At 31.0% G+C, this 64,311-nt stretch overlaps 2 protein-coding genes across 2 annotated transcripts; one reads left to right on the top strand and one right to left on the bottom strand.

Moving 5' to 3' along the window:
• The first annotated feature begins 26,244 nt into the window (after positions 1-26,244).
• Positions 26,245-41,368, top strand: LOC123302361 (battenin). The gene is made up of 8 exons (XM_044885266.1): positions 26,245-26,441; positions 34,105-34,238; positions 34,554-34,712; positions 35,524-35,667; positions 36,532-36,757; positions 38,347-38,496; positions 39,463-39,603; positions 40,970-41,368. Exons 1-8 carry the CDS (start codon positions 26,280-26,282, stop codon positions 41,117-41,119), a joined length of 1,266 nt encoding a protein of 421 aa, XP_044741201.1. The 5' UTR covers positions 26,245-26,279; the 3' UTR covers positions 41,120-41,368.
• A 5,016-nt stretch (positions 41,369-46,384) lies between these two features.
• Positions 46,385-53,078, bottom strand: LOC123302885. Its single transcript, XM_044885978.1, has 3 exons — positions 49,674-53,078; positions 47,997-49,574; positions 46,385-46,459 (listed from the first exon to the last, which is right to left on the bottom strand). Exons 1-3 carry the CDS (start codon positions 53,076-53,078, stop codon positions 46,385-46,387), a joined length of 5,058 nt encoding a protein of 1,685 aa, XP_044741913.1.
• Positions 53,079-64,311: the final 11,233 nt, after the last annotated feature.

A 64,311-nucleotide genomic window follows, 5' to 3' on the forward strand; every position in this document is an offset into this window, starting at 1 on the left:
AAATTGACAAATGTCTTGTCTAGCAATCTTAATTAAAGAGAATTGAAAAAAATACACTCGAACCAGGACTCGAACCCGGACTTCTTGGATTCATGTCAAGCGCCCTACCAATTAGGCTATTCGAGTTCTAGACACGAATGCAATTTTTTCAACTCAATGAATTTTTTACTTTGTTTATCCACCTTATTTATTATTATTACTTATTATTGTTGTTCACATTTAATTATGCACTTTTTTTTTTTTTTTTTTTTTTTTTTTTCAATTCTCTTTAATTAAGATTGCTAGACGAGACATTTGTCAATTTAGTTTACGATTGAATGTAACATATTATACATCAAAACTAGTCGAAAGACCATGATGTAAATATTGTGTGCATAATTAAATGTGAACAACAATAATAAGTAATAATAATAAATAAGGTGGATAAACAAAGTAAAAAATTCATTGAGTTGAAAAAATTGCATTCGTGTCTAGAACTCGAATAGCCTAATTGGTAGGGAGCTTGACATGAATCCAAGAAGTCCGGGTTCGAGTCCTGGTTCGAGTGTATTTTTTTCAATTCTCTTTAATTAAGATATAATGGTATTTGACTATTTTTGGAAATCACAATTATTTATAAAAACAATCACATTGAGGCTGATACTCGAATTTTTTGTCACGCTGCTTATAATATTCAGTTCAATTCTGAAATAATAATTCACAGTGTAGACACTGATGTTTTTGTACTATGTATTTATTATTGGTCCCGGTTGAAAAAAAGTGGTTGTTCCGGATTATGGATGGAAATTAATAATAAATGCTTTACACGCATGTACGGGTTGTGATACGACTAGTAAAATTGGCACCAAAAAAAAAGCTTTAGAAATAATAAAAATTAAAGAAAATCGTGATGCTTTAGTCCCTCTTGGCAATGGCTTAGAATTAAGTAGTAAGGAGTTAAAAGGTTTAGAAACCTTGTATTTAAATATTTTGGGTAAAAAAGGTAGCACTGCGGATGAAGCTAGACAAATAATTTTTTCTCGTTGCTTTGGCACTAATATTAATTTATCTAAAATTCCGTGCACATCAGATGCCTTGCAATTGCATGCACTTAGAGCTTCTGCCCAGACATACATTTGGAAAAATGCTTTGAATCCCCAATATGAAATATTAGATTTTACGAATTTCGGTTATAAATTAGAGAATGGTACTTTGTTACCTTCATTTATGAACAACAGCCCATTCCCAACTAATCTTAAAAAACCGTGTAATTGTAAGAAAGCCTGTAAAACCAAAGCTTGTTATTGTAAAAAAAAATAATATTAGTTGCATACTTCTCTGTGGTTGTGATTCAGAAGACTGTAAGAATATAATATATAAAAATGATGTTGATAATGAATAAATACTTATTTTTAAATCTTGTTTTATTATTTCATACTTTTCTATCTATAACTTTCGTTTGAAGAAGTTATTCAATGTAATTAAGGTAAAAGACCCAGTTATTGACACTTACAATTTTATTTTAGTTAAAAAAAAAAAAAAAAAAAATCAATTCTAATAAATTAATAGATATAATTTTTGAATTATAAATTTTAAGATAATCGGTTTTTTGAGAAAATTGCATTAAATTAGAATAAAATTGCAAGTGTCAAACAACTAAGCCAGTGTCAATAACTGGGTCTTTTACTTTACTTTCCGTTTTAATAACAAAAAAGTAATATAAACTGATGAAAAAGTAATTTTAATTACATGTTTCGATTTATGCTTAAATAACTTTTGAAAAATTGATTTCAGAAAAAAATTTATTTAAAACAAATTGTAGACAATTTAATTATTAATAACATTGCTCTCTAACAATCTTGATAAAGTTGATAGTTTTTAAGATAATTGATAAATAATGATTCAAGACACATAGAGGCCGACGCAACGCATACCTGTGAGCGCGCGGAATTAACAATTAAAAAAAAGATATAAACAATGAAATTTTTTTAAATCTCTTTTAACAATATTATTAACAATTGTATAAAGAATTAAAAAAAAATATTACTTAGACATTATGTTTTTTTTTTTTAATATATTTTTCATGGGTCGAAAGTACCCAAATTTGAGATTTTTCGAAACTTTAAAAATTCATATCTTTAAAAATATTAACTTTATCGTGAAAAGTCATAGGACCTTTTTTATTGGTATTTCAATAAAGAATATAAAAAAAATTTGTCCGGTTGAAAAATAACAATTCCTTGCAATTGTTTAAACAATTTCGGTTTAAATAATATGGCACCGGGTTGCGCCCTGGCAACATGCATTTATATCATAAGGAGGGCAATTTGAAGAGGATCGCATAAAAAAATTGAGGTGGAATAGTATTCGGTACTCATGCGCCGATTCCTCCTACACTATATGTCAGTTGCGATAATAATTGTTATGCACATTAGTAGATGCTGCTGAAATACATATAATACTTACAAGTCTAATGACTCTTTTGGATTTCTTTTGGACACAAATCGAAATAAGACTTTTTAATCGTGTTTGACATTTAATCGATAAAAACCATTTGAATTTGTATCTATGTTACCGATTTATCATGTATTTCATTGATTTGTTACACTGAAAAAAATGTATTAATACCAACCGATATGAGGTATGGATAACTAGCGACATATGGATTACTATTGACTTTAGTGTCCCAAATCTACAGCTTAACTAACTGCGCTATCGATGCTTGTTGCATATATAACAAAAAAAAAAAATTAAATATTATAAAAATGATAAATAAGTTTATTTCAAACTTTATGTGAATTTGTAACGACAATCTAATCCGAATCATAACCGAATCCTCTATTTCAAGCTAAAGCAAAGAAATGTTCTTTTCATTCATCGATTTGCTTTTTCTACACGATATATTCCAACTAAGTACAATTTTATATTCCCTCAATAAAATGCATGACTTTTCACTAAAATCAATCTCTTTCAAAGAAGTAGTGGTTTTTTTGTTTAACTTCAGTGATTTTGTATCAATTAATTCATATTTTAAATTTAATCCCGTTCTTTTGTAAATACAAATATTTAGCTACTTGTTCCAATCGTTAGGCAATTGTTTTAAAGTATTTTTATTTTATTTCAATATGAAACGGCCAACTTCAGGATGACGTTGTCATTATTTTAATTTTTTTTCAGGGTAGATTTTATTAAAACTTTACGTAAGCTTAGATTTTATTAACTCAAATTAATGAAAAAATCAGTTGGTGAGATTTGAGAAATCGGTACGTATTAAAAAACTATTCAATATCGGCTAAATCCTTAATTCACGCAATCATAAAGTGAGCTGCATTTTTATGTTTTCGTTTTCGAATAAAATATAAAAATGCAAATTTTAATGACGTTGGGTTTAAATAACAAATTTCTGAGATATCGACTGAACAAATATTTTGGGATATTACCCCACTTATAAGATTTTAGTCGATATCTCAAAAATTACTCGCCCGTTCGTAATTCTGGGCGATAGTTAATCGAATCTGACAAAGACCATTGCAATACTTTCATCTTATGCTAGAAATAGCAGCCTCGTAATCAATGCTTAAGAAAAAATAATGAAATTTAGAAACGGTGGCAAAAGTCTAAAAAGTGAAGTGCTCAAATTTGAAAAACTCTCCTTCGAAGTTGTTAACACGTTTCTCTTTCTTAGCTAAAAAAATGCACATGGACGACGAGCGATTTCCAAAGTTATGCTACAAACGGATTCTAAACTTGATCAACACATCCGAAACTGTCCCGATTAAGCTAAATTAGGTCTCCAAATTAAAAAACCTACTCGATTTGGAGATTCTTACGACATCCTTAATAACGATTTTATATTGCAAGCAAAAATAAAACTCTCAAAAATTTTAAACATACATGGAACAAGACCTCGACAGGGTGGCCCTGTTAACACATAACCCGTTATTTAAATATCTTATAACCACAGATGTGTTTCAGAACTATTTCTGTGTACTTTCAACTGACCTCAATCTTTCATTCGAGTATTTGTACAACTCCGTTTCTCGAATAAACAAATTTTGCGTGTTATTTTCAGAAAAACTAGTTATGTCATTGATTTGGATGCCACATGCACCCTTTGCAATTTAAATGTTCCAGAAACATTACATCATCTGTTGTTTGTTTGTCCCGTTTACAAATTTCCGATTGATAATTTTTTCATGAAACTCAATTCTATGACTTGGGGCTTACAAAGCTTGTTATACCTACGGTGAAAATATTTCACATATAAAAAAGTTATTAAATTTGCAAACAATTCTCATGATAAGGTCTTTTGTTTTGAATAAATGAATAAATTTCTGATTCTAGTTTTAGAATTTATTTTTATTTTTCCATTATAAATAAGTATGTTTGTTAATTTGCACTTCTATTTTTGTTTAGGAATTTCTCTATTTTGTTTAATGTCTAGGAATTTTTTAAATTGTAAAAGATTGTGAATATTAAAACAAATAAAATTATTATTATTGTTATTACTCATGCAATCGTCAATTTATCGATTAAGTGCTGAGGTTGGCAACACGACTGATTCAAAATATATAATGCAATTTTTAAGCGTCAAGGAACGTGTTATCGTCCTCTTGGCGAGTTCCGTTGTTCTTGATTGAGACACGTTTATTTCAAACTTTTTAACAGTTTAATTTCATATTTTACTTGAAAGAGTTTATTTTCAAAATGTTCATTTCATAATTTCTTTTTTCCGTTCTGAGTGGGAACTTAACTTTCAAATAAGAATTCCAGTTTATAGTACAATAAATAAGCCGGAAAATGTGGAAAAGTGGTGGAACAGCTCCGATTTCAAACATTTTTTGTGTACGTGTTCCTTAGACCTTTAGGAACATTAAGCCGCACTAATCTTGGCATAACAGAAAAAACTGAGGAAATTAGGGTAGTTTTTTCACCCCCAGAGCACTCCAAATAGTAACAGAGAAAACAAATCAATATTTAAACTCGAAAATCGTCTCTCGAATGTTTTTGAGGTCGCTGATCATGAATTCAAGGTTAAAAATCAACTGAATACGGTTGCAATCCCATTAAAACTATCCTTGAAGTGACAGAGACAAAAAATTTATTTAATTCAAAATTTTGTCTCATAAATTGTCTATCTGCGGTTTTTGAATAGCCTCCCCTAAAAGTAACAGAGAAAATATTTAAAATTTTGTCTCGAATATTGCCTTTTGAGGGGTTTTGGGGTCGCTGATCACGAATCCAAGGTAAAAAAAGTAGCTTGGATGGTTGGATTCCCATAAAAACTCCCCTAGAAGTGTCAATAAAAAAAATTTTGAATTTCACCTCAGAAGTTGTCTCTGCGGTTTTCGGAGTCGATGATGATGAATTTAAAATTAAAAAGCAACTGAATATCACACCATCCTCCTTGAAACCACCCCTAGAAGTGACACAATTAGATATTAAATTAAATTAAATTTAAAATTTCTCTTCGAATATTGTCTTTCGGAGAATATCGTATTTGGGAGCGCTGATTACGAATCCAAGGTCAAAAAGTAGCTGAAGATTGCAACAAAAAAAACTACCCCTAGAAGTGACAATGATAAATATTTAAAAAAATTTAATTTTTTGTCACTTCAAGGGGTGGCTTTTAAGGGTGGCTGGGAGCTACATTCAGTTGCTTTTTGTCCTCATATTGATGATTAACGACTTCGAAAACCGCAGGGAAACAATTTCTGAGGTGAAATTCAGAATTTTCAATGTTTTTTATCATTCTAGGGGTAGTTTTAATGAGGTTGCAACCATCCAATTTACTTTTTTACCTTGGATTCGTGATCGGCGACCCCAAAATCCCCAGAAAGACTTCGAGGAAAAATTTTTAATTTTTTCTCTGTTACTTCTAAGGGTGGATTTAAGGCGTGGCTTGGAACTATATTCATTTGCTTTTTGCCCTCAAATTCATTATCAACGACTTCAAAACCGCAGAGAGACAATTTCTGAGGTGAAATTCAGAATTTTCAATTGTTTTTATCATTGACACTTCTAGGGGTAGTTTAAATGGGGTTGAAACCATCCTCAATTGCTTTTTGACCTTAAATTAATGAACAGCGAACCTTAGCTAGAAGCTTTATCAGCCACGAGGTTTGAAATCCTAGGAACATTTTCCCCTCTCTCTTTCTTTGTTTATCCTTCAAACCCGTTAGCAAATTAGAAATTCAAAGTGAGTAAAAGGAATTAATTAAATCGTCGTTTAAAAACATCTTGTTCAAAATTATTAATTGATAATATTAGAGCCCATAACAGAAAAAGGCACCCATCTATCACCTCAAAATTATAAAGCGAAAATGACTGAAAAACATGTAAAAAACATTGCGCTCGCCTGATTATAAAAATTTGTTAATTGTTTTATTTTTTAAATTTTTTAGTTATTTTTCATCATTTTTTATCTAAAAAATGTTGAAATTTTCATAATTTGTGGTCAATAATGAACCCTTTTTGAAAAAATTTGTCTGGTTTACAATTCTTGTTAATTAACTTCTGACATACCTTTTGTTATAAATTTTTTCTTTTTACGAAAATGCACTTCATAGCACCTCCTTGGATTTTTAACAAAAGATAAAGATATCTGCTATCTGTTGCAACTTGTCTGTCTGGCAATTTTCTTAATAAGTTTGTCGGACTTATTTTGAGACAAATGAAGTCATAGTTTGAAGTTTTTTTAAGTTCAAAGAAATGTAATAAATTGCATTTTCGTAAAAAAAAAAAAGGTTTGTCAAAAGTTAATTAACATAAATTGTATGCCACACAATTTTTTTCAAAAACGGATTATTATTTACTTCAAATTGTGTAAATTTCAAGCAGGAGCTTAGAAAAAAAATCATTTTTTTAGCTTAAGTCAAAAATTAAAACTTTATAATTTTGAGGTGTTAGATGGGTGTTTTTTTCTGTTATGGGCTCTTATACCATGGGGATACTAACAAACACCGATGTTTTTCAAGGGTATACGAATACTCCTTTGAAAAAATTGTGAATATCTCAAAATAATTTTGGATATTTTTGGCTGCCCCTTCCCGAATCGACGCTTGCTTTTATATTGCTTTTATATTCTATATAACAAGTTGTACAAATAACCTGTCTAAGAAACCATATAATTTTTTTAAAATTATATTTTATTAGTTTACCATATCAGTTTATTATTTATTATTACAATTGTTAAGCATAGAAATGACCTTCATTTTTTTAAAAACATGACAGATAACTGAAATCAAAAATTTATTATAAACTGTGTTGGACAGCTCATTAAATAAGTAAGGCCCGCCTCAAAAAATTTTCCATTAATTAATACACATTTTTTTGTACTATATCTCTAAAAATATACATTTGATTCATTATGTTTGGTGTTCCGTAACTAAATAGATAAACACAAAATATTTACATAATAGTAGCCCAACCTTCGAAAAATTTTAACAGTACGACGGATTTGAATGCGATTTTCTGCATTCGATTTGTTAGAGGGTCAGGAAATTTTGTGACCTAAATTGATTTATAAGTAATTAAAAATATGCAATTTGCATAATTAATCTGCATTTTATAATTTCCTTTTAAATAAACCGTAAATATATTAAATTCACAATTCGGTTAATAGTGATGAAAATGATTCCAAACTTGTTATGCGGAGTTTTTTGGGTTCGTTGAACACAATTATCGTGCCAGAATTGGTCTCCGAGCTACTTGGTGCCTGAGAAACTTCATCCTCGTCGTATCCTGGAGTTTTTGGGATGTTCATTATATAATCGGTCCAAACTAGTTACTCGGGGGTTTTTGGAGTCGCTGAACACGAATATCGCGACAGAATCGGACAAAAGGTAATGCATCTCACTTTTCGAAGTTTCGAACTTTAGTCCTTCGTATCTGCGACAATATAAATAGATTATTTAACCTGGCACTTATGAAAAGAATTAATAGACGAACAAGAGCAAAACAGCCAATCTAACTGAAGAAAATTATTTTGTGTGATTAATACTTTATTCTGTTTTCTTTTTGTATTTTTTTCATATAATTTTCTCATCCCCATTTTGAAGTTTGCGGGATCATATATACCTTTTACCATTATTGGTATCCAGGCATTGTCAAAATAACGTGGACATCAGGATAGAATCAATCAAGAGTCAAGTTGGTGCGCACGTACCCACTCAACGACATAACTGCAAAAAATCTAAAAATAGTTATTTTTCACAAATTTCCGCCTGCTAGAATTACCTAAGTTTTGCTAGAATTACCTAAGCCTGCTAGAATTACCATTAGATTATAGCTTAGTATTTTTGTAAACTATATAAAAAAAATTTTATAACTTCCAGATTGTATCAAAAATAGTGCAGTTGCCTCACAATTAGTTTTTTGGTGCAATAATAAGCACATTTTAGTTTTCAACATTAAAATCGTTTTTATTGTTAAAAAAAAAAGAAGTTTATAACATATCTAGGGAGCAAAAGTAGAGAATGTCTTAGATCTGATGTTTGCCGAGGCTAAGTCGGGGGTTACAAACATGAAATCTGAAAAATTATTTACTGGGCAATAAGCAATTTATGAAAAATATGCTCCAACAGGATAGATTAGCTAATCTACTTTCATAATACAGTCAAACCTGGTTAAGACAGAGTTGAAGGGAACGTTAACTTTTTTTCGATTTTAGAGATTTCTCACTAATACGTTTCTAGCTCATAGAGGGTACAGGAGAGACCTGTCTCACTTCGAGAGGCCTGTAAATAATATTAATGACACTGTATGTTTTGGAAGATTTAGAAGATATTTGTCGCAGTTCTTTACGGTCAATGCATAAGGTTAGGCGGATGCATTCAAGATATTTGTAGTGACTTTACAAATTACTTTTTAAATAAAAGCTTAATTTAGATGAAAAAAATAAATTATTTCTCCGGAATTCTTTATATAATGAAATTATTCAATATAGTAGGATAACATAACTTATAACAAATCAAAGAAAAATCTTGCAAAAGCTGGAATTAGTATAAGATTTTTGTTTACATGAGGATCTTAAAATCTGAAGATTATAAACTTTTAATTAATTAGAAAGCTATTTAAAAGTGATAGATAATAAGTTCAAAGTTTTATAGTTCTTTATCGTTTGTGCTATTTGATATACTAATAATGTGGAAATTATATGTTTCAGTTTTTTACTTAATTAATTATCAAATAAAGCGAATTTAATAATGCTTGATAAAATCAAGAGGTACTTTATATAATTGTATGTCAAATATTTTGTTGAAATGTGATATAAATTGTACATGTGAAATTTGCGTGGAATTTATGTTTCAAAATAAATTATAAGATTGTAATTAAAAATTTTATAAAAACATCATAAAAATTATCACCGAAATTGTAATAACTCAAATTAGAAAAGTAATATCTTCTAAAATTTCCACACAACAATTCGGTATGATTCGTCAGTATCCCTTGTATCCCTTTATTTTCGATTTATCATATAGTGCATGTATTGATCGTTAGAGATATTGACTTTTTTTGATATTTCTCCAAAAGAGCCATGTATTTTATATCGATTTTCAATGACATTTTTCAGTTTTTGATAATTTTCACTTGGAACGAATGAAAACAAATTAAAAAAAAAACTTTTAAATAGAAAGTAAACAGTAATGACATAGAAATGAATGTGTCTCCATCCATATAAGGGATGTTCAAGCAAGGTAGATTAAGGGTTGAAATTATTTTTATCATATTTTCAACTTTGATGATCAATTTGAGTATATCTTTATGAATGCCTTGGTTTATCAAATAGCGAAAGCTGAATACTTAAACAAAATTTTCAATTTCGATATGTTAAAAAATCCGCCAGATATCGAAAAATTGTTTTCTTACTTTCTAATATAATTCATAATTGAAAATATCAATTTTTTAAATTTATGCCTACACTACCGTGCACATACATCCTTAAAATATTTATCTACGGAGTGGCTTAAAAATTACGTCTACATATATGAAATTTCAGAAAAATATCAAGTCCATATTATCGAGTTTTTCGATTCCTTTCAGAGGTAAAAGAGTACATCAGTTGTCTCTGGTACTGAACCCAGAATATCAAATTATACAGGTTGTAGCATCAAAACTTAGACTTATAATAATTTAAACTATTTTTCAAAACAAATTATTAATTATTATTCGTAAACTTCTCGTTGTTTTTATTTTCCATTTGCAGAGGTAAAATGAATGCAAACACTGAACGAAACAGGCGTGCATCGAAAACTAAATTTTGAAGTTCTGGATTTTATCCATAACCTTCTTCCATCTCAGTTATTAAGAAATTCGCGCTTTTTAGTTTTCATTATATAATTCACTATATTTCTCACTTTCCCCTCTACTTATTTTAATTTTTTTGTTTTTGTTGTTGTTAATTTTTTGGTTATATGAATTATATAAATCTCAAAATTTTTGCTAACCACAAACTGATCCATTTGTGATAAAAACACTATTCTTGTTTTATTTCGTCTACTGTGACTTAATAATCAGCAGACTTGTCGACCTTGGAATTTTTGAAATCTACAGTCTTTTGTTTTTATGGATTCTCGTATTACTTTAAACGTATCTATCTTATGTTTCACGTCTTCTAACATACAATGAAATTAATTACAATGTTAATTTTATTCTTCTCTTCTTGCGCAACACAAAATGATTATTTTATCAGTGGCGAATTTAAGTTGAAAACTTAAGTTTTTCGTCGTACTTCCCTAGGTTAGGTAAGGTTATATTGGTTGTCCACGAAGGACATACTTAGGCTATAGATCCTATTGTGATACCATTTATGTGTTTTACCACCCTTTCCGCTGATAATTTCATTTATCAGCTCCTCATTTTTTTTCAGGGGTCGAGTTCACCTCCTTCATAAAATACACCAGCCCGTCACAGTTATTAATTAAATTAATTTTTGTTGTGATGGCGGGAATCGAACCCGCTACAATAGGCATACAGCGAATGGAATTGGTTACGCCTTGACCAACTGAGCTACTAGGGCTGCATCGTACTTCCCTAGCAGACAGATCTTTTAAGTACGCTCTTTTACTTTACAAATAGTTCAGATACGGAATCATGGGAAACTTTGAACATAAATTACCTCAAATCACCATTAATTGTAGCTGACAGATTGTTAATATTCAATTTTTAATAACAGATTAAAATTAATTAATTATTAATTTTAAAAATAGTTACTATGGTTTAATAATAATGAATTATTCTAATGAAGTATTATTTTATTTTCCCAATTGAAGCAATTAATAAATGAAATGTCCTGTGGCTCAGTTGGTTCGATATCGAAGTGCCACAGCGATTTTACTTTTTTCTTAATTTAAAAAATAATTAGTATGGTTACCAAAAGAACGGTACAGAATCAGTCAGTCAGTTAATCTCATTGATTCAAATGAGTCGGGAATTTGCTTATATTTACCATTATATCTACCAGTAAAAATAATAGATATCGTTATTTAACTCGTATAAATTGTTTAATTGTACTACAAAACTGAAGTATAACTAGAACCTTTTTTCTTAGCAGGTTGTTGCAGATATAGTCCGGTTAACAAGTTCAAATTGGTGAAATATAGAAACATTGGTCTTAAAAATACGTGCGACTGCTTGTTGGATGCGGAATGATGTCTAGAAAAAAGTGCCAGAAGTATTTTTCAGTACCTTAAAATTGCTGAAGTTACAAACAAGATTAAACAAAAAGGTATTTCGTTTTTCGCCAATATTTCATAAAATATTAACTTTTAAGAAATTTTAAAAAACGATTCTTAAAGAAAACGAAATTTCCAGTAAAAACTCCCACTTCCGGATGTGTATCTCCATTATTTATAACATTTCAATTTATGAAATATTGTCTAAAAACGAAATATGTTTTTCATCTTATTTATAACTTAAGCAATTTTTATGTACTGAAAAGTGCTTCCGGCACATTTTTCTAGACATCATTCTGAATCCAACTATCGCACGTATTTTTAAGACCACTATTTCTATATTTCATCAATTTGAACTTGTTAACCTAATAGTTTTCAATTAGAATATATTTTACAACTTTTAAAACAGATAAAATAAAAGAAAGGTTTAAACATCAACATTTTAACTCAGACTTGTTACTACACGTTATATAGAAGCTCGTTACTCTTGTCCATAATGCACTAAATTACAGGAATAATTTTTTATTTAAATAGATTCAGTATCGCGTACTGAATGTAATTGCACCAAAATTTTACAAAAATAGACGGGGGAAGTGCCTTTATTTTAAGGAAAACGGTTTTGGGCTATGTCTCCATAACCCTGTACTTTAGACCAAAAATGGTCATAGTCTTTATAGTGGATAATTAAATTTTCTATTTTTTTGTGCTATTTTTTTTGTATCACTAACCCTCTTATAACTTATACAACTATCACGATTTATTTATTGATTATTTGGCTAATTGAAAGAAGAGAAAACGTTGGAAAAGATGAGCGATGAATACTACATAGAAGTGCGCAAGCCAAGGTTCGCGTCATAACAGACTGAACGCTTGAATATACAGACTAATTCGGTTGGAGATTATAGATAAAACTTCGAATCATCGCAATATTTTATTTTTAGCTTGCCTTTTTCTCAATAAAATGAAAACTTTGACTCGACTTTTTGAACTAGAATATTCAATTTTCACGATGAGTCACATGACATCTGGGTCGACGAAGTGACAACAGCGACGTATGAACAATCGTTTTCAATCTTGCGTCGTCTCAAAACATACCTCAGATCGACATTGTCTGAAAATCGGCTAAACACTAAGCCGTTTATCACAACGCAATAACATTTTTCACAACGCAACCCCCCGGAAAGTTGGAAAAACCGGTTTTTGAATTTTCTGGGTGGTTTCGTTGTCAATAATCTAATTTTTCTAACTTTTCTATTAAGTTGACTTTATTTCAAGTCGATTGGTGAAATTTCCATCTTTCTTTGTAGAAAAATTTGTTTAAAAAAATTAGTTTAAACAATATTCTACCGGGTTCCCATCGACAACCTACACTTTTACATTTACTAGCATTTTTTAAACGGGACAATTTTCCATGCGAAAATTATTAATGTTCAATGACGTTTTTTATCAGGTCTATATGGATATTAATTAAGTCAAACTTCTGGTTTTTTTTAGTTAACAGCTTTTTGCGAGTGGCATGTTATATTTTTCAATCGCTCAAACAAATAAACTAATTTATATATTAAGGATATGCTTTTCATGAAAGTCTTTGCATTCTTACCACCTTAAAATGGATAAATACTGTTTAAAGCTACTATTTGTACATGACCTTGCAACAATTTTTTTTTGTAATGTTTTTTCAAAATAATTAATTTTTAAGTGGTCCATCAGTATTTATCGATTCAAAAACATAGAATTCAAAAACTTTAATCGAAAATTGTAAATACTTAATTAGCTTTATTAAGAGTCTCGTAAGACTGAGAATATGGTCTTGTTGTTGTTTTTTTGGTCAATAGTAGACAAGACCAAGATCACCCGTAATTTGAATTTTACTACTGATGAAAGAAAGACTTTGCTATTAGTGCAGAGAGGGAGAAATCTATTTTTAAAATAATTTAATCAAATAATTGATAAATTTGATAGGATGACCTGATGCTGCTTTATTAAGCAATAATAATAATAGATCACAATTGATTCTAATGTTTATTTATATACATTTCAAGTATTTGTGTACATTACTGGACTGATACTGACAACTGACAGTGAATAAAAACACGTGAATTGAATGATTAATATTAATTCAAATTATCCCTATATATTATAAATGTGAAATTAAGGATGTTTGTTTGCTTGTTTGTTATGCTTTCAGCTCATATAGCTCATACAACAGAATAATACATGAGCTATAAATTAAAAAGATATAGATACTAAAAACAATTTTATTTTATTTTTTTTTAATAAATTTAATGTGCCATTTGCTATTTAAAATTTTTACAGTTATCTTTAATTTATGGTTCAAAATGATGATCATAACTCTGCTCCATCTATGATCATCATTTTGAACCATATGAATTATGACTATTTTACAATTTAAGAAATTGTAAAAAACTGTGCTTATCTTTTAGCTGCGTAAAACAACCCCTTCAAGTGTTATAGAACGTTTGTTAAGTGAGATCAAAAGAGGTGGAGGCTATAAAGCGGTGGTTTTTACTTTTTAGCACAGTGAAGCGGGCGGGTATCAAGCTAGTATGTTACATATTTATCCTATAAAATACGATTTTATTTTTAGAAATAATTTGATTCATAAACATTTAATACCGTGTAGCAAATATTAAGACTTAAGGAGGTATTTATCATACACAAATATGATTGTGTTGTAATCATCTCAAAATAAGCAAGATGGATTAAACATACACTAAGTAGAAATTCATAAACCACGTAGCCCAGTAAGGAAGGGAGGGTTTTAGTTCAAAAGCTACGCTGAGCAACGTCGGTGGATGGTTGGGGCGTTGTCTTAAATGGAGTGGAACAGTTGTATGTATATGTTTTGGATGTATAAGTTTTGTAAATTCAATCTCAAATTGTACGATTGCCACTTACAAGAAGACTCATATGACAAGAACGAAAACTTGTACGGCAATGAAACGCACATCAAATTGGAGGATAAAATACTTTGTGTAACAGTTTTCATATAAAGATCGTAACGTACCTTTTATCAGTGATCTTGAAATTTCTTTTGCCACGATAAGACTTCTAAGATGATATTGGAATACCATATTTTCAAGCCCACTTCTTTAATCTTTAAATGAGCCCTAATAGAGTTCAAAACAGCCAAGGATAACAAAGTTAAATGCCTGCAAATATTGTGTACTTTTAACGAAACAAAAAGTGTCTCGTTTTTGTTTGTTAAGTTTAGTATTTTTTTTTATTTTTTAGTATTTTAGTATCGCTTATATTTCGAAAACGGTGAGGTGAGGACAAAAAAGTCGTGAGACAAAAATTGTTTAAAATCATCCAAAATACAAGTTCCAATTCAAATATTTGATTGAAATAACACAAGAATCCTTAATTTTAACAATATCAAATTTTCCTCAAAATTAGGTTTTGTTTTTTTTTTTTTTTTTGTATCGCTTGTATCTCAAAAACGGTGAGTTTTAGAAACAAATGCCACGACATAATAAATGATAAAAATAACCTAAAATATAAGATTCAATAATTGTTTTTTTTAATTTCATTATTTTTCAGCAGAATTAGCTTGGGCGAACTTCTAAACGTGCGCGTGTACATTAAAAGCGCACTTTCCAATCAATATGACTTTGTTCTACACATTCATACGAAGATTTTGAGCTGGAACCCCATAAAAAGTCATATTGTTCCATAGAATAGCAACTTAATGACCTTTTTACAGCTTTATTTCTTACAGTAAATACAGACTGTATATGAATAACTGATCAATAATCAAGAAGATGGTAAAACAAGCGTAAATAAAACTTTGTACTCCGTTTTGGATGTTTGTCGAGTCTCTGCATGGATTGGGTTTTAAACTGTAATTTTATCAAATGAATAATTAGAGAACATTGACACATGTATTGAGTACCTCCTTTGGTTTATTAACAAAAATAACATATAACGTTTGATTTAATTTAATTGCACAATAAAATTGATTGTATGACCTTTAAATAGAAGAAACACTTAAATGAAACAACATGTGTCAAAAATAGCATGCTGTTATTTTCATCTTATTCTGATAAAAACAATTGCTTAAAAATATTATTGATTATGATTACGTGTGTAAAACTTAATCAAAAATAACCAAATAACATCTACAAATGGCGATGATAATCTTTTGTAGATAAAATAAGGAAATTTCCACACTAAGAGTGTTTTTGAAAATAAAAAAAAGTTTAATTATATCTAATACGAATCAATTTAAGTATTTTATTTTCCGCAGAAATAAAATTGTTAGTAAAGATTTAAAAAAAAAACTCATAAGCGCAGAGCTCCATCACTAAGGTCGTATTTCCTCCTCAATATATGCTTCTTATTATGAAATGTTTTCTATTGAAATGGGATTTTTGTCGATTCACGCTTTGAAAATATGATTCATAAAATCACCGAATTAGTCCATTTCCGATTGTCCGTCCGTCCGTCACGATAACTCAAAAACGAAAAAAGATATCAAGCTGAAATTTTTTACAGCTTACTCAGGACGTAAATAGTGAGGTCGAGTTTGTAAATGAGCACCATAGGTTTATTGAGGCCGTAAGACCCATCCTGTAAACAGTTATAGATAGGCGCAAGGGCGCAAATTGTATAGTATGTATTATATGCGAATATCAGTTACATATGTGTGAAATGCATGTATGTGTAATATGACAGAGTAATCAACACTGTCTATACATAGTATTTCAACAATTAACTTAGTCACTTGATGCGTTTTATGGAGGACAGCATTTCAAAAAACAAAGTACATTTTTAAAGCACACAGTTTAATTTAAGTAGTTCGATCTCTTACTTCTGATTTAAAATTACCTTATATTTAGCAAAAATAAAAATTCGAATCAATAAAATTGTACTATTAGGCTCGAAAGCACACTTTAAAGTTCAAAAAGTTGGCCTTGATAAAACACATCAAGTATAGGTTTGTACACTCATGTTTTTCATTCTAAGTTTTTTACGCATTATTTTCAGAGTAGAGTTTATCAAAGTTATATAAATACACCCCAATAGAATTGAATAGATTGAAATATGATCTTTCTAATTTTCTATTTATAACCAAATGAAGAGAATTGACCGAAAATTGACTTCAACTTAGTGTCCCAACTAAAATAGTCTATGTTACTAGTTTCAGCGCCAGTGCCTCTATCGAATAAGGTATTCAAATTTAATAGTTAATAGTCACCACCGCAAAGTAGTCAGCTTAATAGTCACCCCCGCAAAGGCCGACAAAGTTAACAGTTGATCGCTATAGACTCCAGATGTCACAATTATATTTCTGCTTCTCCGCTATCCAACCTCCTATGCAGTTCAACATCTTAAACAATTAGTAATCTTATTGTTCCTGTAGAATAATATACACTTATTTTACAGCAGTAAGCAGAAAAGGATAGCCTTATATATAATACTCTAGGCAACACTATCTTTTTCTACTTACATCGAGTGTAAAGAAATTTAAAAAGTGTACATGCAAAAGGGGCATCCTCATATATAAAACAATACTTAGTAATATTAATACTTGGATAATATTAATACTTTGTCAGGCAAGTTTGATCCATTTCCTTCGGCCATACCTGCAAAAAAATTATTATAGGCTTGCTTTAATCGATTGGTTGAGACTTGGACAAAGCCTTTGAAACTCAAACTTGATTTATACGTCATGTTCACGGTAAGTGTACAGATATTTTGTTGATATCACTATGTCAGTATCGATATGAACGCCATACTATATAGGTGTGAAAATCATACTGTGTACAGTATTGAGAAAATAGCAACATTAACAAAAGTTATGGCGGACGAGTTAATGTAGTATGGGCGTCAGGCCCATACTACATTAACTCGTACGGAGTACTCTTCGTCCTGACCTGGTGGTCCTGGAAGAGGCTAGTAGGGAAGTTAAAGTCATAGACATCTGCATTCTATTTGAGGGTGCTCCCGGATGCTCTAGAGGTGGCTCGGCAGCAAAAGCTCGATAAATATAACCAACTTGCTGCTGAGTTATCCTCGAAAGGCTATATATCCTCTTATGCTAACATAAAAACTATAATAAATGTCTCTACACCATATCAGCATTGTAGTAAACGCCATGCATTTCTAACCGTGTATAGAGAAAAGTTGGGTAATAATCGATATGCAAAAACATCTTTCCACATAAAATACTGTATTTATAACTTTTATTTGTGGGGAGGTATTGTACTATAGATGTGCAGACAAATCGAATGACCTACAAAAAACCCTCTTTTGAGATTTTTTAACATTTAACCAAGTAAGTATTGGACTCAAGTAAACATTACGCCAACAACTCTATTAGTTATATAAGCCATTTAGAAAAAATTACTATTCGCTAACTTACTTAAGAGCCCAACAGTATTTTATTTTATTTTGTTGTGTCTAAAGTAGGCACTGTAATCCCTAGTATGACTGCGCCAAGGATTGCTAGAATTTCCGATAGACATACAACCTTACTAGCTGTATCCATGCTATCAAATCTTATCTACACTACTTAAATAAATACAAAAGTCAACTTGCTCCTTGTTAAGAATCATCTTAATCAATTGTACTTGACATGATTGAGTTAACTAAAACTGTGTCAACAATATCATATTTATCGCTGACTAATCTATTATGAAAGCATCAATGGGTAATTTGAAGACACTACTTAACTTTCATACACTTCAAGCAACTGTAACATACAGATAATTTTTCCCTTTTTGAAAATATTTTTCGGTTTGAACTCATCTGATGAAAACATAGATAATAGGCAGACGATTTTCATGATATTTAATAGGTACTCTATATAGCAGGCAGAAAAACTAGAATGAAACATCAAGTTATAGATATCAATTCATAAGAAAACAGTTTTTGTATAAGAAAAAGCAATTGGGGATTTCTAGAGCAGTTTAACGCAAGCTATTTTCTTCCACCATCGACACATTTATTTCTTCACCCGTTCGTTTCGAGGGACAAAATCAATTTTAAAACAGATACCACCACAAAATATCTTTCAGTCCTTTTCTCTCAAGTAAAATTGTCCGCCCCCTTACATTGGTTTTGCTTTTTTAAAATAGTCATATTTCATTGAGTATATCAGTAAAGAAGACCATGAATTGTTTGACATTTACAATTATAAATTTGGACAGAAATCTTTAATTTATGGTTTAAAATGATTATCATAGATGGAGAAGTACAATAGCAGAATAAATTAAATTTTTTTAAATATATCTTTATAAATTATTGCCCATGTGTTATTCTGATGTATGTGCTATATTGTTATACAATTTCATTCAAATCCATTCGCTAGTTTTTGCGTCAAAGCGTAACAAACAAACAAACAAACATCCTTACTTTCACATTTATAATATATAGGGATAAAATATACATATAAGATATGGATATGTGGTTTGTCGAATTGTGAGATAATGTGATTTTATCTGTGTATCTACTAGTGATGGGACGAATGTAGAATTTGATACGAATGCGAATGCCAATGTTAACTTTCAAATGAAACGCTCACAAATTCGTATTTATGAACTTAATTAATTCTGACGAAAAATATACTCACAGACTAAAATTGTACCGCTTAGGAAAAAAGGTATCTATCTGTATTTTAAAAATAAATAAAAATAAAAAATAAAAAATTAAATGAGTTAAATAATAAGTGAATCAGGAAAACATGATTCGAATTTAACAGTTTTTATAAATGTTTTCCTAATACTGAAGACATCATTAAGAAGTGAATCAGCAACTATAAAGATTTTTCAAATGAAAGTATTTTTAAAACATGTTATCCTAATATTCATTTAATAACTTTTGACATTTTTCACCAATTTTCTACGAAATTCTTTGTTTTTTCGTCACGAGTACAAGGTTCAACGAACAAAATAAAAGTTTCGGGCACAATAATTTTACTCTCCATATATTTTGTAATAAATTTAAATACGATTGAAGATAAAAGAAATATAAAACGTTCTCAAAAAAGTGATTTATACTACCTTTGACCTTGAATATCTAAGGACGCGCACATGTGACCATATGTGACTTTTGACAAAATCAAAGCCTCTAGAATGAAGTAACCTGTATTACTCTTCAGAATTTATTAAAGGATAAGCTCAAAAATGTAATTGTGAGCGCCGTTTTTCAGATTTTAAAATGGCTTTTTTGGAATTTTTCCAAACATTTAACTGTTAAAATCTCGAAAACGAAGAAGTTTACGAAAAAATCACAAATAGTCTTTTTGACGTTAAATGATCCATAGAACCTAGAGTAACTTTTACTTGATTCAAAAAAATGGCATAAAACTGTTTCTTTGAAGGGGGAGGGTATGCAAAAATTGGACCAATAGGGTTTCTGGCAAGATCCAGAATATTAATCTATAAGCTTTTCTGATCAAGACTCAATTGACAAAACTCAACCCCATCCAGAGCACTATAAGCTATGTTTTACATATTACATATTACTAGAAAAGCAAAATTCCGCATCATCTGTTATTAAACAAACTATCCTAGAACACTTTAAACTGTCTTAAATTCTGTAAAATTTCCATTGATTAAATCTTCGTTTTTCTCCGGACTTATTGCATGTATGTTTAATGTTTAAATTTTTCTTTAAAGTTCAATTTGGCAACTCTAGAAAATTTGTTTTCTCTCGAAATCTAAAATTCGCGAAAAAACTTTTAAAAAACAATATAATTAGAATACCTACTTCTAAATTTCTTCCCGTATCAACACTTAAGTACGAGCGCCAAGGCAATTTTGGATAAAAGGCTATATTTTTACTAAAAATATAAGGTTAAAACCTCAATAAATTATTGAAAACAAAAACCGTTGTACCCGAATAATTAAGGATGTATGAGCACGTTAGTGAAGGCACAAGTTTAAAAAACTATATATTTTCAATTTTGATTGTGAGTTATGTTATAACTTGACAATATAAGACGTAAAGCAACAATAAAATTTTTCGAAGTAATTTTCAAAATATCAAAAATTGTAAATTTTGTTTAAATATTTTGCTTTCGATATTTCGAAAACCAAGGCAGATATTGAAAAATTGTATTCTTATATTTCGTCTATATTCATGAAGTTATAACAAAATTCATCATTAAAGTTTAAAATAAGGTACAAATATTTTCAACTCTAAATCTGAAATTGCCTTGGCGCTCGTACTACCTTAATACAATGCTTTGATATTAGAATCCTATATATTTCTATTGGCTTTGATCTTTAATTTTTTAAATCATAAACACAGTACCTAAATTAAAATGTGATTTTAAGGTTGAGATAATTTGAAATTTTTTTATGGGTGTCTCATGGTCAGTGTGTAATGTTAATCAACTCCCTAAATCATTTTCAAGGGGAGGTTAAAATTTAACAATAATGTAATATTAGTCAGCATTAAGTTGGACAAAAATAACTGCTCAACTCGTTGAACAATTTATTGTAAGTGAACATGGCCATTTTATATGTCAAATTGTTGAGCATGTTTATCATACATTAAATGTTTGTATTCCATGTATACAGGGCGTTCTGTTATTAACTGCAGATCGTTGGCTTACAGAATAAGCTCATAAAGACGAAGGAAAAAGTCATTTACCAATTTTGGATCTGAGCCCTAATTTGGGCGCTACAGGTATGACAAAAATTGATAAATTGGTAAATTCACTGGCTATCATTCGATAACCAGTAACCAATGAAAATCAGTAGATATTAATAAATGTCATTTGATAATATTCAACTAAAGAAGGGGTATGAACTGATTTCAATTGGTTTATATTATTTTGAAAAAAACATTTAAAAGTACCTATTTTATTATTTCATTGGTTTGATCAATTCCCACTTTTTTTTATGATTATATTTTTGCAAGAAAACATTAGATTCTTAGTAAAAAAACAAATAACGTCACAAAAAGAGTTTTTTTAATTTAGCGTAAATAAACAAAAAACGCCTTCTTTGTGACGTTATTTGTTTTTTTACTAAGAATCTAATGTTTTCTTGCAAAAATATAATAATAATAAAAAGTGGGAATTGATTAAACCAATGAAATAATAAAATAGGTATTTTTAAATGTTTTTTTCAAAATAATATAAACCAATTGAAATCAGTTCATACCCCTTCTTTAGTTGAATATTATCAAATGACATTTATTAATATCTACTGATTTTCATTGGTTACTGGTTATCGAATGATAGCCAGTGAATTTACCAATTTATCAATTTTTGTCATACCTGTAGCGCCCAAATTAGGGCTCAGATCCAAAATTGGTAAATGACTTTTTCCTTCGTCTTTATGAGCTTATTCTGTAGGCCAACGATCTGCAGTTAATAACAGAACGCCCTGTATATGAAATACATCAAGGTATACTAAGTTTAGATGCTACGAAAAAATTTTTATGCTGAAACTGAGATATCATGCTGAAATTGTATAGCGAGCTCAGGACGTAAAAAGTGAGGTTGATTTCGTTGAACTTTAGGGTATAAGTATATCAAAGAGATTATATAACATAGAGGATTCAAATCGTAGGAAACGAAGTAAGTGAATTGTTATAGACCGTTAAAAAAAGGGACCGTCTTCCCTCTTTGTCTCGCAGCCTGACAAAGCTCATATATTAATATTTTGAACTATTGTATAAACACGCGTATGTCTGTATATTTTATACAGAAAATACATGACAGGCGAAGATAGCTATACGCGTACTTTTTTTTAGGTCTCTCTCTATAACAATCAACAGATGGATGGCCACATTACGGTTCTATGTTATTACTTACTTATATTTAACAAATGTCATTTATTTTTCATAACTTTTTCGCTTTTTTTCAAGGTTTAGCAACCGAATTACCGTCTGGCAAATTAATTTTAGGTTTTTGTATACTTAAATAATATAATATTAAAATTACAGACATAATAGAATTCTTTTAAAATTTAGTACTATGACCTGTACATTTAGGCTGTACAGAAAGAGCAAGGGGAACAACATATCATAAAATCAGCAATAATAAAATTCTCTCTCGAAAACGTTGCGAGCTCCTACACTACAACAAGCTACATGCACATTTACAGTACACAATACTACATACATGTATTATTAATTGCCTAACACTATGCCCTTAATTTTTCTATTCGCATAACCGTTACACATTTATGGAACATAGTAGAACATTCTGAACAGTTCATAAGAAGTATGCTTATGCTACAAGGACGCGAAAGGCTGCTATATGGCCATATGGAGAGAGTTTACGTTTGTATGGATCGCGTAATATACAATCGAACATTCTGGAATATACTCCAATATGTAGTTCACACGCAAAGTTACGATTATTTAGTGTTTACTTCAACTGGATGCTTGTAATATTTAACGATATCAATGTTTTGATGTTCATTGTTGAAAATTCAAAGATTAATAAAATTATTATAGACTTTCAAAAAATGTGAAATTAGAACGTGGATTGTATATTATCTGTGATGCAAATATTTAATTTGTGATTGTATTTTCCATAAAAAATTATATTTTATAATATATACTTTTGTTACATGTTTAGTGACTGTTTGTATTTTCATAAGAATACACATTTTTATATTGATTTATTAAAAAAGAAAATACAATTAAAATATAAATTATTTATTATAAGGTAATTGACTTTCATATTAACCTTTTTTTTAAAGATTTAATTTTCAAAGTTATAGATTAATAAAGTATTTCTGCCATCTATTGAGGAAAAAAATAGGTTTGTGTTTTTAAACTAATAAATTATATTTAAATTTTTGACAATTAATGTCGCATATCGAAACAAATTTTAATTTTTCAATAATCGTAATAAGATTAATTTTAATGAACATGCCCTTATTACACAAAAGTGTTAAGAATGAACCCTTTTGTATAAAAATAATATTATGCTTATTGAAATTCGTTTAGGATATATGAGCATGACAACAATGTTTGATTTTAAAGCTCAAAATTTTTTTATCGATAGACTTTTACTCAGAGAATATGTGGTTAAAATTTCAGCTTAGGTATATATGCAAATATTTAAGAAAAAAATCATTGAAAATCGATAGAAAATAGATTGCTCTTATGGAGATAAATCTCACAAAGGCGACATATGTATTTTGAAAGTTTTTGATAATTTTCACTCTGAACCAATTAGAAAAAAAAAAACCTTTTAATAGAAAGTAAACATATTAGCAATGACATAGAAATGAAAAAACCAAGTGTCTCCATCCATATAAGGGATGTACGAGCAGGGTATTATTATGGTTGAAATTACTTTTATCTTATTTTCAACTTTGATGATATAACTAATTTTGTTATAACTTCATGAATATAGACGAAAATTAAGAATAAAGTTTTTCGATATCTGTCTTGGTTTTCGAAATATTGAAACATGAATAATTAAAGTATTATATCGTCAAGTTATAACATTGTGAATTACCATCAAAAAAAAAAAGAAGCCAGTTAAGCATATGAAAACTGCATTCGCGTCTGATGAAGGGTGCTTATCTTGTTTGTATTGGTTTTCGTCTAAATTACACACCCCTAACCCATATAGTAAGGGAATAATAGGGGGTGACAACCCTGAACGTAAATATTTGTTTCTCAGTATCTATTCAAGATATCTTCATGAAATTGAAATTGTAGATTACGATGAACTTGATTTATTTGCATTGACCAAGATATGAGCACGATTTCGTAATCCAATGGTTAGTATATTACAGTGGGCGAATGATTAATAAAAATTTGGATAATCTTAAATTTTTACTCGTTTTTGCCGAAGCTTGTCCAAGAACCTAACCAAGTCTTACCTCACTAAAGCACCTCACAAGATTAGACAGCAAAATGGCTTTCAGGAAACACCCTAAAATGTCATTAGAAATACCTTAATACATGTGCTTCTAGGCTTTAATTGTTAATCTGTAAGCGTCAAATGTGTAAAATTATGTCCTTAGTAGGCTTCACTCTAGATTTCACCACCTCATGTCTATGGGTCCACAAAACAAACCCTGGCACTGCATAATAAATTTTTAAAGCAGAATAATTTTTGTTATAGAGTCAAAAGCTCATTGGTTTACCTATTTATCCCAGATTCAAGTTTTTCAAATGTATTCGTAACCAATCGGAGTCAACCGGAAAGTCCGATTCATTTCTATTCGATTGTATTCAATGATAGTTAAATTTTCATAAATTCTAATACATATTCATTTTCGAGAATTCAAAGCAAGATTTAATTTTTTTTTTTTGCATTTTGTCCACGAGACACCAATATGAAAGTCTTCCCCCCCCCTAAAAAAAATAATGACTTCTACTTTTCTGTTGGTACTACCTACCAGATTAAGAATTCAATTGTTTGCCCTTTTTAAATTACAGTATATTCCGAAAAATGCTGTGATTCTCAAGTGGGAAACACCTAAAACCTTAAATTACATGTCAATACAATCAAAAAAATGTGTGTGTCGAAAACTACACGTCAATTCAAAAAAAAAAAAAAAAAAATGTGTATGTCGAAAATTACCCTGGGTATGTCCGAGCGGAGGCTGGTGTGTAACTTCCTCAAAAGGGATCATACACTTTTTTATCTTCTGGCATAAAGTTCGTGTCAAGCCAGACAGAGGTATTTATCATTTTTCTTAACCAAAATGGGAAACTACGTTCGACAATAAAGAAGCTGTTAGAAACTAACCAGGCATAGCACAGGTTGTGTTAATTAGAGATTGGTATAGAAAAACTTATTTGCCAGATTTTAGCCTTTCTCTCTCTACTTCTAACCTAAAGGATAGCTTCTTTTCATAAAATTTGTAAATATAAAAATAGCTTAACAAGCAAAAACAAACAATTGACTGAGTTAATTGTTGAAATACTTTGTACAGAAAGTATTGAAAATCGGTGCAATATTTCTTTATAAATCGGAAGAGTTTAAAAAACCAACACAATTATAACGGCCTTTCGGTCGCAATTTATTTGGTTTTCGAAAATTTTCTAAAGTATTTTCTGATATTTTGTTTCGTTCTGTGAGAATGTTTCACAAAACCACTAGTTGGAGCTACCTGCAAATTCAACTCCCTGTCATCTATAGTTTTGGAAGAAATAGACTTCAAAGTTTTGTCCTAATTTTCGACCTCACTGGTAAACAGTCATGTTTACGAAAAATGTTTGAAACAAAAGTTAATTAGCTCTTTTTAATAAGAAATATTTTTTACATTTGAATTTTGGTTCTATTTCTAACGGCTTACAAGATAGGTCCTACGGACCCAAGACCCAATTGACCTATGTTGCTCATTTACGAACTTAGCCTCAATTTTTACGTCCTGAGCATGCTTTAAAAATTTCAGCTTGATATCTCATTTCGTTTTTGAGTTATCGTGTCCAAAGACAGACGGGAAGACGGATAGACGGACAAACAACCGCAAATGGACTAATTAGGTAATTTTATGAACACCTATACCTAAATTTCTTTCGTAGCATGAATATTTTTAGACGTTACAAACTTGGGACTAGACTTAGTATACATTGATTGATTGATTGATTGAAAACAATTATTAAGTAAGTATTTTTCCTTGTTTCAGATAATTTTTTAAGAATTCATTAAGAATATATTCTAATAAAATGGATTCAGAAGAAGAATTGGGAGCATCACCTCCCGAAACAACAACCGACAACCCTCCACTCAGGTATCGAGATTTAATAGCGTTTTGGATATTAGGTTTATGTAATAATTTTGGATATGTAGTTATGTTAAGTGCAGCGCATGATATTCTAGAATCTGAAGTAAGTATTTAATTACTTTACTGTATTTAATAATTTCATTAATCATCAAATATATATACATGATATTCCATTAAGTAAATAATTATTTAATAATTACTTTAATCGTTGTAAAAGATTTATTATAAGAAAAACAAAATCTCATTAGCTTATTAATAAGTAATACTTTCTGTTAACTGTTTAGTAAAATAATCATATGTAAATATAATTTCAAAGTGTTTATAAATATTTTTAGGGATATTTTTGCATTTGTGTACACTTATCTCTTATTAAGCTAACTTTATTTTACATATAAATTTATGAATTCTGAATCTGAACCTTACCCAGGTCACTCTTGTTCCAAATTAATAAATACAAGATGCGAACCGAAAACTTGCATATTTGAAATGTCAATTAAAAAAAATACAGCAGTTATTAATATATTAAAAATTTTGCAGAAAAGAGTTGAGACATTTAACATTTACTTTTACGAGATAGTGTTGAGAATGATATTACGTGATTGCCCATTTTAAGGGCAATAGCAATAGCAAAGGAAAGTAGCATAAAAGAAACAGGACAAAGGGGTTTAAAATAAATATGCTATGATATAAATAAATCCACAAATGACACAGGTTGGCTGATAAGTCCCCGGTCTGACACATAGATGGCGTCGCTAGTATTAAATGCATATTATTTTTATATAGTACCAACCTTCAAATGATTCGTGTCAAAATTTGACGTCTGTAAGTCAATTAGTTTGTGAGATAGAGCGTCTTTTGTGAAGCAACTTTTGTTATTGTGAAAAAAATGGAAAAAATGGAATTTCGTGTTTTGATAAAATACTGTTTTCTGAAGGGAAAAAATACAGAGTCCGGAAACTCATTATCAAGCCAAGTTTTTGCTTCCACTGTATTTTTTCCCTTCAGAAAACAGTATTTTATCAAAACACGAAATTCCATTTTTTCCATTTTTTTCACAATAACAAAAGTTGCTTCACAAAAGACGCTCTATCTCACAAACTAATTGACTTACAGACGTCAAATTTTGACACGAATCATTTGAAGGTTGGTACTAAATAAAAATAATATGCATTTAATACTAGCGACGCCATCTATGTGTCAGACCGGGGACTTATCAGCCAACCTATTATAAGAAAAGTTTATATGAACAAGAAAAATAAACATTTGCATTTAAAAATTATATATTTTATGAAAACAAATCAATATTGTTAACTGCTCGAAAGAAATTTTCTTACTTTAAGTAATGAGATCTATTATTATATGATAATCATATATTCTATGGTATGCAAGGCCTCAATTATTCTGAAATAGACCGTAAAAATATGTCCAAATTTTTATCCATAAACATAGAAATAAAATATACTAAAAATAGACGAGGAATAGAAAAACGAGCGTTTCACGACAGTATGGCTTGTTATATCTTGTCGCTACCGAATCAAGCATGCCAACAATGACATAATAAAATGTTGTTAGATTAAAATTTATTTTTTATATTTTTTTGCAGTTTTTTTTCTAAATTTTCTTTGTAACATATTCGTTATACCCTCAGGACCATTCATCCAAAATAAAAATAAGGAAGAAGCACACCCGTAATATACTACCCTTAAAAAACCATTCTTCTATATGCGGTCTCAAAAAAATTTTTTTTAAAAATTTGTAGTTTCTCAAAAACACCTTTTTTTGCCCTGAAAATGGGTTTTTATAGAATTTTTGGATTTTTTTTGGGTCACTGAACACGAAACCGGGGCCATTTTTTCAACATAATGTAATGAAAATCGAGCGTATACTAATAACTGAATAACTTCTGGCAGCTTGACCGTCACACAATATATTTCGAGCTAATCAAGCGCTGCAATTGTTACTGCTTGATTCCGCTTCATTATTGAAGCGTGAACTGAATCGGAATTATTAGCGTCTATATTCAGGCGCCTATACATAGAGACAATAATGGAGGAATGGCTAGAAAAGGAGATTTTTTCCATTAAAAAGTTTTAGTTTCTATCAATAGCCACTTTTTAAGGCAAGTATACACTTTCCTTTTTTGCGTTTACTGCTAAAAGTATTCGAATTAAATTATTAAAAGGTATATTTAAAACAATACCGCTTACAGAGTTTAAAATTTACTGAAATTTAATATTTTAAATTTAACTGGCACTCTACTAGCAGCGAGTATCTGCAGAAACGTCCAATAATGGCTTCCAGTAGTTCACATAGCCCTCTTACTGGCCGCTCAAAAAGGCTTCAATTTAGTGGCCACTAGAAGCCAACTGGAATTTCGTACTACTAAATAACAGCCATTACTGCATGCTACTTAAACTAATATAGGAATATATCCATAACAATAAAAAAACGAGTGTACTTTAAACCACTGCACACGACGGAAGTAAATCTTCTCTAGCTCCATCTTTTGGTGTATAATATGCATGATATTTTTTAATATGCATGTTCTAATTTTTAACGCTAGCGTTCGGCATCAAAGTCCAGTGTTGTACCACTTGTCAACTGGCTCTCTGTGTAAACGTATAATATTTTATATACTTATAAAATGACATTGATGTATGTTGTTATGTTGTTGAAATGTAACTCTCTTTCTCTTCCTATCTTCACAAACTTATATCTCCCTCTCAACTTGATCACACTTTTCGCAATAAGCTTAAGCACACATTTTCGTAAAATTCTGATCATACATTCTCCAGTGTATTCCCGAAGTCAAGCCTGTCTAAAGAAGTTTTACTTCAATAAAATCATACACAGCATAATAATAGGGCACCTTATTCCTTGATGACAGCACCATAATACGACAATTCGCAAACGTATACAAACTAAACACCATCAAGAATTTTTTGTGTATTTTACAGGGTATTTTACTAGAGAAACTGGTAGTAAGGTTTCCTGTTATTTAAATGTTTTCATGTTTCACGTTGGCGTTCTGTTTGTTCAAAATGTTTGTGTCGTTCAGATTACTCACAGTGCCACTTTCCTTAGCAAAAAGTTATCAACATGCGTGACTGCAAAAAAAAGACCTGTTCTCCATTTATTTTATTATAAACGTGTGAGGAGGATATAAACATTATTTTAATATAAAATAGTAAAAGCATAAAGTCGAAGAAAATTCTGTACTAGTTGACAATTCATAAGTCAACTTTTTAGAAGTTTAGATGCATATTATATCCTCCGAAAAAATGTAACATGCGCTACATCTGAACAGCGTATTTAAACCGGTAATTAAATTATTTTTAAATTTAAAAAAATAATTGTAAATGAAGAGAAATTTTAATAAAATAATTTTTACCTATTAATATACAGGTTGCTTTTTTAAGGTGGCATGCTTGAAACTCGAATAAATTTAATCGAAGAATTAACGAATTTTTCGTTTGAAGCATTCTTAAAAAAAAAACATCCTGTATATGTATTACAGTGGAACCTCGATAACTTGAACACCAACGGAAATAAAAAAATTTACACCCACACACACAAGTAGGTCGAGATGCCGAGGATTTAATTACTAAAATTTCAACTTAGAATGACGCAATTATATTTATTCAGCATAAAGAGTCGCCTTTTTAAAACTCGAGTTATAAAGGATAAATACGTACTATTAATACCTCACAGGGAAATAACATTTTGTTTTAGTTACAAAGTCTAAATAATTCGAGATACCGCGTATTTAGGGGCTCAGCGACTTACTGAGGATTACAATTTAAGAAGGCTTGCGTTATCAAGGTTCCACTTAAGTCGTAATCCTCAGTAAGTCGAAAAAAATGGCATGATTCCAATTAAACGTTTGGAAATGCTGAGTTTACGACTACTTTGTTGGCTTTCTGTAGCTTCCAAGATTTGAATATTGAAATAAAGCCCAAGTAGGCAATATAAAAAATTCGATTTTTTAATTTGACTTCAAAGTTTGCACTATACAATTTGGCGTTAAGTTGACGCTAGTTTGTCGACACACATCGAACACAAGTGCTATATATTTTTGCTACTTCATCTAACTCTTACATATTCGCACCGTGCATGGGTTTTATAGGTGGCGTTTTCATAATACACTACTTTAATAATATAATTGTATGGATTGCTTTTATGGCTTACATTGAAAATCGAATATTGTCTAACAAATTTAAAAAGTACTTATGATCATTTACTTTTCAAAAATAATATTTGTGCAGTTTGGTCTCTTATTTTCACAATTTTTAATGCAACAAGTTAATTAATTGTTATTTTCCAATAATTTTATTTTGACATTTACATTTACGTGTAAAAAATTGCATATTAGTCATAACAACACCCTTTAACGCCAAAATTGTCGACTGGAAGCGCTGACGGCGATTTTATACGATGAATACTCAGACACGAATAAGCAACTCGTTTATAACCTATAAGTATGAAACATCTAGTATAGTCCATGAAGCATGTTCTATAACCTTCATGGTATAGTCAATGAAAAATTGAAAATACATGCTGATTTGACGTATTTCTAAAGTTAACTCAAAAAGGTGGTAGACATTTGAAATACACCGGATTTAATTTTCAAATAAAGCTACACCTGGGGTTGTTTCTTTTTTAAATGTCCGATGTACTTTTTTATAAAGAAACTAGCTGTTAAACCCGCTTCGCTGGGTTGTTTTTGCACATTTAAATATCAAAATTGTTAAATGAAAGACTTTTTTTTTAATTCTCTCTGTGTGTACGGAACAGTAAGATTTTTTTGGCCGATCCCAATATTATGTCTACACTCTCTGTGCGTACGGAAAAGTAAGGGAAAGATCGATAGAAACCCATGGAACATTCCAGAATATTCGAGAAAGTTCTAGAAAATTCGATAGAAATCCATAGAACATTCCAGAATATTCGAGAAAATTCTAGAAAATTCGATAGAAATCCATAGAACATTCCAGAATGTTCGAGAAAATTCTAGAAAATTCGACAGAAACCCATGGAACATTCCAGATTGTTCGAGAAAGTTTGATAAAATTCAATTAAAATCCATACAACATTCGAGAATATTCGAGAAAGTTCTAGAAAATTCGATAGAAATCCATAGAACATTCCAGAATGTTCGAGAAAATTCTAGAAAATTCGATAGAAATCCATGGAACATTCCAGAATTTTCGAGAAAAATCGAAAGACATTTGCGCCAGTAGCGCCATCTAGTGAAAATTGTACTATTGACAGTGGCGCCATCTATTGAAAATTATTAGAACTATTTTTTAATCTATTTTCTATGAATTTCTAGATCAGTTTTAATTCCACCCCCACCAAACTCCCTTATTCACAATGCACCCCCACCAAACTCCCTCATTCACAATGGGAGCCTAAGGACTACCCAATGACATAATCCCCTACCGAAGGTCAATGGTTAGTTTTAGGGAAAATCGGGGACATACAAACAAACACTCTCTTTTTATATATATAGATGGTGAGAGAAGGCACTTTTACCACGGCTTTTAATAGGTTTGCCATTTGGTAATGACTATTATTTAATTTTTACAGTATATCTAAAGGCCGTAGGTCGTGAAAAACTATTTCAACAATAAGAAAATTATTAAGATTTTGAAAATACAAAAAATTATTGAATTTCCTAACTTTTTGTTAAATCGTAATAACCCTTATTGGAAGTATGGCAACGTTAATCCGCAAAAGCAGGGCGGATCTTTTTTATTTCCCGAGCCACGAGAATTCTCGAGTCCGATATCTAGAGTTTCTTGAAAAAGTTTCTCGAGAAATTTTTAATAAAACACGATGTTTTTTTCAAATTATTGCCTTATTACAAAGATAGACTGATTGCTGAGATCAATTAAATCAAATGGTACATTTTTAGCTACCATAAATTGCCCTTATTCATTAACAAATCAAAAATAAACAATAAATTAAACAATCTTTACTCGCTCAGATATTATTATGTCTTTTATTAAATCACATAACACCCTTTCCATCAAACAAAGTACCATAATTAAAAATTAAATAAAAAATAGTTGGTAAAATTAAATCAACAAATTTATTAGTACATATTCAGATAACTATTTGGAAAAAATCACAGTATTTTGATTAAACAAATCATAATTCAAGAATCAACTTATTCAATAATCAACAAAAAAATCAAATATTAATTAAAAGATTTTCTCTTTGACTAGGCTTTCAGAAATATAAGAGCATTAACAGCATCATCTGATAGACGGTTTCTTATTTTATTGACAATGTTTCCCGATAACGAGGAAACATGCTCATTCTCCGTTGATGCTGGCTTAATTGTTATTGCAGCTTTGTATATGTTTTCTAGAGTAGGCGTTCGTTAACCAGTCAAATAATTGATATTATTTTTTATTAAATTTTTAGTAATGTGGGTGTGATTGGGTTTTTATTATTTTCAGCTGTCTCAGTGGCTTTTTTAATTGAAGTTCAAATACTTCATTGTCAAGTTTCATGTTTTCTTCATTATCTTGGTTTGCGAAGGAAACTTCTCTGGAGTCAGAATAGGGTATTCCACTATTTTTGAAAAAGTACCTGAAAATGTTGATTTTGCTAATAAAAAGCCACCAAAAATTTATTTCGGAAAAATACACACGCTTTGTTTCCAAAAACTTAAAATTAAATTTTAAACCTTTTTCATACTGTCAAAAACGCGGGCATCCAATTTGATGACGTAATATCGGTATCATTATATGAAATAACACAATTTTTCACAAATAATTTTGATAGATTTATTCAAAGAGATCTGATTATAATAAATATAAATACTTATTATCTATGATTATATTATACCCAGTAGGCTACACTCAACTAACTGAAGGTCTATGGCTCATACCGATATGACATCACAGCAGGGTTTGTCCGCGTTTTAGGTCACGTGATATACAATTTAGAAATAACGATTTTTAATTTTAATATTTTTTTTTAAGAAAAATGTGCTTTTATGACTCGAAATCAGAATATTTAAGTATATTTTTACATAAATTTTAACTTTATTCAAATTTCATAAATTATTTTTAATTATTTACTAACGATAATACCATATTGATATATTTAATCAATATCGTTTAATTGCAGGGTTAAAAAATCATTTAATTTTCATTGTTGTATGTTATAGGGTTTTGTGTTTTTGAGCTACCTTGTGCACGGAATTTAGTTCTCGAATTCTTGAAGCATTGCAATTTTTTTCCCGTCTCGTTTGAAGACAAATTTCTCGAGGTTTCTCGAAGAGAAACCCTAATGAACATACATTTATATATACAGAATGAATTTTTTTGCGTTAAAAATTATAACGTTGGTAATTACATGCAGAATTCTGTTCATAAAGCTTGCAGTGAGTGTCAATAATTTATCTTAACAATTTGCGCTTTTTATTTATTCGAAGTTGGCTGATAAGGACTTTTACCGTTTATAACCAAAAAGCCATTTGTTAAGCCACGCCCCAAAAATTTTACTTTAGAAATTTGTTAAATAAGTGTGTGAATTAAATTTATTTTCTATGCATAATTAAACAGAAAAAAAACCAATTTAACTTAATATTGTTATCTGGACGCTACGAATTCTGAAAATAAACATTTAGCTATCATACCTATTATCTGCTTCTTTGGATCTATTACTACTTTTTCTTTATCTTATTTTCTTATTAATAATTAATTTCTTTTTATTTATGAAAGTGTTAACATTTAACAATTTTTTTATAGGAAGACACACCTGTTCAAGTTTTTTCAAATGAAAGAGAATGTAATGAAATATCCACAGGAGCAATTCTATTAGCCGATGTAATACCCAGTCTTATTATTAAAGTTATAAGTCCGTTTCTACCACAACACACAACGTAAGAAAAAGTACAAGAATTGCTAAGGACCACGTGCTAATTTTGCAAATTCGCTGGTAGTTTTTTTTTTTCAAGTTACCGGATTTCATAAGTTTTCCATCTTAATCAAAAATATCAATGGGTTCCGATGATCCAAACTCATTTATGGACGATATCATCCATCGTACCCATTGAGATTTTTGATCAGGATTCCAAATATACAAAATCCGGAAATATGAGCAAATTTTACCGAAATCCAATTTCCGTAAAATTAGTGCGGGATCCTTTTTTAATTGTTGCGAAAAATGAGTTTTTTTTTATTGATTTTATGTATAGTGGTCGAGTAATTGCATGTATAATACTATCTGCTGCTGGATACATAATTGTGGCATTTGCAGAAACTGAATTTATATCAATATTGGGTGTAATTATAACATCCTTTGCATGTGGACTTGGTGAATCTAGTTTCCTGGCTTATAGTTCCTATTATAATCGGTAAGATATATTTCACTCTTTATAAGCTTTTTTACAGCCGCATTCATAACGAAATCTACTTTTACCTATATTTTACAAAAATTTAACAGCATTTTCTCTTCCAATAGTACTGCTCCAGTTTGTAACTTCCGAAGTACTGCTAAATGCTATCATTTGTTGCAAAACGAAACATAATATTACGTCTAGTGACGTAGAAACTTTATAATTGAACCTTAAATAGAACCTTAGAAAACGTAGAACCTTAAAATAAAAAAATAAACAATTGACTGAGCTAATTGTATAAATAACATATATAGACAATGTTGATTACGCAATCGTTTGTTTTTTTACATGTAAGTAAAGAAAGATAGTCACTCTTAAAGAGTCACATATACATACAGGTCACACGCAAATAGCTGACATTCCCATGTAATACATACTATAAAATTTGCACGCTCACGGGTAATCAGTGATGCTTAGGAAGAAATGTTTCAAACAAAATTTTTTTTATAAGGAACTTTTTTATTCCATGCATATGAAATATATCAAGGTATACTAAGTTTAGTCCCAAGTTTGTAACGCTTAAAAATATTGATGAATGTCTGTTCGTCCGAGAACACAATAACTCAAAAACAAAAAAGGATATCAAGTTGAAATTTTTATAGCGTGCTCAGGACGTAAAAAGTGAGTCAAAGTTCGTAAATAAATAACATAGATCAATTGGGTATTGGGTCCGCAGGACCCATTTTATCAATCGTTAACGGTAGAAAAAATATAAAAATTTGGAGAAATTTTTTTCAAGAAGAATAACACATTAATTTATTGTCTCTAGAAATGTAATATCAACATGGTCTTCAGGAACTGGAGGAGCTGGAGTATTTGGATCAATTTCTTACGCATTACTTACCCAAATTGGCCTTGATGCTCGAACAACTTTGTTACTGATGTTATCCATACCAATGTTGATGAGTGTTTCGTAAGTACTTCAAATTTTAACTAAATCCCTATTGCTGTTTGAAGAAAAAAATTTTAAAAGGTGACATGAAAAAATTTTTTCAAATAGGCCTCTTAATTTTGTATAAAATGTAATCTATTATTTTGAAAGCACAAAATATATATTGTTAGTTACGGTGTTGAAAGTTTAAGATAGCCAAGCTTTTGCAGGATTTTTTTTTAGTATGAAACAAACACTGAACATTCCAATAAAATATACGATATGACAGACTCCACTGTGATAAAATTAGTAAGGGTTACTGTTGCTATAGTTCTAGGTAAGGTGGGTTCTGGTCCCAGCGCAACAGTCTTTTTAGGTCTAAAATTGTTAATGCTTGGCACTTGTTATTTTTATTTAGGACGCAGAGAATATTGAGCGAAGCTTAACCGGTTTAGCCGTTTTACAGATATTGTCGATGTAAAGGTGTCAAAAAAGTCTTCTCCAGCGTTTCAGCTCTTTTTTCAATCAAAATCTGTTTCACAGCATCAACCAATTCAATTACCTTGCCAAGATTCAGGTTTTCTGTTTGAAGTACTCGATTCAAAGACAAAATCAAAGAATGTACCCAGCTCAAAATATGCATGGATACATTACTATATTGCTAATTACAATTTATGTGGAGAGATTCTCAATGGGAGAGGTTTTAACCGCCAAAACCCTTCCTGTGCGTACGCCTGAAAGCGTAATTCAATTAACTTTAAATAACATTTTTCTCAGAAGGATAAATATTCCGATAGCAAAAAAGGCAAATTTTTTGTAGCCCATGGGCGCAATCTATTTATAGAAGGTCCTTCGGTTAATAGGTATACCATGGATAATTAAAAATCCAAATTTATTTTGTTTTAGTTATTGGGTGATTTTATCAAAACCAAATAAAAAAGTTATTAAAAAGGAACCAGTGCCAATTCAGCATCAAGAAACCAACGAAAAACAAGCAGTCCAGTGTAATGAGAAACTTAAAACTATACTTCATAACATACGAGAAAAAGCAGCAAAAATTCCACCATTATTTGTATATATGTTTCCTTTAGGGCTTGTTTACTTCTTTGAATATTTCATCAATCAAGGCTTGGTAATTTTTTTTTTTTTTTTAATTTATTACAACTTATCAAAACCAGTTTGGATGTCACACATGTTTTCATTTTATGTAAACAATATCAGTCATACAATTTCAATAATATTTTGCTTCCTTAGGATTACGGTATTTTTAACAACATGGGTCTAATAATATTTTTGCACGAAAACTCAAATAGAAAGGTAAATAGGTAGTTTTTGACCTGTAAAAAAATTTTCAAGAACATAGGTCGTTTATGTTAGCTGTATAAATTTTCAAAGTAGTCGATATTAAATATTTAACATGCAAAGGATGGGAATTCATACTATTTTGAAGATATTTTTGAACATTTGCAGTTCAAGTTTTTATTGTAGAAAATAGCTTTGCACCAAAATCTAGAAATATGTAAATAAACCAATTAGGGATATTTGAGCCAAAATAGAATGTAATTGATCGTTTAGTTTACGAAAAACAATAAACAAAGATTACTTTTTGATGAATATTTTGTCTAATCCAGAATTAAATTTTATAAACAGAAACGTTGTTTATACGAGTTATTCATTATGCGCATTACGCAAAGCGCGCTATTATTTGAATTAATTTGTAGATAATTTTTAATTTAGTTGAGCGAATGGAATGTACAGATTATACGAGAAATTCATTGAAATTGTTTTTTGATTTGCGTTTTATAAATACAACTTTATATCGCAGTTAATTCCTTTTTGAAAAACTTGATAGCTTTTACTCATAAAACAACAATATAAATAATATACTTTTTGGCAGATAAGCCAAACATGTATATGATACAGCTTTGCCAGGTTTAATTAACTAAACAACTACTACTTGCTTCGAAATGTCGCATTTCTTTAAAGAAAAACACCATTCGAAAAAATATTCCTCTTGGTCGAGGGATTTTGTAAGAGCGTTTTTTCGTGACTTATTGTCTTCGCCTAGACTTCTTCAATCATGATATTTAAGAAAAAAATAAAATTTTTTAATTTTTGATGCCGAAATCGGGTCTTGAAAATAGAACATTTTTTAGTATGCACAAACTCTAAATTTAATTCACGAAAGATAACAGTTGCACATATTTTTTTAAATGTAAAGTAAGTATTTATTAGCAACGTGTGCAAGTTTCAGAGCTCTATGAGTTTTTCTTTTTACCGCGAAAAACCCAGTCCCAAAAGATACACTTTTTCGGGAGCCAATTTCCGCATAAAAAATTAAAGGTTTTGCTAAAATATGATGATTGAAGAAGTCTAGGCGAAGAGATTAAGGCCCAAAAAGAGGAAGAGGGTGCAATTTTTCAGAGGCGGGGTAGCTATTTTTGTGTAACTTTACATGTTTTCCAGAAAATTCGTTCTAACCATAAATTTGATAAAATTTCCGTTGGTTGTCCCTACTTGAATTTATCGAATTCCTGAAATTCAATTCTGAATCGTTCAAACTCTGTGATGTTATTTCAAGTAAAAAACAAAACCCTAGCATTTGTATTAGCAAAATTTCTTAATTAAAGTCTTTTAAATAGTTTAGTTTAACCATGAAAAATAATAATCTAAATTTTTAAAAATCCTACAAAATTCATATAAAATTTTTATATTTTACAGTTTGAACTTGTTGATTTTGAAAATATTTGGTTGAACCGTAAACAACAATACCGATGGTTAAATGTGACCTACCAAATTGGAGTTTTCATTTCCCGATCTTCCGTTAATATTTGCTTAGTTAAAAATATTTGGATATTGGCGATTTTACAAGTAAGTTCTCCTAAAAAAAATGTTTTAATTATTTTTTGTCTTATTATTAATTATTCTAAGTCTGGCTGACATCGCTTTTTGACCACATAACTGCAGCCATATAGGACCAAAAAGGTCTCTAACAAATTTTCTCTACAACTAATAGTTTCAGAGATATTAATTATTTAAAGTTCGAAAAAATCGAAAATGGCCACTTTCAATCTTGAAAAACAATATGATAAATTAAAAATTTGAATGTTTCCAAACTTCTTAAATATTCTTCAAACATCCCTGAATCAAATTCCATAGATTTTTGGGCTATTATTTTATTGTAAGCTCTTCTATTTTAATAAACAATTAAGTGCTTGCATATATTGGATACATATGCTCGCTTCCACTCACACCAAGTATATGTATGCAAACACTTTATTATTTATTAAAAAAGAAGAGCTTACAATAAAATAAAAGCCTAAAATGCTTTGGAATTTGATTCAGGGATGTTTGAAGAATTTTTAAGAATTTTGGCAGCATTAAAATTTTTGGTTGTTCATATTGTTTTTCAGGATTGAAAGTGGCCATTTTCGCATTTTTTCGAACTTTAAATAATTAATATCTTTGAAACTATTAGTTTTAGAGAAAATTTGTAAGAGATTGTTTTTGTTTTAAATTATCCAAATAAATTATCCTAAATTTTTAGTTTTGGCGTGATTGCGTAACAGACAGACATTGTCTTTTATCAGGGGTTTATTTTATAAAATCTCTTAGATACCTCTAAACTATTTCTATGCAACTATAATGTACCACAGCGAAGCGTGGCAGGGTACAGCTAGGACTTTTAGACCTAAAATTAGGGTTAGGGACATATGAAGTGAAGGTTATGTATAACACAATAATTTTTGTATTTAAAATTAAAGTTTCCCAGCGAAGGTAGTTCACGGCTAGTTAATAATAAATACAATTAAAATCATTACCATTTTACTTTTTTAGGGCATCAACAGCATCCTATTTACTGCTGAAACTATGTTTTACATAAGCCCAAGTATATGGATTGTACTATTATTTACAATATGGGAGGGCTTATTGGGAGGTGGTGCTTATGTCAATACATTTTACAAAATATCTCACGAGGTAAGTTACCTTTTTAAGTTTACGTATAATCAATCAAATTTTCATCTTTTCGTTTGCTAGGCATATAAATATCACGAGTATGACAGAATACATGCGTTAAGCAATGCATCTAAGTGATAGGTATTATATAAATTTGTTAAAGCTTCGATATGCGTTGAGATAGTTGTAAGACGCTTGGAGAGTGGGAGTTTCTTAGTTGAATAGATGAACTACAACAGATAAACCACGATACTAGTCGCTTTTGCAATTTCATATAACATATCTAATACCTCTTACTTAGATGCAATGCTTAACGCATGTACTCTGTCATGCTCATGATATTATATGCCTAGATGTAAATCGAACATTCTGTATATGCATATTCACTCAAACAAAACACATAAAAGAAACACATATTAAGTTCAGATTTCGATTAATTATCTTAAAAAATGTGACCCATCATCCTGTATGACTGCGCAAAATTTCAAACCAATATTCCTATAAATAACTACGATGCCTTCATCTTAAATGCGACAGACTGGATACTAGATATAAAAAGTACTTTAAATGGTAACCTAGAATATAAGCAGTTACTACGTAAAGTTTATTAAAAGTGAATATTATCCGCGTGATGCATAAGAGAAAATTTCCGTATGGATTTTGAATATTTTGATCGAAAGTCAGAACAGAATCAACAATGCAACGTACTTAATTTACAAAGTTTTTGTACAATTTATTCTATTTAAGGATATTTGAGCATGACAAAAATTTTTGATTTAAAGGGTCAAAAGGCAGATTTTTACTAAAAGAATATGTGGTTAAAATTTCAAAAAGTCATTGAAAATCGATATAAAATGAAGGAATCTCAAAAAACGTTATATTTTGAAAGCTTTTGATAATTTTCACTTGGAATGAATAAAAAAAAAAAAACTTTTTAAAAGAAAGTAAACATATTAGCAATGACATAAAAAAGAAGAAAACCAAGTGTCTCCATCCATATAAGGGATGTAAGAGCAGGGCACATTTAGGGTTGAAATTATTTTTAATCTTACTTTGATGATGAATTTTAGTATTACTTCATGCAGACGAAAAATAAAATTTTTCGATATGTGTCTTGGTTATCGAAATATCGACAGCTGAATAATTAAACAAAATTTTCAATTTTCAATATTTTGAAAATTACGCCAGATATCGAAAAATTTTACTTTTACTTTTCGTCTGATATCGTCAAGTTTTAATATAATTTATCATCAAAATTGAAAATATATACTTGTTAAATTTGTGCCCTCACTACCATGCATATACATCCTTAACTGATATTTAAAATTACTTTATTCAACTCGAAACTTCTTTGAAACAAATCCTGAATTTATTTTTTATGTCCTAGGTACCTGATGAAGAAAGAGAATTTGCCTTGGGTGCAGTAAGTATGTCTGATTCATTTGGAATCACGTTAGCTGGCTTTTTAGCAATACCAATTCACAATGCAATTTGTCGTCTTCCATTGCCAAGCAGACAATTGGCTGACATATTTTGATGTTTAGACCAAATTATTTAGATACATTTTAGGTAGATTTTTAACGAACGACTAAATTAGAGGTTTTCGCGAAGATTTAGACGGTAAAGAACTGAAAATCTTCTTATAGTCATTTAAGTTATTTAATCTGGATACAGCGATGACTTATCAACGATAAAACTGAAATATATAGGATTGCCAACCCTCTATTATTGGTCTGGAGATTTCAAAAAATTAAGGTTTCTTCAGACACCAGCCTATGAAAAATAATTTGTAGGTTCTTCGATTATTTTGAAAAATATTTTTTTTTCTTAGGAATAATATAAGTATTATCAAAGATAATAAATGAGAAAAGTAGGATTTTTCGATTTTCGCCCCAATTTCCTAGTCCAATTTTTGTATTATATAAATACGTATTTCGACTACCAAGTAGTCATCATCATTATGAATTAGCTTTAAAAAGCGTATGTTACTCATTGCTAATTTGGTGACATCTGCAAAAGTATGTTGGTCTGTTTACAATTTATTCTTTCCAAGTAGCTGAAAATTGTGACGCCAGCCATCATAACAACTATCACGTGATCCTCTTTTAACAATGACATTCGAGTATTTTATCACCTCATTTTGACAATTAAACATAATAAAATTCTTCCAAAAACAAATTTAAAAATTAATTTAAATTTTAAATATTTCATAATTTTTAATTTTGTTTTTGGAAGGACACAATTGTGACATCAGCTATCATAACAAATATCACGTGATCCTCTTTGGCTAATGATACTCGAGTATTTTATCACCTGATTGTGACTTCTAAAAGTAATAAGACCCTTCCAATAACAAAATTAAAAACTTATTTTTAAATTTTAAATATTTTATAATGTTCAATTTTGTTTTTGGAAGGATTTTATTATTTTTAGTTGTCAAAATCAGATAATAAAATACTCGAATAGCATTGGCTAACGAGGATCACGTGATAGCTGTTATGATGGCTAACGTCACAATTTTCAGTATAAATTGTAAACAGACCAACATAATTATGTGCAGATGTCACTAAATTAGCAATAAGCAACATAAGCTATTTAAAGCTAATTCATAATGATGATGACTACTTGGTAGTTGAAATACGTATTTATACAATACAAAAATTGGTCTAGGAAATTGGGGCGAAAATCGAAATTTATTTAAGACTAATAATTTTATTTATTATCACGAGAAAATTATATTTATTTATAACGCTCTTACTACGTGAGAGTTAATAAATTTACTACATACACAATTTATTAACTCTCACGTAGTAAGAGCGTTATAAATAAATATAATTTTCTCGTGATAATAAATAAAATTATTAGTCTTAAATAAATTTCGATTTTCGCCCCAATTTCCTAGACCAATTTTTGTTATAATTTTCTACATACATTGAGCTACTGAGCATTATTTTGAATGCTTTACGAACTGTAAACTTTTAAATATTTTTATATATTTGAATTAATATCTCCAGATTTATGTGGAAAATCTGCTGACTTTCCCAAATTTTGAGTTGGTAACCCTTAGAGCAGGCGCTAGATGAAATTGAGGTTGCAAAATTCTAGGGCCGCATTTTGTCAATTGATTCTTGTTCAGAAAAGTTTATAGATTAATATTCCAGATGTGGCCAGAAACCCTATTTGTCCAATTTTTGTATATCCCTACCCCTCCCCAGAAACAGTTAAATGTCAAGTTTTTGAACCAAAAAAAACTCTACATCGAGGTTTTTTGGGCAATTTTACGTCAAAAATTCTTCTTGTGATTTTTTCCTAAAGTTCACCCTCTTTGAGTTATTAACAGTTTAATGTTTACAAATACTCCAGAAAGGAGTTCAAAGCTGAAAATTAATGCAAATAAATTAAATTTGAGCTTCCCAAAATCTTGAAATCATCTTTGGATCTTTTATAAAGTTCTGAAGAAAGTAATTACAGATTGTAAGATTCTAAAGCCTCAATTTTCAAAAGACCTTTTCATTTCAATTACGATTCATTATTGTTCCAGGCAGAGTAATAAATTGGACAAAGATAAAAATTTTTGCTATTTTGCAAATAGCCTTTCAGGAGTTTTTCTAAACATTAAACTGTTAATAACTCAAAAACTGTGAACTTCAGAAAAAAATCAGAAAGAACCTTTTTGGCGTAAAATAACCCAAAAATCTTCGGGTAAGTTGATTCAAAACATTAACGTTTGACTCTCTCGGTGAAAGGGACGGAATATACAAAAATTGTACTAAAAGGATTTCTGACAACATCCGGAATATTAATCTGCAAAACTTTTTGAACAAGAATCAACTGACAAAATGCGGTCCTCAAATTTTGCACAGTCAACTCTAGCTAGCGCCTACTCTACCTAGAAATATAACAAAATTCAATGAAAAGTTTGAATTATGACGGGGTCATAATATTTTAGACCTATTAGATAGAAAATTATTTTAGCTCCGATAGAGCTCTTTTGTATATAATGTTGATTATTATGTAAATATATTTTTGCTAAGACTATTTAATAAATGTTCTACAAACAATGAAACTTTGCGTTTTTTTATGTGTAAACTACCGACTAAGGCGAGTTCAGTTTTTAACTTCAATTCATTAACTCTATTCTTATTCTGTTAGGCTCGTTTTGATAATATTTTCTATTAGAAGATAAGGATTTGAAAATGAAAAAAATACCGCAGTGGATGGAATAAAAATTTATACCTCTAACACGTCAAATATGAAATAATAAGATTTTTCTACTGCAATTTGATAAGTATCTCGCATACATTACTGATACAATTTTACATACAACAACTCGACCGATTTTGATGATTCTTGGGCCAATCGCTTTGTCTTAACCTTGCGAGTGCTATTAAAGATATGGCAGTAATGGCGTTCGCCATATTGTGAAACAGAATGAATGTTCGTAAGTGGCACACTGGAGACGAAACGCGTCGGCCGATTTTGATAATTCTTAAGTCAATCGATTTGTTTTAACATTGCGAGTGATACTGAAGATATGGCAGTAATGAAAATTCAATATGGCGACCATCACACGCTATATTGCAAAAAATAAAACACTGAAAATCGGCGAACTATGTCAAGTTCACGCGTTTGGTCTCTAGAGCGCCTCAAAGAACCAAACATATATACATAGGCTGAAAATGAAAGTCTACAAACTATGGTAAGTGGAGTATCATTGAATAGGTATTTGAAAATCCTAACAAAAACGGGTAAGATAAGAAAAAAAATTATTTAAAAAATCAAGGAATCTGGTAGAGTTTAATATAAGCTGAAAAGAATAAAGCATGGTTACAAACTTCATGATCACCACTTTTCAATACTTGCATACGCTGATGACATCTGCTCGGTAAAGATGCTGCATCCTAAGAATTCTTTTGGATGCTGTAGGATCAACCGCTGAATGGATGGGCTTAAAGTTTCAACCACCGAAATGTGCCTCACTGCATGTAGACTGTAGACGACGTCGGGAAGTCTATCCCACAGAGTTTACTATTCAAGGAGGAGGACTGACGGTCCTAAAAGAGGGAGAAGAGTACCAACACCTAGGTGTACCCACGGGCTTCCGTGTGGCTCAGACCCCCTTTGAAACGTGAGACGAGAAGACGAGAAACGTGATCTGTCTGTCACCATCAAACGACCTGGGCAAACACCTGAGCGTATCATTGTCCCAGAGACGGCGCGATCCATGATAGTCCGTATGCTTCGCTCAGCACTTCGGGCATACTACCTTTCTAAATTACTAGGAAAACCAGATCAGGGAAAGGCGTACTCATGTACTAATCTAAGGGATGCGAGCAACCACTTCCTGCTGAATGGGCGGTACACTCGATTCTGCGATTATCGCTTTATCCACCGAGCTCGACTCGGCGTCGTTCCATTAAATGGAACACGGCGATTCGGGAACGGGGATAAACGGTGCCGACGTTTATGCTATGTCAATGAGACATTGCCACACGTGCTGAATCATTGTACCATCCATTCAGCGGCGTGGCAACGGCGGCATAACGCCGTTCAAGACCGTCTTGCTCGCGGATCGCGTCTACCCCCGGGTGCTGTCTTAAATATCAATAGACAAGTACCCGGTGTACAGAGTACTCTTCGTCCTGATCTGGTGGTCTTGGATGAATCTAGCAAGGAAGTAAAGATCATCGACATTTGCATTCCATTTGAGGGTGCTCCGGATGCTCTAGAGGTTGCTCGGCAGCAAAAGCTCGAAAAATATAACCAACTTGCTGCTGAGTTAACCACGAAAGGCTACAGAATCTCATTGGATGCATTTGTCGTTGGTTCGCTCGGGGCCTGGCTACCTAATAACTATAGGATTGCGAAGTCTTTGGGAATAGCACCCAAATATACGCAGACCATGGCTCGATTGATGGTGTCGGACACGATCCGCTGGTCGCGCGACATCTACATCGAACACCTAACCAGACAGAGGCAGTACCATGATCAGCCCCCGTGACCAAGCACAAAGGTATTGGATGGCCCGAACACCTGAGCCACCCCCCCCCCCCACCATACATCAGTGTGAAGTTTTGTGATTGTGAATTTATTGTGATTATAAAAACTGTGATTTATGACACTTACTATGTTCTGTTTTTGCGTTTTAAACTACTGTTTTAATATTTTATTTTAAAGTGTTTATTTTAAATGTGTAGTCCTACTTATTTATTTTATATTAGTTACTTTTATTAATTTTATTTTAAATGTTTTTAAATTTGTACTACACTTGTTCGATTATTTCCTGTTTATTGTTCAAATTTTAACTATGTATCTTTTAAAGATTATTTAAATAAAAAGCTGAAAAGAATAAAACAAGTATAGCAGTTTACATAGCGACTTTAACCGTCGGGACCCATTATTGGGAAGATTCGAGCCAGTGTAAATTTTAATGGGTGCCGACTGTTAAAGTAGCTATGTAAGCTGCAAGACATTTTTTTCTTTTCAGTTTATATTTAACTCAGCCGGGTTTTTATTCTATAAATTTTTTTCCCCATAAAATTATCGCGTGCTTTGGTTGGCAATCTTTCGTCAATTTGAGGACACAATCGAACCCAGCTATTTTTACCTATGTGAAATGTTATTTCGAGTTAGTATATCAAATCCATAATGTAAGACATGAAGCTTTATAAAGCCACCGAATATTTAAATTTAAATGCGATTTTACTGGATTTAAAAATTTTTGGTACTTGGAGGTGCCATTAGTAGCTTTATAGGGTAAGAGTGTTGGTAGTTAAAAGGGTAAACTAGAAAAATGTAAATTTTAAGGCCGTCGCACGTAGTATGATCGATCCGCCAACATTCTCGCGAAACCAAGAACCGCAACTGAGCACCGCCACTTTTATTATAATATTTGAATTACAATAAAAAGTATTAATGTATTATAAAAGTTTTATTATAAAAAGTTATTAATATGCAATTAAGCTTGGAATATAAGGTAGCTGTGTATAACAAAATTAATACAAAGTTTTCATGGACTGTTAATAATAAGTCAGTAGATGGAGAGTTCAATATGAACAGTGTATACAGGGTGTTCTGTTATTGACTGCAGATCGTCGGCCTACAGAATAAGCTCATAAAGACGAAGGAAAAAGTCATTTACCAATTTTGGATTTGAGCCCTAGTTTGGGCGCTACAGGTATGGCCAAAATTGATAAATTTGTTAATTCACTGACTATGATTCGATAACCAGCAGCCAATGATAATCAGTAGATATTAGTATCTATCATTTAATAATATTAAACTAAAGAAGGGATATGAACTGATTTCAATTGGATATTATTATTTTAAAAAAACATTTAAAAAATGTTTTTGATTGGTTTGGTCGAATCCTACTTTTTTTATTTTTATTATATTTTTCCAAGAAAACATTAGATTCTTAGTAAAAAAACAAATTAGGTTATAAAAGGCGTTGTTTTAATTTAACGTAAACAATAAAAATTATTAAAACTTAAATTGCAATTGGTAAAAAAACAAATTACGTCAGCATAGGCGTGTTTTTGTTTGTTTACGTTAAATTAAAACCACGCCTTTTATGACTTAATTTGTTTTTTTACTAAGAATCTGTAGTGGCTCTGGCTAATGGACGTAATATCCAAAGTCGGAATACTTCTCGAATAAATTTATACGGAAAAATGTGAATGAAATGAAATGGTTGCACTAACCTTTTGAACGCCTACTCCGGTAATAATCTCCAAACTTCTTCTGGTTTCACCCACGTAATTTGGATAAAAGGATGGATAATTATAGGATATTATAGTGAACTAGTTTGAAGTAGTAACTTGATAAGTAAACCGTTTACCGAACGTTAATTATACGTACGAACTAATAACACATATAGAAGATGAGGACGCACAAAAATGAGGGACACACTGTCCGCTTTAAATTCACAATGAGAACGAACGGTTCGCGTTGACTCACTCTCGATAAGAAAAAAAATTGCGCAAAGGGCAATTACTCAAATTAAAAGGAGACAGAATATCTCCGTTCAAAAAAAAAAAATAGATTTAATTCTCTTTAAACAAAATTTGTGTAAACACCAAAAACCAGGGTCGGATTTGAAGATAAGTTCAAAGTCCGAATTCCGGCGTAAACATTCCCCCCACCTTAAAACACTGTTTTAAAATTAAGTAAAAAAAAACGGAACTCTGTAACTTAATAATAAAAAAAATAAAACCAACAAATAAATAAACTGGTAGATTCAAATTTAGGATCATACGTCCTTAACACTTATTGAGCCGTATGATTCCGTTTGTGAAATCTTTAAAGAATTATTGGGATGGTAGGGGGCACAGCTTCACCACTGGTCTTTTATATACTCCATTTTTGGTTTTGACCGTGGCGACGCGAAACATGTTATCATTTCCCGGAAATACCTCTTCTATTACACCGGTAAGCCATTGAAGTGGCGGTAAATTATCGTTTTTAATTAAAACTAAAGTACCCGGAGTTACAGGACAGGTTGGAGTATTCCATTTTTGTCGCGTTTGTAACTCGCCTAAATATTCTTGGTGCCATCGTTTCCAATACGATTGGACCAAACTATCAAGCAATTCCTTTCTTTGTAACTTATTTAGTGGCTTATCAAGTACATTATATGCGGGTAAACTTTGTAAAGGGGTTAACGTTAAAAAATGAGCCGGGGTTAACGGCAAACCCTCGGCCGCATCTGAAGATTGCCAGACTAATGGGCGTGAATTTAACAAGGCTTCAATTTGTATAAGCACGGTTGAAAATTCCTCATATGATAAAATTTGCTCCCCAATAACTCTAGTTAAGTGAGTCCTAACTGATTTTATCATACTCTCCCAAGCTCCTCCGAAATGGCTCCCAGTGGGTGGATTCAATCGCCAAATGATACGTCGACAAGACAATTCTGAATTTATAGCTGATTGGTAGAGATTAGATTGAACAAATTCATACAACTCATTTAAATATCGTTTAGCACCAATAAAATTTGTACCTGAGTCAGAATAAATTGTAGAACACGGCCCACGTCTAGATAGAAAACGCTTGAACGCAGCTAAAAAAACATCCGTATTTAAATCTGATGCCAATTCTAAATGAACCGCTCGGGTTGTCAAACATGTAAAAAGACAGATGTAAGCCTTTTGGGATCGTACTCCACGATGCCTACTTAACGTTATATAGAATGGACCACCATAATCGACACCGGTATAAGTAAATGCCTTAGCTTGAGATACTCTGACACTGGGTAAATCAGCCATAATTGGTGCGTGTGAACGCGGTTTAGTTTTAAAACAAGTATTACACTTTTGTACACGAAAACGGACCGTTCCTCTCGCGGCTAAAATCCAATATTTTTGACGCAATACGGACAATAATAAATGAGGTCCGGCATGTAAATTGAATCGATGATTATAATCGATTAATAAATCAACAAAATGATCTCTTTTGGGGAGTAGCATGGGATGTTTTTGGTCGTAAGCAATCACCGCATTGACTAAACGACCTCCTACCCGAATAATGTTATCCTGTATGAAAGGATTCAGAAAGCGTATTTTCGGAGAACACAGTTTGTCATTCTTCAATAAACGAAACTCTTCTCGAAAATGAACACGTTGAACACTAGAAATTAAGTAATTCTCGGCTTTGGTTAAATGTGTAGCTATAATATTTTGCCGTTTTGGCAATATTCTAGCGAATCGCAACACAAATACGGTTGATCGTATTAATTTTAACCAAGAACCGCAACGATTAATTAATGAATAAAGAGGATGCTCTTCCTCTTCGAAAACGGGTAACGAAATTGTCTTAGCCTCACAGACAACTTCTTGCGCAATATTTTTTGTAAAGGGGTTTAGAGGCCACTCTGACCTATCACGCGAACACCATGATGGTCCACTCAACCACAACGGATGTTCAAGAAATTCTTTCGGTGATAATCCTCGAGACGCACAATCCGCTGGATTATCGCTACTAGAAATATGATACTACGACGACACATCAATTAACGATTGAATTTTTGATACACGGTTAGCTACAAAAGTCTTCCACTTATGAGGGGAACCATTGATCCAATTAAGCACTACCATTGAATCGGAAAACGCAAACACATTAGTAATATTCACTCGATTCGAATATTGGGCAATAACACACTTCAAAAGTTTTGCTAATAATAATTTCGCACATAACTCTAAACGAGGGATAGTTAAAATTGTTTTAACTGGAGCCACTTTGGATTTAGCACATAATATATGGAGTTGTATGTGACGGTCCGGATCTATAATCCTGGAATATATAACTGCGGCATATGCTTTGGACGATGCATCGCAAAATGCCAACAATTCTAGCGAAGAACCCGTTTTAAATCCAATATGACGTGGAATTTTTATTTGACTTAAGTCGTTTAACTCATTTTGAAAGACTTTCCAAATATTTTGTAAATAATTTGGAATTGGTTCATCCCACTCAAGTTTGAGTAGCCACAATTCTTGAATTAGTAATTTCATATGTAAAGATACCGGAACAAGCAAACCTAAAGGGTCCCAGATACGCATTACAGTTTTCAAAATATTTCTTTTTGTACATTCTAAATTTTCAACACTAATAGAAAAGCTTAGAACGTCGCTATTTGCTTGCCACTGCAAGCCAAGCACCTTCAAAAACTCCGCAGGGAATTCCAAAATTTGATTTGAACGAGCATGATCAGGAATTTCATCAGATAACTCACGTAAATTAGTCGCCCATTTTACTAGTTCCATGCCTCCTGCTCGGAATAAACCGACTAATTCACGATAAATGTTATGCGCGATCGACTTTTCGGCCACAGAACAAATTATGTCATCGATATAGATATCACGTAATATTATCTCGGACGCTAAAGGAAATTTTTTCGCTTCATCGTCAGCTAATTGGCGTAAAGTGCGTAAAGCTAAGTAGGGAGAACTCTTAACCCCAAAGGCAACCGTGGTTAATTGGCAAATTTGAATAGGTTCTTCACCAGAAAACCTCCACAAAATACATTGATATTTTTGATGAGGAGGACACAATTCAATTTGTCTATACATCTGTTTCACATCTGATGTCATAGCAAATTGAAATAAACGAAAATTAAGTAGAATGTCAAAAATATCAGTTTGTAATTTCGGACCGGTATATAAAGCATCGTTTAAAGATATTCCATTATCGGTTTTCGCGGACGCATCGAAAACCACTCGTAATGGTGTAGAACTGGAGCTAGCCTTAAAAACCCCGTGATGAGGAATAAAGTAGCCACATGATTTAGGATGTAGACCACTTATGGTCTTCAGATGACCTTCGTCGAAATAGTCACGTATAACTTCCATATATTGTTTTTTAAACAAAGGCATAGAGGCGAATCGTTTTTCTAAGTTTTGGAATCGTCTTAAAGCAGAAGTATAAGAGTCTCCTAAATCAGAAAAAATCTTTCTAAATGGTAAAGCTACCTCATATCGACCACTTACGTCTCGCTTAACAGACGCCGCAAATAATTTTTCGCACTCTAAATCGTCTGCGTTTAACACGGTACCGTTTGGCACTTCCTCTTTATCCCAAAATTGTTGGATGAGTTGATCCATATTAAGGGGAGAGTTAACACAACAATAAGATTGAATAATGTTATTAGTGACTTCAGCTTTCGCTTTACCCATAATAATGAAACCTAACGTCGAATCAAGGGCGACTGGCGAATCCGGACCTGTGATTCGAAGTCCCTTCAGAATGTAGGGCACTAACTCGGCGCCTATCATTCCATCAATCTCACTCGGTCGATAAAATTCATCATCTGCCAAACGCAAATTTTTAAATGTATCACACACTTCACTATCAATCACACAGGTTGGCAACTGATCCGTAATTTTATCAACTATTAAAACATCCATCGTGTATTTAATGTGAATATCATATTTACTATAAAATTTTAATTGAGCTTGTCCGTTGACGCGTTTTTCGGAAACACCAATTCCTGACACGGTCAGACACGCTCGATTCACTGGTAACTTGAGTCTTTGACAACACCTCTGAGTTATGAAACTGCATTGACTTGCACTGTCAATCAAAAATCTAAATAAAAAATTTTCTCCAAAATGAGATACAACATGTACTTGAGCTGTAGCCAATAATACAGTATATTTCGATTGCACTAATTCTGATGTCGAACACAAATTCACCGGAGGAGATGGCTTGGATTCAACTGACACACTCGATGTGGAGGGATTACCCTTTAAAACTTCTGAATTATCTTTACCATTGGCATCTGACTTATGATGAAAATGTAAAAGCGTATGATGGCGTTTTGAACATTTACGACAGCTCGAGTTTGAACTACAATTCTTTACACCGTGATTGGAATGCAAACAGTTGAAACATAAATTATGTGCTTTAACCACATGGACTCGTTCCGTAGGCGTTAAAGACATAAATTTATGACACTTGAATAATTTATGATCTCCCTTACATTTTGGACAAATTAATTTCTCATACGTATTATTACTCATAACATCGGATGAATTTGAATCGGCACTAATAGCAAATGAATGCATCACCGCCTTAGAATTTGCTTGCTTACTGGAATTAGCTGAACCACTAGTTCGACTCAGTATTTTTGCTTGGGTTTTGATAAAAACGGAAAGTTCATTGTAGGTGGGAATGACCCCTTTAGCCAATGACTGTTCAAATAACTTCTGTGTATGCACATCCAATTTTTGTAAGGCAATTGTCATTAAAATAAAATCGGATAACTCTCCCACCTTTACTTCCTTTAAAGCGTTAACGGCACTATCAAATTTTTCAACAAATAAGTTTAAATTTTGACCACTTTCCACTAAAAAAGGTTTGAATTTCAAAATTTGATCCAAATACATAAAGGCTATATGCCGTGAATCTTGATATTTATCAATTAATGAATCCCACATAAGTGAATAATTTTCAGGTGTAGGAGGTACCCCACTACATAAAGCGAGTGCATTGTGAGTTAAACTTCCTAATAAATAACGTAATTTGGAAATACTATCCAATTTTATGTTTTCATGCACCAATGATTTGAAAGTAGCATAAAATATAGGCCATCTTAACGGGTTGCCATCAAACGATGGAATCGTAATTTTAGGTAGCCTAGGAGAAACTATATCCCCAATCGATTTCACCGATTCATTTACTTGCTCGGATTTTTTCACCTTAAGAGAATCAGCTACGGATTTAATGTAACAAAACAATTCATCTATTACATTCAATTCTTGACAATTTGGCTCAAATTCAGGATCTAACTCTAAATTTATTAAATTTATATCATCAACTAGGAGCTTAAACTCATTACAGGTCTCGTTCAAAGTCGAATATCTGATAAGAAAATCATTCACAATTGTCTCATCCGCAATGTTTTGACTTTTATCAAATAATAGCTGTACTCTTTTGAAAAGGGTTTGCTTTTTCGAAGTTAAAACCTTTAATTTTGATTGTAATTTAGCTTCAGCCATTATTGTCAATAATCAGTGACAGCAGGTGTACGTAAACAAGTAATACACAAATAGACTAAATATGTGCATTGTATTTTGTAAACAAACGATTAAATGGTTGATTTAAAATAAATATTATAAGTATTTCGTACACAAAGATCAACACTTTGATTATAGTCCAGGAGCTGTCGATCTAAAAAGTTCCCTCATACCGTGCATATATTTTTTTTAAAGAAAATAGATAGTTTAAAACTATAGGAATTCGAAACGGTAGGTTTGCGTGGTTTTGCAAAGCCGAAAAAATGTTTAAAAAAATTAATTATTAAAAAAATCGATAAATGTTTGTCTCTCATGTTGTGAAATGGTTTGCCTAAAGTATATTCTACAGAAAATTTCATTATCTTTCAGAAAAAATTTACGCAAACCAATTTTTTTAGCCGGGAGAGTCAGGCAAGCCTTTTAAAGTGTGTGATGAGGGAGGAAATTTCTCCCTCATTACGTAACATGATTTTTTTTTTATTTTGTTCCTTGCAGTGTCTACTTTAAGATTATCTTGGTTTGCGGGCTCAGAAACGGCCGGAAATGTCCAGCAAACCAGCTTAAAGTTCATCTACTCTGAACTCATTTTCAATAAATATAAACTAGAATAAATGTTTCGTTGTAAAATTACTATTGTTTTATGGTGATTTTTATTTTTTATTTTCTATTAAATACTTTTATTTTATAAAATTACTTTTCTATATTTTCTTTTAAACACATAATGAAGTTGCTGCGGGGGTGAGCTTCTAGAACTACGATAGTTTCTATACTTTCTGTAGTTTTTAAGAATCTAAGATAGAGATTGTTATTATTTTCGGTCGGAATGTACATACATTTCTCTCTTTCTGTCATCTCTATACTTGAAAATCTACCCGCATCTGCTGAAGGGCACCCAGCATAATACGTCAAGACGAAGAGAAAATATATATGCATTTCTAAAATATTTATGCACGCGAAATATCGAAATATATGAAAAAACCAAGAGCTGCTACATGTCTTCATCCGTATGAGTATTTGGAAAATATTTCAGCAGAAAATCATAATTTCAAGCAAGATGCAATTCTCCGAGACATCATTTGGGCGATTTCAGTTCCTTTCGTGCCACAAACTCCAATGTGGATTGGATTCAACAGCCAGATTTTGATAGATAATAGTGAGATACAAGTAGTCGACTATTTACAGAGTAGACCGACTGACTTCAATAAGAGTTTGAATAACTTTAAGGAAGTTGAAGGAAGCAATAGTCAAATTTTTATATGAACATTGGACAGATGACTCATGCAGCTCTCTTATTAATGACAAGACAATTTTTTTGACAGTTGAGGAAAAATGCTTTGTCTACAAAAATATTGATGGAAAGATATCACGAACCTTAAATGAAGATTATACTTGTTCCCATGAAGAAGCTGACACAAGAATTTTCTTTCATTTAAATAAATGTTCACCCCAGAAAAAAATTTTGATAAGGTCTGTCGATACTGATGTCTTAGTCATTTGTTTAGGAAATATTCATAAATTTACTCATCAAAAAATTTGGATAATCAGTAAATCTGGCTCTGAAATAAATTACATAAGTTGCACAGATCTTGCAAAAGAATTAGGTCCATCACTTTGTCGAGCTCTGCCAGGTTTTCATGCCTTCACGGGGTCAGATTATACTGCAGCTTTCGTCCGCAAAGGAAAAATCAAACCGCTGAATATTTTAATACAAAATAAAGAGTACCAACATATGTTCGAGCATTTAACAGATCCAGAAGATGTCAATAATGATGAAAAAATGGAAATTTTACAGCGATTTACAAATGAAATGTACAATATCGATAAAAATGATGTAAATAGTGCTAGGTTTGAATTGTTCTTGAAGTTTTTCGCAAGTACAAGCGTTAAAGAACAATTTTATAAAGATCTGATTAATTTTGATTCCAGCAACATTTCTCCATGTTGGAAAACCTTGTCGAAGAAAACTTTGCGTACAATATTTGTAAATACAATGTGGCAAAATGCCACTGAACATTTGTGTGTCGTATATGAACCCACTGAATGTGGATGGCAACTGAATAGCGACAATAAGTTAGAACCGTTATGGTACAAAGGCCCAGCGGCACCTTCAAAAGTAGAAGAAATTTTGCGAGCAGAAATTAATACCGAAGAATCAGAGGAAGGGAGTGAAGAAGATAAAGAATCAACAAATAGAAATCATTGGAGTATTGATGAAATTGACTTCGATGATTAATGATATAAACTATGTTTGACTTTGATGATCAATAAAATAAACTATGTTTTAGCATTAACAATTGATAATTGTTTTCACTCTATTAAATTATTAAATCCATCCAAAATAAAATTTCCTATTATTCCTTTAATTATATTTACCCTTTCATTATTTCAAATCGTAAAAACAACAAGACGTCATATCCTATATAAAGTTCGTACTAAAGTATATCAAAAGAAAATATAGAAAAGTAATTTTATAAAATAAAAGTATTTAATAGAAAATAAAAAATAAAAATCACCATAAAACAATAGTAATTTTACAACGAAACATTTATTCTAGTTTATATTTATTGAAAATGAGTTCAGAGTAGATGAACTTTAAGCTGGTTTGCTGGACATTTCCGGCCGTTTCTGAGCCCGCAAACCAAGATAATCTTAAAGTAGACACTGCAAGGAACAAAAAAAAAAAAAAAATCATGTTACGTAATGAGGGAGAAATTTCCTCCCTCATCACACACTTTAAAAGGCTTGCCTGACTCTCCCGGCTAAAAAAATTGGTTTGCGTAAATTTTTTCTGAAAGATAATGAAATTTTCTGTAGAATATACTTTAGGCAAACCATTTCACAACATGAGAGACAAACATTTATCGATTTTTTTAATAATTAATTTTTTTAAACATTTTTTCGGCTTTGCAAAACCACGCAAACCTACCGTTTCGAATTCCTATAGTTTTAAACTATCTATTTTCTTTAAAAAAAATATATGCACGTATGAGGGAACTTTTTAGATCGACAGCTCCTGGACTATTATCATGTACACAAACAATACGTACTCAATAGGTGTGTGTTAAATTAAATACAAGTAACCAGTTTTAAATAACCATTTACTTTACTTCGAAATAAATATTGTAAAAAGTATTTATTCCATCAAAAACTCAATAATGCCCAAATCTACAGAAAAATGATAATGATAATAATACTCAAACAATATAAACAATAAACACCGACTTGAATCCGTCGAAAATTTTGATATTGTGAAACAAAAATATCTGTTTATTCACTCAATAAAACAGTGTTTTAAGTAACTACTGCGCATATCATTGGTATGTAAAGTTGTCTCACTCTCACGTTGTAGACATGCGCACACGATAAAACTATCTCGCAAGCTTGTTTGCTGGCGAAAACAAGTTATATCATTAAAAATATCTTTTCGCGCGTTTTTTACACGTTTTTTACTCCAATTTTTTCTCAAAAATTCGACAATTCTCCGCATAAATCATGCAAAAACGTATTCCCCAGGCTCACAATCCGCTTCGAAGGACCATTAAATGTAGTGGCTCTGGCTAATGGACGTAATATCCAAAGTCGGAATACTTCTCGAATAAATTTATACGGAAAAATGTGAATGAAATGAAATGGTTGCACTAACCTTTTGAACGCCTACTCCGGTAATAATCTCCAAACTTCTTCTGGTTTCACCCACGTAATTTGGATAAAAGGATGGATAATTATAGGATATTATAGTGAACTAGTTTGAAGTAGTAACTTGATAAGTAAACCGTTTACCGAACGTTAATTATACGTACGAACTAATAACACATATAGAAGATGAGGACGCACTGTCCTTGGTATACAGACGCACTATCTGATTACACTACTGTTGTACAGCACAAAAATGAGGGACACACTGTCCGCTTTAAATTCACAATGAGAACGAACGGTTCGCGTTGACTCACTCTCGATAAGAAAAAAAATTGCGCAAAGGGCAATTACTCAAATTAAAAGGAGACAGAATATCTCCGTTCAAAAAAAAAAAAATAGATTTAATTCTCTTTAAACAAAATTTGTGTAAACACCAAAAAGACCAGAGTCGGATTTGAAGATAAGTTCAAAGTCCGAATTCCGGCGTAAACAGAATCTAATGTTTTCTTGGAAAAATATAATAAAAATAAAAAAAGTAGGATTCGACCAAACCAATCAAATACATTTTTTAAATGTTTTTTTAAAATAATAATATCCAATTGAAATCAGTTCATATCCCTTCTTTAGTTTAATATTATTAAATAATAGATACTAATATCTTCTGATTATCATTGGCTGCTGGTTATCGAATCATAGTCAGTGAATGAACAAATTTATCAATTTTTGCCATACCTGTAGCGAACAAACTAGGGCTCAAATCCAAAATTGGTAAATGACTTTTTCCTTCGTCTTTATGAGCTTATTCTGTAGGCCGACGATCTGCAGTCAATAACAGAACACCCTGTATAAACAGTTCCCTACGGGCAATGATGGATGATTCAATCAAATTAAACATAAATAGAGGCTGAACGTTACATTAAAACAGAGATGTTTGTTTTTTTGATATGTTGTTTGCAATTTAAAGGCAATGTTAAATCCAAATTTTCGACCTCGGTAAAAGACCGGATCATGCCGAAAAATAAGAAAAACTTCGAAAATTTTGACCTTATATCAATTTTTGACGATTTTGACCTGGAAAGACTGGTTTATCATCACAAACTGAAGCTTTTATCTTTAAAGAAGATTAAATTTTCAATAATTTGAGATCAAACCGGTTTTTATTGGATCGTTAGTTTCGGAGATACAGCTTTTCAAAGTTGTACCTCCGAAACAACAAAGAGATTCCTTTTCAAAGTCTATTTTTTCAAGTTATGTGTAAACCGTAAGAGATTTAAAAATTTTTAAAATAAAAAATGTTCCTTATAAAAATTAAACAGACTTTCAAACTTTTGTTTGAAACATTTTTTTGTAAACATCACCTGTGTTTACCCGTGAAGGCGCAAATTAGGGTAAAATTTTGGTGTTTATTTTCTTCAAAACTATAAAAGATAGGGATAACCAGTGATGTTTATGAAAAATTGTTTCAAACAAAAGTTGTTAATTTTTTTAAGTTGTAAACTTTTGTTCTTCTCTAACAATTTACACGATGAAATTTTGCGAAAAATCGTATAACTTGAAAAATAGACAAATTTTGAAAAGCTGTATCTCCGAAACTAACGATCGTATACAAACCGGATTGATCTCAAATAGTTGCAAATTCAGCCTTCTTTAAAAATAAATACTCCAGTTCGTGATGAAAAATCAGTCCTTCCAGGTCAAAATCACAAAAAAAGATCAAAATTATCGAGGTATTTCTTATTTTTCGGCATGATTCGGTCTTTTTCCGAGGCCGAAAACTTGGATTTAACAGTACCTCTACATGCAAACAACATATTAAAAAAACAAAAATATCTGGATTGATGGTTCATTGTGTGATTTGATGGGACTATGGATTTGATGGGACTTTTTGGATTGCTGAAACAACAATGCAGTGCGAATTCTTGTTAAATATATTGGTTTCAAATATGAAAAGGATATGTTCAATTTAGTAAATTGATTTTGTGTGGAATAATCAATCTTTGCAATATAAAGTATGGCAAATTTAAAAAAAAATTCACATTGTGTATTATAATAAAATTAATTCGTATCCTCTGTATGATGTACATTACACGTTGAATTAAGTATAAACCTTTGTCCTTTAAAGTAGGAAATTTACTATCAATTACTCGCCTATTTTCTGGGAAAATTCAACTTCAAGTGTTTTACGAGGTACGAGGTGAGGCGAAGTTTTGGTATCACCTCGCCTCGCTTATTTTATAATTATCATCACCTTGGCTTCGGCCTTTGTAGAATGTTTACTTCTCTCACCTCGCCTCGATATCAGCCGAGATAGAATGTTGACTAGCCTCGCCTCGGCGGACATAAAATTTTAACCATCTTTGACTTAATTTTCATGAATGTAGATAATATGGCATAATATGGTAAAAGGAACTCGTTAGAAAACAAAAGTCTCTAAAATTTGACCTAACTAAATCAAAGTATCAAGCACAGTCATGTATAGGACTGTGGTATCTAGATTAAACTCTCTCTTTCTTCCGAATTGTTTCTCTGTTTTTCTGTCCCTTTATATCATGTATATGAAATATATCAAGGTATACGAAGTTTAGTCACAAGTTTGTAAGGCTTAAAAATGTTCATGTTATGAACAAAATTTTGGTATTGGTGTTGATAAAATCAACTTATTGGTCCATTTTCCGGTTGTCTACCTGTCTGTCTGTCCGCCTGACAACACGATAATTGAAATTTTTACAGCGTGCCCAGGACACAAAAATTGAGGTCGAGTTCATAAATGAGCAACATTGGGCCTTGGGTAGTGAGCCGTAGGACCCATTCTTTAAACCGTTAGAGGTAGAACAAAAGTTTAAATTTAAAAATTGTTCCTTATAAAAAAATAAACAACTTTTGTTTGAAACATTTTTTCGTAAACATCACTATTTACCCGTGAGAGCGCAAATTGTATAGTATGTATTATTTGGGAATATCAGTTATATATGTCTGACGTGTATGAATGTGTAATGTGACAGAGTAATCAACACTGTCTATACATAATGTTTCAACAATTAACTCAGTCAATTGTTTGTTTTCACTTGTAAGATCAATGTTTTTAACCACTGTTTATTCGTAGAAAAGTGTTGAAAAGAATCAAGAGTTAATTAATACTAGGAGAACCCGTTTTAAAAAAAGTTTCATTTGAAATATCTTTATTTATAAAAACTGTTACATTCCAATCGTGTTTACCTAGTACACTTATTATTTAACTCATTTGTAAAGTATAGATATATTTCGTTAAAATTATTTATTATTTGTCTAGCCTGTTTTTTTCTAAGTTGTACAATTTTAGTCCAAGAGTATATTTTTCGCCTGAAACCAACATGATAAGCTTGAAAATGAGGGGTGATTCATGGAATTTGATAAAGGAATAAGGTATGGACAGAAAAAAAGAGAGAAATAATATTTAAAGATTAATTGAGTTAATACATTAGAAATTTTGAGCTCTTCATTTGAAAGTTAACATTCGCATTCGCGAATATTGGTAAAAAACATTCGCACTCGCATATTTTCATTCGCGAATGTACAAAATGCAACATTCGTCCCATCACTTATACCTATACAGAATATAAAAATAGTAAAAAATAAATAAATAAATTTTATTTGATTAAAGACTTTACAATCTTTTTACAAAGAGTTCCCACATTAATCAACGAAAATAAAAATTATTCGAAATAGTAAGAAAATAAAAATAACTCAGTTATAACATTCTATGTGCACATAAACAAATCATAAGATATAAAATCTTAGAGACAAAATTAAAGAAACACTTGCAGCAATAACTTTTTATTCATTTAGAAGGAATGACCTAATCATCAGAATTGTTCGAAGGTGATAAAAAACTCTTTTTAATATGGGAAATATTCTCACTAGTACCGTTAAGGTATTAAAAGTGAATTTTCTGAAGAAACTTTCACGCTCATACTCATACACAGGGCAAATAAATAATAAATAATAAAGGATTTCGATTTCATTAAGGTTACAAAGAGTGCAAATGACAGCCAAATCAATTACATAACTTATTTTGATGATCACGATACGTAAAATGTGGTTGTTACAGGTACGAAGTTGTGCAAAAACTCGAATGAATGACAGCGGGCTACGGAAAGCCAAATATTTCTCGAACCCATCCCTGATTATCAGGTCTTTGTATATCCAGTTGTGACATGATAAAGTAATTCACGGTCTTGTAGGGCATAGAAATTTTGAAAATTTTTAAGGATTGTTCTTATGCAGGCTTGCAAAATAACGTCATTATTTAATAATTTCCCAATTTAGAAGACAGATATTTCCAAGTCAAAATTCAAGAAGAACTTTTTGATCTGAATCAACTCTTTATTTAATTTATACCGCAGATCTACCGGTCGATGACCCAAACATAACAGTTACATTTTCAGATGATACCGCGATTCTATCGATTGATGTAGATTCAAATTCATAACATTCGTTGTATAAGTGGCGTATTCAAGTTGAGATGAAATCCGTTCATGTAACGTTCACTTTGAGAAAAGAAAAGTGTCCAGCTGTTATAATGAACGGTGTCAGTTTTCCACGGTCAAATGAAGTCAAATATCTGGGTATACACCTTGATAGAAGACTTACTTGGCGTAAACACATCTGGTTGAAACGAAAACAGCAAAACTTGAAATTATCTAATTTATACTGGCTCCTGGATCAAAATTCTAAGCTAGTATTGAACAATAAAGTGTTAGTGTATAAACCAATACTTAAACTTGTGTGGACCTATGGCATTCAGCTATGGGGAACTGCTAGTGCAATAGTAATATCGAAATCCTACAAAGATTTCAATCAAAAGTGTTGCGAACAATTAGTGATTCCCTGTGGTATGTGTATAATGACGATATTTACCGAAGTCTCGAAGTGATCACAGTGCGTGAAGAAATTTCAGTGCGTTTCAGTGATAGATATCTGGCACGCATTGAGCAGCATCCAAACTCTGAAGTGATCAAACTCTTGTACAAGTGTGAACAGACTAAACAGACAAAACGTGTTAGATTTAAGATTTAGGTTTTAACAAAATGTGTTAGATTTAAAATTTTGCTAAAATTTAACATTAGATTAAGCATATTAAGGTGATCACCAGTGGGTAGATTACCGTTCAAGTCAACCTTTCAAGTCACTCGATCTATTTATAGCTCTTTTAAAAACTGATAATAGAAAAATGGAATTAAAATTTAAGATGTCACTAGAGTCAACTACGTCAAGTAAGCCTTTGAGCTGTAATACCCAATTGAGCTTTGGTTGACCAGAGTCGTAAGTATTGGCCAGGTTAAGAAGCCAACTAAAACAGAGTTTCGAATACCTTTCATTACCCATGAGCGTAATTTTAAGCAACCAAGAAAGTGCTGTCTTTATTGCTCTAAGAGCCAACGGTGAAGTACCTGTTTCAACAACTACATAATTTGATACATTGCTCGAGAGCTGAAGGGTTTGTTTAAGAAACTCTACTTGAACGCATTCAATTTCAGTTAAATAACGCAGACTCCATACTGGGGAACAGTATAATAAAGTATTTAACAGGCATGAATGATACAGCTGTATTCTAGCTTCCCAAGAAATGTTTATATTAGTACTAGCTTGATACCCGCCCGCTTCACTGGGCTTAAAAGTAAAAACAACCGCTTTATAGCCCCCAGTTTTCAACTTTTTAAATTTTAAAATAGCCATAGTTCATTGAGTATGAATTGTGACATTTACTGCTTGAAATTTTTACAGAAATCTTTAATTTATCGTCCAAAATGTTGATCACAGATGGAGCAGAATTTGAGAATTTAAAATAGTAAATGTCAGATTAAATTTAATTTTTTTAACTTTTTTTTAATATCTATATCTTTATAATTTATAGCTCATGTGTGAAAGCGTAACAAACAAATAAACAAACAGACATGCTTACTTTCATATTTATAATATATAGAGATAATAAACGAACCTTTTTCCTTCGAAAAAATTGTTTGCTGGGTGTATCGACTTGCGTTTTTTTGCATTGGCTTCAGAAAATTATCCTAAAAAAAGTCTATATGGTTTAGAGGAAATTTTTAAGTTTAACTCCCGCGCTATTGGAGTGAAAGGTGTTTAAATCGTAAAGTATATCAGATAGAATCAAATAACTTTTAAAAGATTTTAAAAAGGTCAAGTAATCCAAAATATAAGACATTTTTATTACTAACCTCTTTTTAGGGGTCTAAAAAACTCTTAAAATGAAAAGGGCCATTTTTTTGAAAATTAAGAGTTTTAATAACGAATTAGGAGGTTTTTGGGGTCGCTGATTTCGAATTTTCAGTAAAAATGTTTGACTTGTTACCCCCTCCCTTCGTTTAGCTTACATAAGTAGTCCCCGAAATAAAAAATACCTTTTTTTTCTTGAAAATTTAAGTCGTTTTAAGGCATTTAAGATGGTTTTTAAAGTTGCAGATCTTGAATTTATGAACAAATTGATTAAATTTTCACCCCCCCTTCTTTAAGCTTACATAAATAGACCACCGAAATAAAAAATACCATTGCTTTGAAAATTTAGGCCTTTTTAAAGCATGTAAGGTGGTTTTCAAAATAAAAAGAAATGCATTGTTCCTAGATTCGATATCAAAGACACAAAAAAACATTTTAAAATCTTGAAACAGGATAAAAAAGAAAAAAAATGGTGATTTTCAATTCATGGGACTCCCAGTATGGACTAAAAAAGAGGGAGCAGCGAAGAGAGGTGCATAAAAGAGTTTCTTAATAAAAAAATATTAAATTTTGGGTCAATTTAGCATTTGAAGCTTTTTTAATTTTTTTAAAAGTTATCTGATTCTATATGATTTACTTTACGATTTAAACACCCATTACCACAATGGCGCGGAGTTAAAATTAAGAAGTTCCGCTTTAAACCATATAGACTTTTATTAGAATAATTTTCGGAAGTCAATGCAGAAAACTGCTAGTCGATACACCAAGCAAACAATTTTTTCAAAGGAATCAAAAAATTCTAGGTTCGTTTATTGTACTATATAGCCAATATTAGAAAACAGTCTAGAATGTTAATTAAATACGATAGGCAAAGATAAAATTATAAATTGTTTTTGTACAAAAAAATCATATGATCATTTTTTCAAATCATTTTTTTTTTAAATGACCAAATAAGGTAAAAATATTGTTTTTTTTATTAAAAAGTCAAAACAGGGACATTAAAAAGGTCTATTTGTACCTTGAGGAGAATTTGTTCTTCCTTTTTAATTATAAAAAAATTATATTATATTAATTATAAAAAAAAACTTTATTATTTTATTGAATTAAATTTACAATTTGAAATTTAAAGAATTACCATGACAATTTTACAAGTAAGTCAACTGTTCCAAGTTATGATCAAATCAACTCTGATTAAATTAATTGAAAATTGTTTTAAAGAAAACTTTATTGATGAGCTTGTAAAATTGTGCCATTCATTGTACATCCTGCCTCGTGCCTAATTTTATTAACAAATTTATTTGTAACATACTAATAAATGATTATTAAGCATTTTGCTGAAAGTGAATATTTGACTTTTTATTGAAAA

The sequence above is a fragment of the Chrysoperla carnea genome, chromosome X, assembly GCF_905475395.1.
Source record: "Chrysoperla carnea chromosome X, inChrCarn1.1, whole genome shotgun sequence".
Classification (NCBI taxonomy): Eukaryota; Metazoa; Arthropoda; class Insecta; order Neuroptera; family Chrysopidae; genus Chrysoperla; species Chrysoperla carnea.

What these genes read in the sequence shown, in the direction of transcription:
- LOC123302361 (XM_044885266.1), top strand. Translation starts at nt 26,280, where the DNA reads ATGGATTCAGAAGAAGAATTGGGAGCATCACCTCCCGAAACAACAACC. An exon ending in CCAATGTTGATGAGTGTTTC is followed by an intron (nt 35,668 to 36,531) that starts GTAAGTACTTCA and finishes ATTTTGTTTTAG; the next exon opens with TTATTGGGTGATTTTATCAA. An exon ending in GGATATTGGCGATTTTACAA is followed by an intron (nt 38,497 to 39,462) that starts GTAAGTTCTCCT and finishes TTACTTTTTTAG; the next exon opens with GGCATCAACAGCATCCTATT.
- LOC123302885 (XM_044885978.1), bottom strand. Translation starts at nt 53,078, where the DNA reads ATGGCTGAAGCTAAATTACAATCAAAATTAAAGGTTTTAACTTCGAAA. An exon ending in TTGCGTTTTCCGATTCAATG is followed by an intron (nt 49,575 to 49,673) that starts GTAGTGCTTAAT and finishes GTGTCGTCGTAG; the next exon opens with TATCATATTTCTAGTAGCGA. An exon ending in TTACCGGTGTAATAGAAGAG is followed by an intron (nt 46,460 to 47,996) that starts GTATTTCCGGGA and finishes TTATAATAAAAG; the next exon opens with TGGCGGTGCTCAGTTGCGGT.